Source organism: Haemaphysalis longicornis, unplaced genomic scaffold (genome assembly GCF_048455015.1).
Source record: "Haemaphysalis longicornis isolate Haplotype H1 unplaced genomic scaffold, Haemaphysalis longicornis Haplotype H1 scaffold_8, whole genome shotgun sequence".
In the NCBI taxonomy this organism is placed as follows: Eukaryota; Metazoa; Arthropoda; class Arachnida; order Ixodida; family Ixodidae; genus Haemaphysalis; species Haemaphysalis longicornis.
Genome location: NW_027526445.1, coordinates 161,207,433 through 161,279,521, shown reverse-complemented (window position 1 = coordinate 161,279,521; position 72,089 = coordinate 161,207,433). Strand labels below are relative to the sequence as shown.

Here is a 72,089-nt window from a genome sequence, read left to right as displayed (position 1 = left end):
TGCAAACTGATAACATAACAATGGAAATCACAGTAAGCAAGAGGTATAGGAGAACCAGCATTATGGAAGCTATAAAACCAACTCAGAAGACGAAGGAACTAATTGCGAAGCGCAAGCATATAAAAGTGTCCAGTAGGTGGGACTCTGATAACGCGTTTGAGTCCGTACTCACCACAGCCGTACTAGAAACCCTAACAGACTAGGGAATAGAGGAGAGATATATAAGCGTTGCGAGGGCAGGATAAAGTGATAAATTCCCGATCTGGAAGGGAGTAAGACCGGGAGATTCCATCTCGCCAAAACAATTCACAGCATGTCTTCAGGATATATTTAGAGAGCTGGAGTGGGAAAACATACGATTAAAAATAGACGGGGGATAGTTCAGCCTTTCGAGGATTGCGGACGATGTATTCTTGCTGAGTGAGACTGCATAACACCTGCAAGCAATGCTTGCGGAACTAGAATCCGAAAACCGCGGCGGCCGCTTTTCTGATGGAGGCGAAAAGCAAAAACGCCCGTGTGTACGAGATTTCGGCGCACGATAAAGATCCCCAGGTGGTCGAAATTAATCCGGAGCCCTCCACTACGGCGCGCCTCATCACCTGCGTTGCGTCGGCGCGTTAAACCCTCCAATCAATCAATCAATTAGAATCAGAAAACAAGGTGTGGGGCTAAAAATAAATATGAATGAATTAGAAGTAACGAGGGATAATCATGCCAAAAACGTCCTCTTCGGATTCGGAAACGAAATGCTAGAAGTGAAAGAATATGACTACCTCGCACGAATGGGTAGTGTTGACCTTAACCACAGAGAGAAACCGGCGTATAACAGGTATAGGCTGGGGAGCCCTCGGCAAGTAGTCTGAAATAATGAAAACTAAGCTACCTCTGTCACCCAAAAGAAAAATCTACAACCAATGCATACAACCAATAATAGAGTGGATACCAAGAGATGCGCCTTGAAGAAGGGGAAAGCCATTAACACGTGGAGGGATGAAACAGTTAAATTGGGGGGTAAACTGCCGACTCGAGAACCCCAGGGCAGGAGCGGTTCGGGGTGAGTGGGAGAGGCCCTCATCCTGTAGTGGACCTGAGTAGGATGATAATGATGATGACGATGATGGCTCGAAGCATCACTTCTAAAGGTGCTTGATGCCCTCCAACGAGTTCTGGTGCCACCAGCTTGTGGGTAACAGAACCTTGATATACCTTCGCAAAATTGGTTGGCGATAAGGCGGACCATCGCTACAAGGGAACCACAACTTGCGAGTGTGTGGCAGTTTTGCTAAGCCACCGTCCGTGCTGGAAACAAAAGTTTCGAGTAATTCGTCAATGCATTTCGATTTCCGATATATATTATACGGTAAATAAAAATTGGTAATACGGGATGAAATGAGAGTTATTTTGTCGTAGCTCCTTCATTAATAAATTGGCCCCACTAAGAATTGTACAATCAAACTTTTTATGCTACACTTGTGCTTACGACCAGTGACATCTTGAAATATATACGTGTTGTGACACGTTAAATAAATCGACCGCATTGACCTGAAATTTCAACCGGCTGGAATGTACAGCTAGAAAGAATATGGGAAAACGTGCGTGGGAGGCACTGTAACTCAAATTAGGAAAGTAAGTGCAATTAGGCTGCATGAATATTTAAAAATCCTTATACCACGTTGATTGCCCCTGGAAGATTGCCCCCAAGCATACGACTTGAAACAGGGAAAGCGGACAACACGATTGGGGGATGACATAAGACAACTGAGGGACAAAGAACCGATTTAAATAGCGTGAGTCAAATTTCCTCGCTAGTCTACAGCACGCATCTTAGTCCTACAAGGAGCAAAATATGCTGCTGCTGATGATGATGATGATCAGGATGGCTGTGAGATGGTTTTTATGTACATCATTTGATAGTACCACCTGCGCCTACAACGCGGCACTGTGAACTTGTATTCCAGCTCCGTGCAGAGAAACAATGAAGTCGCCGGTGTAAACTTCTCGTTCGTAAATGACCGGAGTGCGCCGCAGATCAAGGCTCTTTAGCAGCATCTGGGTATCAGGGGCCCTTGCAGCTGTCGTTGTCCTTCACTTCATACGCCTGAATTTTTTCCCGCTTAAAGTTGTTCACCATGAAGTACCAACCAGCTCGAACCACAGGTTGCCGAGTGAAATACGTAGCCCCGTAGTGCAGGTTTCTATTACTGATATTGGGATCTCTATCGGTGAAAGAATGACAAGGCTCGTTGTTGTTTATAGCCGCCACTAGAAAAACCCCTGCCGTGGCCGAGATCAAACTCAACTCGCGCACTCTGTCTCAGGAGCACTCGCCATAACCGCTCAGCTACGCCGCCGGGAAAGACGTCTGTAGGGCCTATGCTCTTGAGCTGATCCGGGTTACTACCGAACCTTAGAGCATATCCGCAACCACACTTTCCGAAATTTCACCGGCAGAACCGGCCTACGTGGCAAATCCTCCATCTTATGCTGCAGCAAAAAATCCGGCTGGTTGTTTGGTGAAGGGACTGATGGCGTTGGAATCTGAGCAGGTACTGGAAACTGACGCTACAAGTTGCAACCGGTGATAGACGCAGTCACTGACGAATTCGTAATTGCGACCTTGTGTATTGTGCCTTTTGTCATCTGAAAGTGACGAAATAAAGTTCTAACAAAAATGGTGTGACAAAAACATTTTCAGCCGCTAAAAGGGTTGAAAGTCGGGCGGGTTTGATACGGTTACTCTTAAAAAAAACAACAGCGCCCAATTCGACGGGAACGGAGCGCAAGGAGACATGAAAAGAGCTGTCTCGCAACTTTTTTATTACACATGTCAAGAGTATAAATACCTAAGAACCATGAGAATTTTTTTCGGTTCACACTTATCCAACGCTAGATCATATAGGGACACTTTCAAACTGAGGTTGTGTTTTTTATACTGACTTGCACAAAGTTGGCAATGATTAGAAAAAGTGAGCCACTCAAAACGCAGCGTTTAGGGCCTCCCCCGCCGGGACCGCTACGTTAAATGCACATTGCTGCAATCGTAGGGCTTGATTCAATCAAAAACCCGGGTTGGTACCGTGATGCCGGCCCTCGCGCGATGGGGTCGGCTGACCTACGCTGCGAGATAGCTTAGCAGTAGCGTCTATAGAAAATCACGTGCACTGTAAGAAGGTGGGGCTGGTAGCTACAGTAATCAAATTGTCGATGCTTGTTCAACAAACCTGCGGACCGGTATAAGAATACCAACCGAGAGCGTCGAGGGTCTGTTTTGACCTTGGAAGTTCTGGCTAACCTCGCACCTCGTATGAAGCCACCTACCAAACGTGGCAATAGCTGCCCCGGTGTGGGTGGTGGTATATATCGCGTATTGTGTTAGGTGCTAGAGGCTCCTTCCAGAATCAAATTCTGAATTACATTTACAAGGCTGTAGCCTAATTCGACGATGTGCTCTGGCGCTTCAGGGGTACGGTCCGTTCTCCACACGGCCGTCTGCCCATCTAATGGGGTCTTCGCGGCGGTAGTTCAACTGCGTCGGATAATTGAACTGCCCAGTATCTGTCCACTTCTGGGGGTGGCAATTGGGCGTCCTCCAGGCGACGGGAAAAGGTCTACTTGCCCTTGGATGGCTGCACCTGATGCGGAAGCGGAAACATGTCGAAAGAAGGTGATCACGAAGGTGATGATCAGCTCAGCTAACTTCGGGCCACTGATAAATTGACTTCTGTCTCAATTACTGACTACCTCTGCATAAAATCCTGCAAATGACATCTGATTAAACACAAAGGTAACAGTGCGCTTTCCGAACGCCAGTACCGGAAGATGCATATGGCCATGTCCCTGACTGAAAGATAAAATAACAGAGTTTGTAGAAAGATTGTGTTCGGGCAGCGCAAGGAAGGAGCGGGTGGAGGTCAATGGGAAAGGCCTCCGTCCTTCAGTGGACCTAAGTAGGCTCCTGATGATATTGATGATGATGATTACAAGATTGATTCATGAAAGAATATTTTTTGACGATAGCTAGCCAATGACTCCAACTTTTCCGCCTTTGTGGCTGCGCATGCCAGGCTTTTTTTCGCAGGAGCAGCCCAAGAGCGTCTCCCGCGTCTTCTTCTTAGAGACTGGGGGTCGCGGAGAGCTCTCGGCACGCCAGGCCTGTGCCGTGGAGTCAGCGGCACGACTTCACCCTTCGTGGACGGTGCATCTCCTCTCTGTGTCTTACAAGGACGAAAGCCGAGCAAACGCGGAGAATCCATTCGCTCGTGTACTTCAGGCTATGCCGAACGTCATGATGAATGAGACCAAGGTAGGGGCTTCGTTGAAAAATATGGGCGTGTTGTTTATTTCGAAAGCGTTGTTGGCTCACGCGGATAGGGGGCCGATGCAAGGTTAAGAAAATCTAAATCATTGCAGGTGAGATAAAAGGGAGACGAAATGTATGAGAGATGCAAGATGCTTATTTGTTCTTCGCCCCTGGTGCTCCTCCAGTGGCATACACTTGCTACGACGGCCAGTATGGCCGGTATTCACGGGCTCCCTCCACAAATATAATAACTATAATGATTTCAACAAAGAAACTGGTTTCATGAGTGTGTAAGCACAAGCCAAAATAAAAGAAAAGGGCTTCTGGGGTAGTGCCCGAGAGTTGGCTACGCACCATGGACGTAGCGATACAGAAATATTGGGCAACGGCGATAATGACGTAAATGAACACAGAAAAGAAAAGCAAATACATGGGCTCTTCTACTAGCAGTAAGGAACTCAATTCGGACTGTCACAAACGATACCCGGTATTTGTTTTCACATATCCTAATATATTTTAGCAGATTCCTCAGACTACACGCAAACTATCGGCGGTGAGACCGAGACTCAAAGTGTACTAGCCCTACTTGATACCGCGTTCGGCTGCAGACGCTCCGCGGACGCTCTGCAGGTGCTCTGCAGTTGCACATGCTTAAAATACCAAACATCCCATGCCTAACATGTCATGATTTACCTCGCGGGGCGAAAATCTTTGGCGACGAATAGACAGCAGATAACGTAGCGGTTCTCCGGAGCCGCCGGCAACGCAGCACGCTTCTCGGACACAGTGAGACACGTGACGCCAACGCCACCGTGCAACCCACTCTCACAAATCACCGACCGTCCCCTCTTTCATAGGAGGCTAACACACTACCGGCTATGCTAAGATTTAACACGACAAGACCTTCGGCAAATTAAGCCAGTCTGCAAGACATTATGCAAATAGAGTAATTAATATTTGCGAAGAGCGAATTAGGTCCCTCAAGCGGGGAAATCCATCTCCTGTAACTAGTAATTTAAAATAGAGATGTGATCCGATGGACTTTTAGCCCGTGTCTCCACAGCGGTAGCCGAATACACTACCACTCCGCTAGCTATCCTCTCACTTCGCGAGGATTACAGCGAAAGTTGCTTATATTGTCGTTACATTCTCAGTGACACATACCCACTTGTAAAAGTGGGTAGGAATCCGGTCCTTTGAGGGGCCAATGTTCCTGCTCCAAACAGAACACGAACCTATGAATTCTAACGGCAAATATTGCAGAAACTGTGCGCGCCACGTAGCACATGCATGGGATGATGCATGAGCCGAACAGGTGCACACGAGCCGCGCAGTACCTTGTGTCTAGGGATACTGTGGCACGTGGCAGTTGGCGTGCTCACGTGACTAGTGCCATAACTAAAAGCGAAGAGGGATCTTGAAAGACTATTTAGCAGAAAAGCAGCCGGTTAAAGTTGTTCGGAATAAGACAAAGCAACGAAAGCAAAGAAAAAGACGTCAACATTATGTAGCAGTAAAGAAGTTTGGGCATCGCGAAGCTTTCCCGTTCAAAGCACATATGCAGACTTTTTTTCGTTTGAAACCGCGTGTCTGTAAATGGCTATTATAAAGGTGGCGCGAAAGATTCACGTTCACCAAAACTAAAACCTTAATTCCGCTTGGTGAGAGCTCACATGCACAGCAACTAATAATTCCCGCGGCCCCGTCTTTTGCGCCGCCATCGACAGCCGGAAGAGGCGTTCCGGGGAACACTGCTCGAGTCCTGGTACAAGTCCGGCGCGCTCAACAAGAGCAACTATCCCGTGGAGCATCTGGCGGACGCACTCCGACTGGCCGAACTCTTCGTTCGCGGCGGAATCTACCTGGACATCGACGTCGTCGTCCTGCGATCGCTCACTTCCCTCACGTTACCTTTCGTCTCACAGTCACCTACGGTGAGCACGTTGCTGTTTATCCCGCAAACTCTCGTTCACGTGCAAAACAGCCGAGGTGCTCATGCGCGTATAATCATTCCTCAAAAATTGCATTAACATGGTTGTGTCCCCAAATTTCAGCCCTGGAACACATAGTCCACGGAACCATAAAAAGGGAAAGTAAAATGGTTTTGAGGCTACCTGTTCCTCATAAAGCGGTGGTTCTTAAAATAAAGCTCTGCAGGGTCGAGAATGTTTTTGAACCCGTTAAATTTTGAGCGGTGCTCTTCAGCAAAGACAGCGTAAGGGTTTCGGGATACCAGCCTTTTTAGGTGAATGTTTAGGCGAACATAAAAAATTATCGCCTTTAAAAATTCTTTAAAAACCATCCTTTTAAATAAATTTTTAAACCAATTCTGAAAGAGAGAGGCAGAGAGACAACTTAATTGGAAGAGGCTGGGGATCCTAGGCTTCGGCCAAGAACCCTTGGGCTCTAGCAGCGTCTTCGGCCAGCTGGATGGCCCAAAATTGATCCACTTGGTCGGAGCTGAACAACACGGTCCCCCGTTGCTCCGACCGAGTGATTCTGCACGCGGGTGTGGCCGCCTGCCGGCAAGCCCATTCCATATGTGCTAGGTCGGCCCTTTCTTTACATTTGTGCTATTCGGCTGAATGTTGCCCTTTGTAGCAGTAGCTGTACGTAACCGACTTAGCCTGTAGTAGTAGCCATACAACGGATTGCCAATTATTGAATGAGAGGTTAGCGGAACGTGGGGGGAGGGTGAACGTGCCCGTTACAGTCGGTCACTGAACAAACGCTTGGCAGTGACCACATAATAATTGAGATTGTGAGGACACCCAATCAGACACTCAATCAAAACCTCAGACAGCAAACTCTGAGTGACTGGGATGAGTTCAGGGCACTCCGGCAAATAACCAGTAAACATGGCGACGAACGCGAAAGCCTGGAGTGCATTCAGGACATAAACGCATAGACGCAACGATTAATTGAAGACATAAAAGCAGCCACTAGAAATCTAGACCCTGAAATCCCTTCCGATATGGTAGACTCCCGTCTCAACCACCTTTGGGAGGCATAGCAAGGGATCCAAAAACGATGGCGTAGGAACAAGAGCAACCGGAAACTGCGGCTAAAAGTGGCCAGACTAGAAGCGGAGATTGGAACGCACGCGATCACACTCGCACGTAACCAGTGGAGCCAGATTTGCGACGAGATGAAAGGAAACCTTGGAATGGAGAAGACATGCCAGCTGCTTAGACACCTCATTGATTCAGATCAGAACAAGACAGAACAGAAACACCGCATATCTAAATTGCTCCACGCATACTCAGGCTCCGACGACGAACTCACGGCACATATCCGAGACATGTACCTCCCAATAGCACCCAAGATCGCGCTGCCCCCGTACAGTGGTCATCCTAATCCTGAATTGGATAGAGACATAGCCGAGGCAGAGGTCCGACTTGCGATTCGCAAACTTTGGTCTAACTCGGCGCCTGGTCCTGACCAGATCTCGAACCAGGCACTAAAAAATGTCGATGACTTATCAATCACCACAATAACAACTTTCTCAACACATGTTGGAGTACAGGGCAAATACCGGAATCATGGAAACATGTCCAAGGTTATCCTCATTCCTAAGCCAAACAAACCACTCACGATCGAACACCTCCGCCCCATTTCCCTCACGTCATGCTTAGGAAAACTCATGGAGCACGTAATCCAAGCCCGTTTCGCAACATACATGAACGACACTAAACAATTCCCCCACAGTATCATTGGCTTCAGAACTGGTCTGTCAACTCAAGATGTACTTATACAATTATCAGAGCAAATCCTCAAACCCCCCAGCGGCCTAGAGACGGTTGCGATACTGGCACTGGACCTGACCAAAGCATTTGACAACGTTGCTCAGGAGGCCATAATGTCGGGTCTAGGATCGGTCAGTCCGGGCGAAAGAAAGTACAATTGCGTTAAGGACTTCTTGTCGAACCGAACAGCCGCCGTACATCTAGACAGCCTCGCCTCAGGCACTATCCCGCTAGGCAGTCGAGGCACTCCACAAGAAGCCGTCCTGTCGCCATTACTTTTCAATCTAGCAATGATAAATATTCCCCTAAAATTAGCACAGATTCCCAACCTCTACCATATCCTCTACGCAGACGACATCACCCTCTGGATGAACCGGGGGAGTGATGGCCACATCGAAGAAGCGCTTCAAAGAGGCGTAGAAGCGGTGGTGGAGGAGGCGAGGACAGCGGGCTTGACCTGCTCCCCGGTCAAGTCTGAGCTACTATGTATTCCCCCGAGCCAAAAAAACAACAACTCAGATCCAACATCAAAGTTCATATCGAAGGGAGAAAGATTCCAGAAGTCACTTCCCTCAATGTCCTTGGGCTGCATAATCACAACTTTCTCAAGACGATAGAACGGCATATAAACCAAACTACTAGTCTTCTCAAGAGAGTCACAAATAAGTACTCAGGCCTGGCCGAGCAGGACAGCGTCCGCCTCCTCCAAGCCTTCCTCGTGAGCCGAATAGTTTATCCATTCTATACGTTAAGCTGGCAACGGCAGAAACGGACAAAATAGATGCCCTCATTAGACGCGCCTACAAGGCGGCGCTACGCCTACCCCCCGGCACGTCAAGACCCAGACTGGAAGGGTTAGGCCTTCACAGTAAGGCCAGCGAACTTGTCGAAGCCCACCTGATGGGACAATACGAACGCCTCGCTCGCGGTCCCACAGGAAGGCACATCCTCGAAAACCTAAGAATAGGATACCACACCCTGAATCAGGATGCAACAACTATTCCCCATAATATGTACGCTAACATCATAGCCGAACCACTCCCCTGCACCATAAATCCCACCCTGATCGGAGGGAACAACGAGCCCGCGCCCTGCACAAGAAGTACAAAAACTACCCACCAGTAGTGTAGTACGTAGATGCAGCGGAATACAGGCACCACGAGGCCTTCACCGCAATCGCTGTTTGCAATTACCCCAAAACCAACACCATTGATTCCATTACAGTCCGGACGCCCATCCCAGAACCGGCGCAAGAGGCGGCGATAGCGCTGGGTATTTCACTCAACCCTACCCCCGCAACAATCAATACAGATTCTAAAACCGTTCTCCAAAATTTTGCCGCTGGACGCATATCCCCAACATCGCTCAAAATTTTGCTCAGGAACCCCGCTCCATCCCCTGTACAACTGATCTGGACCCCCGCGCACTCCGGGCTCGAAGGGAAACGAGGCGGCCCATGACCTAGCCCAAGGACTTACGATCCAGGCTGAGCCGAACCAGCATCCCTACCACGGAGCCAGGTTTGCACGGGACCGTCTGATCGGTTACCACGACATTACTACCTATTACCTTCTCTCTCGCCGGATCTACCCTCAGGCAGCAAATTCTCTCACATTAGAACAAAGTCACGTCTGGCGCCAACTCCAGACGGGAGTCTTCCCCAATCCGGCTGTTATGACGCATATCCACCCGAGCCTTTACCCAACCTCGGCGTGCCCCTTATGTGGCGCCCATGCCAACCTGGCCCACATCATCTGGGCATGCCCCCAGGACCCTTTCCCCGAAATCCCTTCTGAGGAGAGGTGGGAGGCCTCGCATCGCAGCCCCGACCCGGACCTACAGGTACGCCTGGTCAAGAGGGCGGAAGAGGTCGCCGAAAGGCAGCGGCCTGCGTTCACCATGAGCTGGCCCACCTAACTCAAGAAGAAGACGTCCTGGTGGGGTGGACGTTCAGCCCTTACCAGCTGCCATCATAAGGACTTCAATTATCCTTGGTCGCTTCCTCAGCCAATAAAGTGTTTTCTCCTTCTCTCTCTCTTTCTCTCTCTCTCTCTCTCTCGAGCAGCATCGTGCGCGCAGTCATTCCCGACCAGGCAGGAGCGGGCAGGTGCCAAAGTGAGGTAACTTTTGCCGCTCCGCGCATTGATACATAATCTAGAATAATGATTTCTGATGGTTCTCGTGAGATTCGCCCTCCTGAAAAATTAATAATGGCAGATTCGTTATTACTGATTACGTATTTGATTTTTGCAGAGGCCGTCATTGCCAGGGCTATGGCCGCCTCTTCTCCCACTTCCGGTTCGTTTGTGCGAATAGAGCCCCAAGCTATGCAATTTCCCTGCCGATCGACTACCACGAATCTGGACGCAGCTGATACGAAGACGCATTCTGAAAAATAAGTTGTTGTGAAGGTCAAAGGATGCGATATCTTATGCCTAGAATTTCTAGAGTAACTGATACTTACATGAAAAAGTATCCAGTTATTTTCCAGCGCTGTTTTAGACACAGTTCACCTGTATTGTGGACAGCGCTTTGTTCAGAAAACGTTCTGAATTTTTGTTTTCTTTTGTAATGTCTTGACGATTTAGTAAATTCTCCTATAGGTAATTTCCACCATCTGTGCTGCGCTAACGCCGCCTTATCAATAAACAGGCTGACAAACGGAAAGATTCGGCATTGCAGGAAAAGTAAGTCTTAGACATATTATAAAACAAAAAGAGGTATAGACGTGGCATCGGTGGTCAGTCTCTGAGACACCGTTCCACGTAACTTCACGTCCAACTCTAGGCACACCTATTGGCTGAGGCAGATCTCCACCTCCACAAGAGGCCCATTTTTGAGAAACTGAGCGAAAGCGTTTGTGCAGAAGGAAAGTAACACGGAAAACCTAGTATAGCGTAATTTTTGGGGAGTTTTCTAAGATGTAAACCTCGACATCTTAATCTCCCTTCGCTCGAAATTTTAAGAACTTCGCCCTTAAAAAATAGTGAAATTAGTTTACAGTAATTCACAAACATTACAATGATACCTGATACATCACAAAGCCTTGTAACGAATCTCTGGTAAATTTGTTAATGCAATTGTTGTAACATATTACGAACCAATTTTAATGTAAAGAACCAATGACCTCTCACGTCGAGAGTGGCTAACACGTTCGAGCATATTTACATGCTTCGAATTTTCGTGCAAACCTGACGGGAGTATCTTAAGTTTTGTTTTCTTCGAACTTACAGAAAAATGGCGACATGGTCGGCAACGCCGTCTTGGGCTTCCAAGCTGGTCACCCATTCTTGCTGGCGCTGATGCAACGTGCATCCCGTGTCTACCAGCCGAACGAATGGGCCACCATCGGTCCCGAACTACTACGACTGGAAGTCCTGGACCGATGTGGGGTCCGAAATATTAATGCCGTCGTAGGACAGTGGTGTGGAGGGACTGATGCATTTATGGTATGGGCTTACTTCTTCGCTTTTAAACGGGAGCTTGTTGTCCTTAACTAGGTCATTACGCGGATAGGCACGAACCTAACATTTAACCCTCGCTGCTGCGGTCTCAATATTGGCACAGAAACTAGCCGTTAACCGTTGTGATTGTTACCATCGTATTTGTGCACGCGTGCACAGCACAAAATTCTGTTTCCATCTCAGTGCATCACAAGACAAAATTTTCGCTGCCTTGCAGAGGTTTAAATCAAAGTAATGATATGTACCTCTTCGCACCACAACTTGCCTAACGGGTGCTAAATTCCTCTCATATACAAACATAAAGTGTAGGAGGGATGTAAGAAAACATTTTGTAAACAAAAAAATCCGGAAAGCCTTAACTTCTCTACGACGCTACCAATTGGCCACAGAGGCGGAACAGCAGGTTACTTTAACCATGTGATCAGGAAGATTGCAGCAGTGTTCGCAGCTAATCAGTAGATGGGGCTACGTCTAACAGGAAGAGGTGAAAACGAGGAATCGACTCACGGGAGAGGCGTCATATCTGCTCCCTTTGGCACCCAGATTACGATAACCGAGGTCTAGCTTTGCTTACAACATGTAATCCGAAGGCGCGGGTTTGGTTCCCACTCTGGACATGTGATTTTTGCTAGTTTGTGCCCTAACAAAAATTTCTAAAATTTCTTTATAAAAAGAGCAAGAGAATAGTCTAACAGTCACCAAACTCTATGCTTTGTAAATTACACTGAAGGCTTTCTTTTCTGTGACTTGGGAGAACTGCGGACCCATAATCCTCAAAATGAAGCATACATTTTTCTAATTAGTGAAAATGTTGGTGCTTTATCTTGCATATTTTAGTTCCAAGTGATGGCTTGTCACCTTTGTTTCACGACCTTTTGTCCTCCTCCCCTGTTTGCGATGGCCTAATACCTAACTCCGTAGTCTTACATCTGTGCAAATGCCATGTGCCCACGCAGGTCCTTCCGCACCTACTTTTCCTGCCCATGCCATACACTGAGTGGCCACTTTTCTTCAACTCAAGCTCCAGCCATGAGGCCTGGTGTAGGTGCGGGCGAAGCTACGTCATGCACGTCTTCAACAAAAAGAGTTCGCAAGAGCCTGCTGTGTCTGGCTGCGCATACAGGCAGGCGGCCGAGATATATTGCCCAGAGAGTTTGCGGCAGTCTCTGACCTTAGTCGGCAGCTTTTAGTAGTCATCGACAGATCCTTTCCAGGGCATCCGACTAGTCAATGTACAAGCCCCAGAGACGTCTGGAAGCGTCCCTCTGACCTTCAAGGTTAGCCAAGATCAAGCAAGCGCATCGTGGGGCTTGGCGGCGCCGACGAAGTATCATCAACCGCGCTTCGGCCACCCACCGAACGAAGTCGCGGCGTTGACCGAAGCGCGAGAGAGCGCGCTTTGGGCGCCGGTCGAAGCAAAATTGAAACAGCGTTTCGGGGACCGACGGGAGCAGCCGCGTCGTATGTCGGTGCAAATAAGTACTTCGAAAACTTCGAAAAGCACTTTGTGAGGGACAAATTCGTAATGCCATGCGAGTGAAGATTTTCCTAACATGGGCTCCTACTAATGCGCGCGACTCGTAAATTCTTTTGTGCGCAACACTGAACTTAGTTTAAAAAGGAACTGTGAAAGTCATGTGGGTTGCGCGATTTTCTTGTTTCATCTGTTTTTATGCGATGCGCTTTTATCATGCTTACTTCAGTTGTATTGGAGATGGTGTGAGTGTCTACTTTGCATTGTAATCTTTACGATAAAGTAACAACTTTGTCATGTTTTGTTACGATAGCTAAGTTTCACATTGAATATTTTAGAGCGTTTTATGGCAGTGTAAAAATGCATAGAAGATGTTATCTGTTTTCATATTCGCTTTTTATGCGTTTCTATAAAAAATTATGGCCTAAATACGTTTTGCACATACACCTATAGTGTTGTAAAGATACCAGCCGACAAAATTCGCGAGCAGAATATGCAATGTTGCATCTGAAAGAATGTTTGTAAGACCTTTCCTTCAGCATTTTACATGTTCGACCGAAACTCTCGATGGCTGATGTACGCGATTAGCTTTCGTGGACCAGTATATCTTGATTAGATTAGGTTAGATTAGATTAGATTAGATACAAAAGCGGTGTATACAAAAATGTACGAAGAATATCGAGGCATTCTAGTCCATACGCCACAGTTCCGTGATATGCTTGGGATTAGAAAGTTAAATAGAGATACGCGGGGATTCGTTATGGCAGTACCACCTTCGCAATGAACAGAACAAAATTTGTGGAGACAAATTTCGCGCGTCACAAAAACAAAATGCACGAAGGAAATAAAAACAGCTACAAAGACTACAAATTCTGTTAAATAGACTCGCTGTGGAAAGATTTGCTAATTACATAGCGAAGAGGAAACTGAAGAAAAAATGGGGCCCATCTCCCCACGAGGGGGGACTCGAGTAAATGCGTCGCGTAAGGGGTGGGTGTATTGCGTTAACGTTAGTGTTTGGGGGGTGGTGGTGGGGTGGTAGTGAATGTGTTAACTGTTATTGCTTATTACTATTAATAATTATTTCTTTCATATATTAATTATTACTTTCGTGATTTTGAGACTCGAGTCCCCCCTCGTGGAGAGATGGATTTTTCTTTTTTTGTGACGCAAGAAGTGAAGGCAAGAGAGTAGGTTGTTGTAAGTCGTTATTTATTTATTTGTTGCTGTCGTTGTATTGGACGCTGAGAACGACGGCTTCGTGGTCGCTAAAGTGTACTGTTAAGGGGTCTTTAAGCAGTGGTCGTGCGTTACAGCAACTGGTGAAGACGACATCGATGCAACTGCTGCCGTGTATGAGCAGCTTCTTGACGTAGTTTGAATGAGTCAAGGAAATAAGGCGTCTTCGTACCCTTTGATTCTGTGTCGCTTTTGTGGCGCAGTGGGAAGAGCACCATGTACCTCGCGTTCCGCCCGCAGGGTCGTGGGATCGAAACCAGGCGCCGATAACTATTATTTTTTTTATATAGTGTAGGGGGAGGGGTGCGGACCTGTTGTTGAGAGCGAGGAGGGTAGCGTGATGCGGGAGAGGAGGAGTGGGGGAGAGGGCGCAACTGCGCCCTGAGCTGTTGCGGACGGACGGTGGACGCTACATGTGAGTTAAAGAAATGCTCTGCATTTAAAACGTACTGCAAGTTTTGTTGCACGAAAATGCCGGGAAAAACACTTTCGATGAAACGGCTTCCATAAAACGTCCATCGATAAAGCGGCATTCGATAAAACGCGGTTCGATAAAACGGCGTTCGATATAACGGCGTTCGATAAACGGTCCGGACCCCGTGTGTTGACTGGGGCTCCAGTGTCGTGATCAGCCACGGTTCTTGCGACGCGATCGTTGACATCTTGGTATTTGCGTGCGAGCTGTGGGGGGTGCTGTCCGACTATGACTACTACATTATAGCCCACTTATAGCGAACCCGGTTTTAACAATATAGCGGCTATAACGAACAAATCTTCGTTTCCCGTTACCATTGGTATACATAGATTTTCTGTCCAGATATAGCGAAAAGCGAATATAACGAAGTGATTTCGGTTTCCCGTTGTGTTCGTTATAAGCGGGCTCGCCTGTACTACCACCGTGAAAAGCGACAACAGAACATGTTAACAAACAATTAGCTGCCGCGGTGGCGCAGTGGATATGACGTTGTGCTGTTGAGCCCAAGGAAGCGGGTTCGATTCCCGGCCGCGGGGGCCGCTTTTCTCATGGAAGCGAATTCTCCATTTTTAAACTGATCCAACGTATCAACTGATGGCATAAGGCTAGCGTTCGAATGTACTGGTTTCTTGGATTTTAAATGCGGAGCATTTCTTAGGCTCGCCTTGTCCTGCGTCGTTGATGGCGGCGCCGTCCACACGCTCACTGCGCATGCGCAACTCTCCTCCTTACACCCACAGCTCCGCGATACTACACTATAAAAAAAAGAAATAGTTAGCGGCGCCCGGTTTCGATCCCACGACTCTCTGGCCGCAACGGGAGGTACGCGGGGTGCTCTTCCCACTACGCTACAAATCCGGGACAGGAGCAAGTGCTACGAACGCGCCTTATGTCCTTGACTCATTCAAACTACGTCAAGAAGCTACTGATACAACGAAGGCAAGCGAAGCTGAACGTCAACGGAAACGACGAACTGAAAACTTTAGAGGGGGATGCTGAATTTCCCGTGGGAAAGCTGTGGCGGTAAGCGCCACGCGCCTTGCAGCTCAACCAGCCCCGTCCGCAGCGCCTCTGATGCTGATTGTGGCAGGATGCCCCTAGGGATTGACCAACCAAAGAATCCATCACGAGATAGGTTCGCGTTCAACCACCGTCGTCATCTTCCCGTAGGGGAACCGCCGAAGAAGAAGAAGAACGAGAAGACAAAGCTGCGAAGAGGAGGGCGTGTACATTGCTCTCAGCCGTCGCACCAATGTCAACAACCTTTACCTCACCAAAGCTGACGGAGACTACCGATTCTACCACAGAGACAACATCGACAAGAACATGATGGACGAGTTTCGGCGCCTCGAGAACCACCGCCTACTCACCGTAACACAACAGCACTTGCGTGCCTTTGCCACCGGTGTGGACGGGGACGCGGAATTCCCTCTGGCGCTAGTAAAAACCACATCACTCAACATAACGGCAACACAATGGAACCACACGGAACCGCCACGGTGCTTCGCATCCTCATCAGGGTTCCCCACGGGAAGATGGTGTAATTTTTTATCGCTTTTCAAGTTAACCCAGCTGGTGACTTTTCCTTCACGTGCAGATCCCATTCTTGATCTTATTCTAACTACACACCCTGATCAACCTGATGTGCATGTACTAGAATGCATCAGTGACCATGGCATTGTTCATTGTTTAGGTCAGTTACGAAAAAGAAGGCACCCCAAAAGAAATTCGTGTACGACTTTGCTAAAAGCAATTTCGCGGGCATAAACGGAGACTTAGAACAGTTCCTAACATAATTCTCGCAAATATATAAGGCGTGTTCAGTACATGAAAACTGGTTGCTGTTCCGAGATAAGCTGAGATCAGTACAGGAAAAATATGTTCCCAAAAAAATGTCTTTTTGAAACCACTGATGGGCCTTGGATTTCTAGACATATAAAGCGATGTTTGAATAAAAAGAAGCGCTTGTACGTCAAGGCCAGGCCCAGAAAAAAAGACAAGGACTGGAGCGATTATCTTGGTTATGCAAAAGTGTGCAAGAAACTTATCGAAGAGGCCAAAGACAGATTTTTCAATGTCGACTTACCAAATTTCATGAAAACCAACCCTAAAAAAATTTGGAAGTTCTTTCTCCCTGACCTTCAAAAGAAATACCTCAGCTTGTCTCCGAATCTCACTCGAATTGTCTAGAGGTTTCAAATACCTTCAACTCTTATTTTTGCAGTGTTTTTGTGGACGAGGGTCTGATACCTTCTGAAAGCCTATTCACTAGTCTTCCGCACAGCATGCCTTGTATCCTAGTTACCTCCGAAGGACTTATAAAAGCGATCGAGCGATTGCCATCGTATTTAAGTCCCGGTCCTGATGGCATAAGCACTAAACTACTCAAAGTTACAAAAGAGTACTCCGCACTAATCCTTGCACTTATCTTCCAACAGTATCTTGGTACTGGTGTAATACCTGAGGATTGGAAACTAGCGTATGTGGTACCAATCGTCAAAGCGGGGGATAAAAATGAATTCGGTAACTACAGGCCAATATCTTTAACTTCCCTAGTATGCAAGCTTTTTGAGCATATCCTATCGTCCCAAATAATGAAATACGCGACAAATTACAACATTCTATACCCGAATCAGTACGGTTTTCAGAGCGGGCGCTCTTGTGAAACCCAGCTGTTGGAACTTACAACTGATATTCACGACTCCCTTCATCAACTTGAGCAGACGGATGCCATATTCATTGATTTGGAAAAAAGCATTCGATCGTGTCCCCCATAATCTCTTCATTCATAAAATGTAAAATAATAAAATAGAACGCACTGTTATTAGGTGGGTTAAGGAATATCTTCGTAATAGGCTACAGGCAGTTATTATAGATGATAATAACAAAGATAAAAATATAGATGACACTTATCATTTCAGCTAGTCAAATCAGGGGTTCCTCAGGGATATGTGCTTGGTCCCACTCTCTTCTTCATTTACATAAATGTCATATGTGCCGGCATTAATTCTTCTCTTAGGTTATTCGCAGATGATTGTGTAATTTATCGGCGTGTATCGAACCATTCTAGTTCTGCTAAACTTCAAACCAACTTGTGTTGATTGGAAAAGTAGTGTTCCGACTGGCAAATAAACATTACTGAAGTAGCGTACAAAACGGGGCTAGTTGGTACAGATTCATCTTTGCCGCGCACAAATGACAGGACAAAGGGGAGGAAAACACTGGACAAGCGCTGAGGTCCAGTGTTTTCCAGCGCTTGTCCAGTGTTTTCCTCCCCTTTGTCCTGTCATTTGTGCGCTGCGAAGATGAAAATGAACAGTAATGTAAAAAAAACTAAACTTATGCGCTTCACCACACGCAAAGAAGTTGTTTCATTTGCTTATACACTGAATAGCGCTACTGCAGAACCAGTCAATTCGTCTAAATACTTAGAAATCCACCTCACAAGCAACCTGTCTTGGAAAGTTCATATAGATTCAATTTTAGGTGACACAAGAAACTTGTTTTTATTAGTCGTTCGTTACGTCAAGCCAATAAAGATACCAAACTGCTCGAATTTACCTCCTTTATAAGATCAAAAGTTGAATACGCTGGAATAATCTGGAATCCTTATGAATCTTACTTGGCCACAAAAATAGAAACGTTGCAAAACAAGAGCGCCCGCTTCATATCAGGACAATACACGCCCCATTGAAGCATTACATTGATAAAAAGGAATCTCGGTCTTCAATCGCTGGAAACAAGACGCAAAATTTCCAGGCTTACATTTTTTCACCAGCTCTACCATCACCCTAAACACTTCACTGCCTCAAGAATGAAACCAGCCCAACATATTTCCGCACGTGTAGACCACCCTAACAAAGTGCAGTCTGAATTTCCGCGTATTGACCTGCGCCGCCTTTCTTTCCTTCCCTTAGCCATTAGTGAATGGAACACCCTCCCAGAGGGTATTTCCACAATTACTAACCACGAGAAATTTACCGAGGAAATTGTTCAACTGTTTCAGAGTGTGCAATAAAAAAATAGACTATTCGCCTTTGTGGCCTAAGTCCTACTTTTCATCGGAACTACCCCGTGTATTTAGTTTGATATTTGTTCTGTTAATGAGGGTTGTAATACTTCCGCTTGTTTTTGTATGCGGTTTTACCTGTTTATTGTAATCTTCTGTGTACTTTTTTTAACACTTTTAGTGAACGCACATTCAGATGCTTAGAATGCATTGTGCAAATCTGTTGTTCCCCACCAATGCAATGCCCGCAAGGGCCTTTAGGGTAATAAAAATGAAAAAAAAAGCGAAAACGTCTGTGTGTTCGAGATTTCGGCGCACGCACATAAAAGATCCCCAGGCGGTCAAAATGAATTCGGAGCCCTCCACTACAGCGCGCCTCATCCCCTGTGCAGTATCGGTGCGTTAAACTCCCACAATCAATCAAATCAACAAATAAGCAATTTCAAACCTAATGTAATGCTTTCAGTGCGCCATGTGTCCTAATGCAGTCTGTCGTTCAGTACTTACATAGATAGAAATCCTCCAGCTAAGCTATGGTTCAAGCCTTACGCGAGTTAGTGCACGCTTCGCCAATTTTTTTTTATTCGCAGACTGAAAGTGGGGGTGCGGGTTGTATGCAAGGGCAGGTTATACGCGAGAAAATACGGACGTACACCACCTCAACACCCCTGACGATTAGCACTTGATGAAGTTCAGGTCGCGCACACCTGTCCCCCCCCCCCTTACACCCAAAAAAAAAAAACAGCTCTTTATGCACACCTGCTGGTCACACCGACCTCCACACGCCCTCCTAAAGAGCCGTAACGAATTCACCATTGTAGAAACCAGCCTCAGACCGGCTTTCAACGCCGATTTCCGTTCAGGGCTTCCATACTTTTGTTCACCCGGCCGTGGTGTAACGAAACTCATGCGACAAAAAGGCGCCTTGCACGAGAGTTCCTCTCTTCAGATGGCACTGTACCAAACGGCCGCCGTGACGAGTTGGCCTATGGCGAGCTTTCCGGTTACGAGTGGGCTTGTGAAGAGTGTGCTCGTTCCCACAGCAATTGAACACACCAGCAGAGTATAACAAAATGAATTCTGATCTTGAATCTTGGATTCTGTACTTCTAGTCAAAATGATACATGCAGAATAAAAAAATCGTTCAAGAAAGCTCCTCTGCTGCTCACCTTCTCTCCTTTCCCCAAGCGACCTGCACCAGCCTCTCAAACCACACTTCCCCCATCCCAGCCAGCAATAGAACAACTTCTAGCCGAAATAAAAGAGCAAAACGCCGTCATGCTCCAGCGTATTGAAGCTCTCGAAAACGCTAACCACCTCTCCCAACAAACTCCGAAAACGATACCTCCCCCAGAGACTGCCTCCCTATACCCATCCTCCCCTTCTGACGTACCAGCCGACACCCTCATTGACAAAAGTTTCGTACGCAAATCATGCCGCTTGTCGAAAAACAGATCACCGATGCCTTGGCTGCTCTCAACAAAACCATTACCGACACTGCCCCGACTCTCCTTGGGCTCACTGACTCCCTCACCCAGCGCATGACCGCCCTAAAACAGGCGAGTCCACACAACCTTACCCAGGCTATTCTGCAGCGCCTTGACGCCCTCGAAGGCGACAGGACTCCTCAACCGAAGAAGCCGAAGATAACTCAGCATCCCGATGCCCAGACAGCCACCGCCACCCTCCTCCCGTCCGAAGATTACTAACCCCTCCGCCATTACAGTATATCAATGGAACTGCCGGTCATATAACAGCAAAAAAGCCCAGCTCTTTCATTACATATGCCAATCTCCCACGGACGTTATTGCTCTCCAGGAAACTGATTTGCCAACCCCAACGCTTCGTGGCTTCGAATGTTTCACCCAGTATCCCTCTCATGGCACAGCAGTGTTCGTCACCAAAACGGTCACGGCGGAGCAGCACGATATCCCTTCATCCATTAACCACACTTTCGTCGAGAGTCTCCCAACTCACCCGGGTCAACACAGCCGCTTTATCCTCAACGTGTACAGTCCCCCGCAACACCCGCTTAAGGATATCGGCCCCCTCCTTCTGATGGCTACATAAAAAGCCGGCCCGAACCCTATTCTTCTGCTTGGGGATTTCAACGCCCCCACCACTCATGGGTTCATAACAAAGCCACAATTAAAAGCACTGCCCTCCTTCACGCAACGCAGCACCCCGCAATCACGCTGTGCAACGACAGCCCTCCCGACCCATATAGGGGGCAGTGTTTCACGCGACACCAACCCGGACCTTACTTTCGCTCGAAATGCCCCTTACCTCGAATGGCAGAGAGTACCGGATACTTTCGGGAGTGGCCATCACTATTCGCCGCCTTTCTCTCAAGCGTAAAATCGGTCACGCTACTCTCACCGACTGGCCCTCGTTCCGCAAGGATCCCACCTTCCTGTCAGATGACATCACGGACCTCGAAGAATGGACGTCGCAGCTTCTGTCCCTTGTTCAGAAGTACACAACAGTTATCCCCCTCACTACAGCCAATCCCTCTGTGGACGCCCATCTCGCACATTTGTGCGCAGCCCGACGAGGCTTAGTAAACCACTGGAAGACGCGCAAGCAAAATCGCTCGCTAAAGAGCCGCATCGCTCAAGTCACCCAGCGTGCCACGGAATACGCTCGAACCCTACAAACCCAAAATTGGCGCTCATTCTGCGACGAGCTGCATGGTAGGCTTAGCACCAAGCATGCGTGGCGTATTCTGAGACATCTGCTGGGCTCAAAACACTCCAAGACTGCCGCGTATCACCTCATTCCACGTGTGGTTCATAACTACCCCCATGCCACTGCCCACCTTCTAGACACCCTACGCACGAAGTTTTTTGGTCCCCCGCAAACCCCGCCACCTTCTCCATCTAACGACTACATTGGTACACCGAACACTCCGCTTTATGTCCCCTTCTCGATTCAAGAATTGAAGCAGGCCCTCGCCCGCATCACGCGCAATACCACTCTTGGAAAAGATCGAATGACCAACAAGACCTTACGAAATCTCGATGAAGACACCCTCAACTACCTCCTTGCCCTCTTCAACAAGCACTGTGCAGCCGGCTCCCTTCCTCCCCAGTGGCGCCACGCCGACATCACCTTCATCCCGAAAGCGCACAAACCAATCTCCATTGACAACCTTCGCCGTATTTCACTCACATCATGCCTGGGTAAACTCTTCGAGCACCTCATTCACTCCTGACTTACGGCATTCCTGGAGGACAATGACCTCTATCCTCATACCATGTTTGGATTTCGGACACACCTGTCTACCTAAGATGTGCTTTTACAACTTAAAGAGCAAAGTATCGAAAATTTAAGCAAAACGCACCCCAGTTCCATACTTGCATTAGATGTTCAAGGGGCATTTGATCCTTTCACGCATGCAGCAATATTCCAAGGACTCCAAGCAAGGAATTGCGGGGAGGCCACATACAACTTCGTCCGGGCCTTTCTCAAGAACCACACCGCAACGCTCCGTATTGGCCCCATCTAGTCCGACCCTTTGCCGACTCCGCCGAAAGGAACAACACAGGGTTCTGTAATCTCCCCACTCCTTCTAACATAGCCCTACTTCAACTCCCAGGCCAGCTTTCTGCCATCCCCAACCTTCAGCACGATTTCTACGCGGATGACCTCATGTTCTGGACTAACACAGGATCCCCCGGAAATCAACAAGACATTCTACAGCGAGCCGTTGATTGCACACTCAGGTACCTGCAACAGCGTGGTCTGACATGTGCACCACATAAACCCGCATTCCTCGTTCTTTGAGCCGGCACCCGGGGCCGACCTCCAAACTCCACTCCGGACCCGTCAGTCACGATCGATTCCATGCCCGTTCCACAAGTGCCCTCACTCCGTATACTTGGTGTGACGTTCCACACAGATGGCTCTGGGGCGGCGATTCTCCCACAACTTCATATCACAGTCACCCAGCCCACACATCTCATCAGAAGAATTTGCCCCCACGCCACGGCCTAAAAGAACCAGACACCTGCCGTCTTGTTCAAGCCCTACTTATCAGCCGCATTACATATGGTACTCCCTACGTCAACCTCAAACCAAAGGAGCATGCCAAATTAGACGCCCTTATTAGGAAATCATACAAAATCGCCCTCGGCCTCCCTGCCTTCACACCTATTGCCCGCCTTCTGCAAGTAGGTATCCACAATTCCCTTTCTGAGCTCCTCGAAGCACAGCGGGTCCAGCAACTCACTGCCTTGCCCTCACCCCTACGGGTGGCACGGTACTGCATAAACTAGACTACCCCACTCCTATGCCTTTAGACACCCCCCAGCGTATCCCTCCGTCACTCCGCGATCATATATTCGTGTCTCCCATCCCCAAACACATGCACCCTTCCTTCAATCAAGGCAGAAGACAGGACCGCGTCACCCTCCTCCGAGCCGAATACCACAACAAACCGGACACCCGATACACGGACGTCGCTACGTATACATTTCGCCCTGCTCACGCACTGGCTGTCGTTGACTTCAAATCGGTCAATATTGCCTCCCTCAGCGTTCTTCACGCAAGCACCACGACGGCTGAAGAGAGCAGCCATCGCTCTAGCAGCGACCACGGCTTCCTCTACGTGCAATCCTCGCAGATTCGCAACACGCTTGCCGCAACTACTGTACAGGCCGCATCTCTCCCTCAGCGCTGAAGATGCTATCCTCAATCAAGGATCCCTCCACATCCAGACTGTGTAGACAGCAGGCCATTCTTCCCTCGAGGAAAACGAGGCGGCACACGCCGCTGCCCGCGCTCTTACATTCCGGGCGTTTTCGTTGACGGAAGAGGACCTTTCCGAACCCTCCATCTGTCCCCCGGTCCCTCCTCGATATAAATGAAATCTTATATCATTATCGCCAACTGCGCTTTCAATACCCTCCTTCTCACCCATCCCTCAGAACACAGGCGGCTCGCATTTGGCGTCGACTGCAGACCAACACCTTCTACAACACCTCGATACTCCACTTCGTCTCTCCCTCCACTTACCCCTACAACTACCCGTCTTGCTCCGTCCCGAACACTGCCTAACACCTGGTCTGGGAAGGCCGCTACGCGCCAAACCCCTTCCCTTCCCCATCCCCTGAGCAGTGGGAGCACGAGCTGCCAGCTCACGGTGCGAGGACCAAGAACGCCTCATCGCTCGCGCCCAAGCTGCTGCGCTAGCTCACGGCTATCTGGACTAAGAAAGCCACCCACTTTTATGCGCAATAAACGTTTTCCAATCCAATCAAGAAAATATACCGTTCCAGAAATTCGATAAAAAATGAACAAATAAAATGTGACCCAGCTCGGGACCCCACAGAACCACCTCGGAAACCCACAGATTTGAATAATTAAAGAAGAAATTGTTCCCGAGAAATACATAAATTATAATTTTGGGTAAAAAAAATAAAAATATAATGCGAGTTGAAATGGGGTGAAACAGTTCATGAGAAGCTTGGAAGTTAATCATTCCTCTGCTTGAATCTCTGTGTACAGATACGGCCGTGTACCAAAACATTTTCGTACCGAAAGATTTGTCCACAGAAGAGACTCTACCGGAACGCCCTGTACTGAAACGTCTCGTACATATATACCGTAGACGTCACTCAGGCGTTTAGAGCACAGGCGTTATTATTTTTGTGTGTGTGAAAAAAATTAATAGGCGTAAACAGGCAAACGTCTAATTGTTCTTGATCACTTAATTTACAACATAAACGTTAATTGAAATTGAAATTGATGTGAGTTTCTCCCGCTTCTGTTAAGGCTGCTGATCCCGTCTTACTGAGAGGTGCAACGAAGAGCAAAAGTCCTTGATACTCGGTTAATGAGATATACCTTCTTTAAACCAGATTGGCATGCTTAGTTTTTCTCATATTACTCATTCCGATGGTGGGACTCCTGACGATGGACTTTCGGCAACCATCAGTTAGTGTTCAGCTCTGTTATTAGCCCATATATTATCCTTAGGTTTACCTGTATATTATCTTAGAGTACAGGGTACGGCGAAACAAACGAAGGGATCGACAGAACATGTGTTTTCGCGACAAGTTAAGTGCCCGTGCTTACAACGCAATGTATAGGCTAGGAGTGAGCCGTGATAGTGAAAGGCTGTTGAGTAGAATACAGGAAGCCGTCACTCTTGAAAGCAGCGGTTCTCCAGATGTCTCCCATTACGTTGGTGAGTTGACCGCCTTCAAAATTTACGCGCTTCACTGTAAACCCCAGACGAGTGTGTGCGCGCGTGAGCTGAGGCACAAAGTCAAGGTCGGTGACATCAGACTCATCATCAAACCAAACTCAAGCATTACAGCAGATACGAGAACAATCTGATTTTTTGTAATTTTTGGGTGCCGTATCTGCGTCCTCAGGGAAGTAAAGTATATGACGAACGTTATAATAAACAATGGCACAATATATTCTTCCGCGCTATTTTAGACTCAGTTAACAGTTACAAATATTATTTACCGCATTCTGTTTACACAGACCTACAATACTGGTGCTCGGCGTCAGTGTATTGTTGCCTGGCGGGCCTCATTTCTTCAAGAGAACATACTTTCCAGATGGCGGTTTGCGAGTGTGTAACAATGTTTGTGACTGTTTTAAAAGTAGGTGTTTACATTTTTTACCATACAGCTACAACTTTGTTGCAGAGCACTCACCGAACAAAACGCTCATAAAAAAGTGCCGGAAGTATTGTGAACGTGCGCTACCGAAATTTGAACTACAATTGCAGCCCCATCTAACAGGCTTCGGAGATGTTCACAGCGCAAGAAGCCAAGTCGGTACGCCTAGAGTTCCTCTAGGATATAGGGCGTACCGACCTAGAGTTCCTCTAGGCGTACCGACTGCGTCGAGCTGCGAGCGAGCTGCGTCGGCGCACATCCCCGGGGGGAAAGAGGCGAACCTCTTTCGTGCCTCTGGGAAGGTGATGTTCTCTGTTGCTTTCATATTGATTATTTTCTTTTCTTGTTGGAATTTCTCGCATGTGCGGGAGTACGCCGCGTGTGGTCCCCCGCAGTTAACACAAGTGAAGGTGGTGGAGTTGCAATTATCTGTCGGGTGGCCCTGTGCGGCGCATTTGGCGCAGGTCGTTTTGCCGCGGCAAGAGTGTGTACCGCGCCCGAACCGCTGGCATTTGAAGCAGCGGCGCGGGTTTAATATGTAAGGTCGGACTGGACATCGTAAGAAGCCTGCATTGACCGACTCGGGGAGAGTTGACCAGTCAAACGTCAAGATCAAGTGTTTTAGATGCGACGCATCTCATTCACTCGCCTTGTCCCTCCATACGGCGTCGTTGTCCGTCCGCACCCGTCCCCTTACAGTGTATAAAAAAAATAACAGTTAGCGGCACCCGGTTTCGATCCCACGACCCTGTGGGCGGAACGCTAGGTACGTGGTGCTCTTCCCACTGCGCCACAAAACCGCGACAGAATCAAATGCTACGAACGCGCCCTATATCCTTGACTCATTCAAACTGCGTCAAGAAGCTACTGATACAACACATGATGGGGCAATGATTAACACTTGCAATAAAAGAAAAGAAGCTCCCACTAACAGCAACAATGATGGAGTAAAGGTAGTTGCGACAGCGAAGCCCCAAGCATACCACTTAGAGAGATTGACCAAGATTGGCCAATAAAACATAATAATAATCATAAAACATAATAATCATACGCGTTCCGGACACGTTTCACGTGATTTCAAAATCAATCCAACGGAAACACCAAGTGAACCCCACGATTCGTCGCATCTACACAGAGTTCCCCTCGCGGGGCAATTTTGTACGGATTTCGGAGTCATTTAGACGCATGGTTATCCTTCGCACTACCGTCACGCCCTGGTCTCGAAGGCCCTCGAGCAGATCTGTCTGTTTCGTTCATCAAGTCAGGATCGGAGATGACGCCCTGAGAGCTGTTCAGCGTGCGGTGGGGCGTGATCTTTGTCTGTATCTACCATGGGGGTTTGTTTGAAGAGGTTGATAGATTGCTGCCTGTTAAGTTCGATCAGGATTTCCCCTGTTTTCAGTTCTTGGCTTTCTAGGATTTTCCGACAATGCCGGCAAGGAACCTGGAGATGAGAAAAACAGACTTTGCAGTGACGGGCTTTGACTGGTCAAGAGATTCCACTATTAGAAAGCGGGAGAAATTGTCAGGTTTTGGAAATGTCAACTCAGGAAAGGAAGAAAAGGAGACTTCGGTGCGGCCCCTTTTCAGGGACCGATCCGGTTTGGGGGGGGGGGGGGGGAATCTTTACAACACTAGGTGTATGTGCGAATCATATTGAGGAAATTATTTATTAAATAAATATCATAAAAAGCAAATATGTACACATGTAACATCTTCTATGCATTTTTACACTGCCATAAAACACTAAAATATTCAATGTAGCACTCAGCTATCGTAAAATAACATGACCAAGTTTTGACGCTATTGTAAAAATCACAATGCGACGTAGACACACACACATCATCTTTAATGCACATGGTGTAAGTAGCTAGTTAAAAGGGCATCGCATAAACACAAATGAAACAAGCAAATTTCGCGACCCACACGGCTTTCACGGTTCCTTTTTGAACTAAATTCCGTCCTGCGCACAAAACAATTCATGAATCCCGCGCATTAGTAGGCGCCCATGGTAGGAGAATCTTCATTCGCATGACATTAAAAATTGGTCCCTCACACAGAGCTCTTCGAAGTTCTTCAGAGTATTTCTTTGCCCCGAATTACGACGCGGCTGGTCTCGCAGGTCCACGACAAGTTGTTTCAATTTTGATTCGACCGGCGACCAAAGCGCGCCCTCTTGCACTACCGAGGACGCCGTGACTTCGTTCGGTCGGTGGCCGAAGCGCGGTTGATGAAACTTCGTCGGCGCCGCCGAGCCCCAAGAGGCTCTTGCTTGATCTTGGCTAAATTTGAAGGTCAGAGGGACGCTTCTAGGCATTTCCGGTGTTTGTACATGGACTAGTCGGGTGCCCTGGAAAGAATCTGTCGATGACTACTAAAAGCTTCCGGCTAAGGTCAGAGACTGCTGCAGACTCTCCGGGCAATACTTCTTGGCCGCCTGCCTGTATGCGCAGCCAGACACAGCAGGCGCACGCGAGCTCATTTTGTTGAAAACGTGCATGACGTAGCTTTGCCCGCACCTACTCCAGGCCTCATTGCTGGAGCTTGACTTGAAGAAAAGTCGCCACTGGGTGTATGGCACGCACAGGAAAAGGTGGTGCGGAAGGACCTGCATGGGCACAGGGCGTTTGCACTGAATTAGGAATGCAGAGTAAGGTATTAGGACATCGCAAACAGGGGAAGAGGAGAAAATGCCGTGAAAACAAGTGTGACAAGACATCACTTGGAGCAAAAAACACGCAAGATGAAGCCCCAAAATGTCTCATCATGAGGGAATTGTTGCTTCATTCTTAAGATTATGGCTATATAGCTTTCGCAAGTCATGTCTCGTACTTTTTTTGCTCACGGAAAGAAAAGCCATCCGAGTGTAGGAACAACTGGTCCAGGAACAAATGGTTCCGGAACTTATGGTCCCGGAACAAATGGTCCCAACTCGAAAGTAGGAACAAATGGTCCAGGAACTTATGGTCCTGGAACTTGTGGCTGCTGAAAAAATGGTCCCGGAGCAAATGGTCCCAGTGACCTCTTCGGGCAAAATGATTCTATAAACCTCCAGGAGGGTGGGTTCTTTCTTTAAATTCATTGTATCTTGTTGGAGTGATGTTTATAATTTCTCTATTTTCTCTTTTTTTGTTTTCTCTGTTTTTCTTTCAGATTCCGTTACATCGGTTGTCTCAATATACACTATTATAACGAATAAACACAGTATTTCTGCCAATTATGCATTTTGTGCAAGTTCAGGGCATTACAGGATTGGCCCGCTTTAACAATTTTTTATTCCTCTTTCCGCCGTTCTCCTCCGGCGTTTTTTTATTTTAGACTTCGCATTTTTTATGCGTTGGAGACGACAGTTTCGTATTTATTATTTCTCTCTCTCCTTCGTTATTTAATTTTTGCAATATTTTCTTTCTTAGGGTTTCCACCTCTTGGTTGATCAATATATCGCTATTCCCATTATCTGCCTTGTCACCATATAACGAATGAATGTGCTACTTGCAAACACAAAGGAACAAAGAAACCACGTGATAAACATGCGGCTCCATGATGTACAGAATACGTAGAGGCAGGCCTAAGAAAGAAGCGCCATCAGTTTCTTGTGAGCAAGCACTTCACGGGTGCATGCGTAGTGAGTTCTCTTCAACCTCTCTCCCCCTCGGAGGTTTTCTCAGTCACTGGAACTATTTCCAGGCACGGCCATACTTAACACTCCATTTCCGTATAAGAAGATAGTTTGCGAGTCCGATCGTGTTCCAGGAAGCTGCAGCTGTCGCTAGACGCCGCTAGTTAGAGAGGTTGGTGACAGGCACAGTCTCAAGACATGCGGACGTCAGATCGCGAGCCAGGCTGTCGCCACAGTCAGCACCAAGATTACTTTCTTCTAAAGAGGGCAATGAGGGCCATCTCAAGCAAAGAAATATGCTCCCGAAGCGAGTGCGCTACCCCTACTCGTGCCCCACCTCCTTGTTTCGACCTTTGCTTTTAACGGGGCGTCGCGATGGGGCTACTCTGCCGGCGGTGGTGCATGAACCCTCAACAACCGTCCCCTTTTAGATGCACAGCATCTGATTCACTCGCCTTGTCCCTCCGGCGTCGTCGTCGTTGTTGTCGTCGTCGTCGTCGCGGCGGCGTTGTCCACCCCTCCCCCATTCTCCTCGCCACGCCAGCTGCGCTCCCCACCGCTCACCCCCTCTCCTCTCCGATAGCGAACACTCTCTCGCGAAGGGCGTTGGATTGAATTGGATTGGATTGGGTTAAAGTGGATTGTGTTGTATAGTGTTGCGTCATAGCCGCGGCAGACGCGCTGGGGCCGGCGCATGTGCAGTACACTCTCTTCCGCGGTTTCCTCTCCTTCCGGGGCGCTGCGCATATAACGAGTGTGCCGTTCTCCAGCGAAGCAACATCCACGCTTGGCTCAAACACCTAGAGTCCACGCCGCTTTACAAGTACGCCAACGTCGTCATCGACTGGGACCGGCTTACGCAGTCCCCTCAACGTTATGCGCGCTATAAAACGCGGTCCCTTCGCCGCTCCGCCTATGCGTCGCATCTGCACAGGGGTTCCCGCGAGGGGAGGTAGGAGTTTTTTCAATGAACCATGACGTGTGACTGTATTTGGTTCTCGCAGTTTTCGGCAGCGTAAAGTTTCCAGCAAGACGAGCCAGAACGTGTTTATGTGTTTGCGCCAATAAAATGCATATAGTTGTGCTGAAATGCAGTTGCAAACAATAAAGTTAGTTGTCAACGGTGGGTGACAAACTTCGAGTATGAGCTGACCTGCTGCCATAAGCACGACTTCACGCTCCCGCAGCACGGCGGTAAAATGAGCAAAGCCTGCTAGCCAGCAGTCTCGTAAACCTTGCAGCAAAAGAAAAGGCATGATAAAAGCTATTGCGCATTTTCAGAGTAAATCAAAAGGTTTAAGTTGCAAGCTGCAAAATTATTGAGGTTCTACATCTTGATTGGTGTCGCCGCGCTTGAGTCTAACTGCAGATATCGAAGCATTTCAGGTGGTGAGCACAGTAACGCAGCTTAGCAAACGCAATAAACCATTCACCCAGTAAAGTTCCTTTTTGAAATAGCGACAAATCGGCGAGCGAAACGCAGCAGTACAGCTCTATGTTGACTAACGGTCAGCAGTACCGGCCCACTCACATTTTTGATACTTTACATAAGTTAAATAATATCGTAACCGTAAATAGGCTCGAAGCCCTGGCTTAAGCGGTACTCGCTTCTCAAGCGTTAACAAAATTTTGTATCCATGCGAGTATTCCACGTCAGCCAGCTTAATTTAAATAACAATTTCATTGCTCCGCTTCATAAGAACACTGTATTCATGAAGAAAATTATGGCAGCCCGTTATTGCATTTGCTTTAAGGGCACAGGGTAAGCCCTATACTTCCCATGCATTTTTGGCCATATTGAGGTACCTTTTTCTCGGCATCTAAGAAAGGTATCTACATAACTTATAAATCATTTTCTGAGACATTTTATGCTCCTTAAACTGTACTAGAATTATAAAGATTCTTAAAAAATTCGGTTTATAATTTTTTGTTCGTTAGTACCTAAATTTTGGCATTATATTAGTATTAAAAGTTGTGTACCAAAAAACTTACGTGCATATTTTCAATTCTACTACAGCAGGTGTGACAACATATGTAGATGACAGGGGAAAAAATCAGCTCGTTGTCTTGGAAGATATAGGAAATAATGGTACCTATGTAAGAAAAAAACATTGTTTCGAGATAATTGAGTTTAAAGTAAAAAAAGAGGTGAAAAACAAACTTTTTTTGCCATAAACACCACTGGAGCCATTTATTTAAAAAGCACCAGCTTCATAATCACTGTCAAAGTCATTTTTTCGCTTTTCACCCGGTCGTCTGTCCTTCCTTGATTATTTTGTGCACTATCCTACAGATCTGTTCACAAAGTATTTTGCTTGTGGTCAACCTCTTTAAGCCACTTGATGGTGGTGTTGCGCCCAGGTTTTGGTCTGAATGATTTCAAAATGCTGGCTCATGCATTGCTTCATCATTTAATGAGAGAACAGCACCCAATGTTGCAATGATTAGAGTGTGAAGCCCCAAAAAGATGTTTTTTGTGCGCAGCTTCGAAGGGCAAATGTGGAAAAAACGTGCAACAGGGTCTTTAGATTGCCCTCACTGAAAAATTAGCTATGCAATGGTTGGTAAGCAACTTCATAATACAGCTGGTTCCAGAATGGCATCTTGATCTGAAACTGGAAGTTTTTTGATGGAAAAAATGACAATAAACCATGAGAACATTCTTAAAAGGACGTGGTCACTTGCTACTTGCTTACGGGAAAACGGCTTTTTAGCGAGAAATAAGACTTTTTAAGGCAAGTGTGAACATGGAAAATGTGCACAAGGAATTGAACGTCCCTAATTGCGAAGAAAAACAAAAAGTCATTTCTTCAAAATTTCGCCTTACCCTGTGCCCTTAAAACACCGGCCGAGGTTGCCCAGTTCACGCTGATTTTGATTGAAATGGGCGCCACTGGTTTGCCTGGTATTCGGAATCACCAAAAATGCTAGCAAAGGAAGCGCGCGAGGACGCACACGCGCGACAAAACATTTGTATACCGAATTTAACCAAGTAAATTCAGCTTAAGCAAATATATTATATATGAACAGCTGCAAAATACATTGTGCACAAATACAAACATATAAACATAAATACATTGACCCCTTTCCTTCCCTCATACAGGCACTCATGCATAGGTGCAGTTGTGGTGGGAACATTTTTTCCTAGTTTGAAGTTGGGACCATTTGTTCCGGAACCATTAGTTCCGGACCATTTGTTCCGGGACCATTTGTTCCGGGACCATTTGTTCCGGCACCGAAGCCATCCTTGTGATAGACAAAGCAATGCGTTGGGTGACTGTTCTACTCTCTTCCTCTTTTGATAAAGAAATTTTTGAATTTTGTTAGGGCACAAACTGGAAAAAAAACGCGTCCAGAGTGGGAACCAAACCCGCGCCTTCGGATTACATGTTGTAAGCAAATCTTGACCGTCGTTATGGTAATCTGGGTGCCAAAGGGAGCATATGACGCGTTTCGCGTGAGTCGATTCCTCCACTACAGCTGTTCCTGGTAGACGTAGCCCCATCTACTGATTAGGTGCGAACACTGCAGCAATCTTCCTGATCACAGGATAAAAGTAACTTGCTGTTCCGCCTGTGTGGCCAATTGGTAGCATCGTGGAGTATTTAAGACTTCCCGGATTTTTTTGTTTGCACAATGTTTTCTTACATTCCTCCTACACGTTGTGTTTGCATATGAGGGGAATTTAGCACTCCTTAAGGAAGTTGTGGTGCGAAGAGCAACATATCATTACTTTAATTTAAACTTCTTCAAGGCAGCGAAAATTCTTGTCTAGGGTTGCACTGAGTTGGAAACAGAATGTTGTGCTGTGCACGCGTGGACAAATCGATGGTAACAATCACAACGGTTAACGGCTAGTTTCTCTGCCAATCTTGAGACCGCAGCAGCGAGGGCTAAATATTAAGTTCGTACCTATCCGCGTGATGACCTAGTTAAAGACAACAAGCTACCGTTTAAAAGCGAAGAAGTAAGCCCATACCATAAATGCATCAGTCCCATTACACCGCTGTCCTACGACGGCGTTAATATTTCGGACCCCACATCGGGCCAGGACTTCCAGTCGTAGTAGTTCGGGACCGATGGTGGCCCATTGCTTCGGCTGGTAGACACGGGATGCACGTTGCATCAGCGCCAGCAAGAACGGGTGACCAGCTGGGAAGCCCAAGAAGTAGTTGCTAACCATGTCGCCATTTTTCTGGAAGTTCGAAGAAACAAAAACCCAAGACGCTTCCGTAACGTTTGTACGGAAATTCGAAGCATATAAATATGCTCATACGTGTTAGTCACCTTTGCCGTAAGAGGTCATTCGTTGTTTCAGTTAAAATTTGTTCGCAATCATTTCGAACGATTGCATTAACGAATTTGCTTGAGATTGTTACACGGCTTTGTGTTGTATCAGGTTTCATTGTAATGTTTGTGAATTAATGTAAAGTAATTTCACTCTTTTTAAGGGCGAATTACTGTAGAGTAATTTCACTCTTTTTTTTAATTCTGAACGCAGGGAGTATATTATGGTGAAGTTTACATCTTAGAAAAGGCACAGTAATTGCGCAATACTAGGTTTCCCTTGTTACTTTTTTTCTGCACAAAGGCTTTCGCTCAGTTTCTCAAAAATGGGCCTCTTGTTGAGGTGGAGGTGTGGCCCTGCCGATAGATGTGCCTATTGGACGTGAGGTCACGTGGACTGGTGTACCAGAGACTGACGTCCGGCGCCACGTCTATACCTCTGTTTGATTGATGAGATGTCTAAGATTTAGGGAATGTTCCGACTACCGACGCAAAAGCGATATCGTGATCTGTAGACTTAAAAAAAAAAACGACCCGTCACGCAGTTCAGTTGGCTGAGACGGAAAATGACGTCATTCTTTAAAGTTGTTACGACAGTTGCGGTAACAGTCTGAACCCGGCCTTACTTTACTTGCAATGCCGCATCTTTCTGGTTGTCGGCCTATTTTCTGATTATTCGGTGTTAGCACAGCACAAAAGGTGAAAATTACCCATAGGAGAATTTACCAAATCGTCAATTCAATACAAAACCAAAGAACAATTCAGAACGTTTTCTGAACAAACTGCGGCTCACACTACAGGTGAATACTCTCTACAAACAGCACTGGAAAGTAACTCGATAATTGTTATGTAAGTACCAGTTACGTTAGCAATTCTAGGCGTAAAACATTTCATCCCTTCACGTTCAATTTCAATTATATAAAAAAATATTTTTTTTTCAGAACGGGCCTTCGTAATCGGCTGCGTCCACGTTCGTGGTAGTCGAACGGCAGGGAAATTCCATAGCTTGCGGCTCGATCCGCACGAACGAACCGGAAGTGCGTGAAGAGGCGGCTATAGCACTGGCAATGACAGCCGCCCAAAAATCAAATACGTAATCAGTGACACCGAATCTCCCTATATAAATCTTTCAAGAGGGCGAATCTCACCAGAGCCATATGAAATTCTTAAATCTGGCTTCTGTAGCATTGCGAGGAGCGGCGAAATTTACCTGACACATGCCCCTGCCTCCTCCGGCCTGGCATGAATGCGCGCATGATGCTGCTTGAGTATTCACCGACCGAGCTGACATCGACCCTTACACCACATTCTCCCATTCGCTCCGACGGTCGGCAGGGATCGGCTTATGTCGTAGAGGGACATAACAAATACCTACCGACTGGAACCGGCCCGTTCCCCCCCCGCCCTCACCCGTAACTCAATAATTGGAAATCGGTTGTATGGCGAATACTTCAGACGAATTCGTATCCAAACCCGGTTACGTATAGCTACTGGTACCCAGGGTAACATTCAGACAAATGCCACAAATGAATGAAATAGCCGACATAGCACATATGCTGTGGGCTTGCCTGCAGGCGGCCACACCAGCACCGGAGAATCGCTCAGTCGGAGCAATGAGAGACAGTGTTGTTCAGCTCCGACCAAGCGGATATGTGGGCCATCCAGCAGGCCGAAGACGCCGCTAGAGCTCAAGGGCTCTTGGCCGGAGCGTAGGACCACCAGCCTCTTCCAATTAAGTTGTTTCTCAGTCTGTCACTTTAAGAATAGGATTAAGAAATTGTTTAAAAAGATGGTTTTTAAAGAATTTTTAAAGGCGATATTTTTTTATGTTAGCTTAAACATTCGCTTAAAAATGCTGGTGTCCCGAAACCTTTACGCTGTCTTTGCTTAAGAGCACAGCAGAATGGGTTCGAAAACATTCTGCACGCTGCAGAGCTTTCTTCTTTGAAGAACCACAGCTTTGTGAAGAACAGCTAGCCTGAAAACCATTCTACTTTCCATTTTTATTAAGGTAAAATTTCAGCTATGTTTCGCGAAGTATGTGTTCCAGAACAGAAATTTGGTGACACAGGCGTGTCAATGCAATTTTTGAGGAATGATTATCCGCGCATGAGCACCTCGGCCGTTTTGCACGTGAACGAGAGTTTGCGGGATAAAAAGCAACGTGCTCACCGTAGGTGACTGTGAGGCGAAAGGTATCGTGAGGGAAGCGAGCGATCGCAGGACGACGACGTCGATGTCCAGGTAGATTCCGCCTCGATGGAAGATCTCGGCCAGTCGGAGTGCGTCCGCCAGATGCTCCACGGGATAGTTGCTCTTGTTGAGCGCGCCGGACTCGTACCAGGGCTCGAGCGGTGTTCCCCGGAAGGCCTCTTCCGGCTGTCGATGGCGCCGCAAGAGACGGGACCGCGGGAATTATTAGTTGCTGTGGACGTGGGCTCCCAACAAACGGAATGAAAGTTTTCGTTTTGGAGGGCGTGAATTGTTCGCTCCACCACTTTAACAGCCGTTAACAAACATGCGCTTTCAAAAGAAAAAAACCCTGCTTGTGTGCTTCGAACGCGAAAACCTCGCGATGCTCATAACTTCTGAACTGCTACAATACGTTGGCGCCTTTTTTCGTTTCTTTCGTTTTTTTGTTTTTTAATCCGAATAACTTTCCCCGGCTGCTTTTCTGCTAAATGGTCTTTCCCGCTCCTTCTTCACTTTTAGTTTCTTGTTTACGGCACTAGTCACGTGAGCCCGCAGACTGGCACGTGCCGCAGCATTTCTAGAAATAAGGTTCTGCGCGTCTCGTGTGCACCAATTAGGCTCACGTATCTTCACGTGGATGTGCTACGTGTCTCGCACACTTCCTACAATATTTACGGTTCCAATTCATAGTTTCGCGTTTTGTTTGGAGCTGGAACATTGGCCCCTCAAAGTCCCCGATTCCTATCCAATTCTACAAGTGGGTGTGGGTCATGAAGGATGTAACAACAACATAAGCAACTTTCGCTGCAATCCTCGCGAAGTGCGAAGATAGCTAAAGCAGTGGTAGTGTATTGGGCTGCGGCTGTGAAGTGGCGGGTTAAAACTCCATCGGGTCACACCTGTATTTTAGTTACTCGTTACACGGCCAGTCACTTTGACCGGGAAAAAGTAACGGCCACAACAACAACGACGACAATGACGGTTTTCTACAAAAGTTGGACACTTATGATGTCGTATTAGACGTAAAAGTAATTCTGAAAGAAATACAAAATGCTACAACCACCAGAGTCAACAGCTGGTTACAGCATTAATAAACTGCTACACACAGAGGTTTGTGCTGTACGAGTGAAGCGTACGCACCCCATCATACTGAGTGGCTCTAGCCTGCACGTGAACCTCGGAGTCGACGTGTTTTAATGCCCCTTTCGATGATTATGCGTGGGATTACTCTGTGATGTGTTCACCTTTGTACTGGCTGTTTTATGAAATCCTGATTCATCAAGAATTGTCTGAACGTTATGACTGCCAAGAGTGGCCGTGAAGCTACATGACGGCCCATGATTATCAGATGCTTCAGTGATTCGTTAAAATTCCCTTTCCTATAGTCTAAGTCAGGACAACAAGCCTCTACACACCGCTAACCATTTCGCCGTTCAAGATGCCAGCGGCAGAGGGCCTGTATGTTGGTCTGGATTGTAGTCGCAATATGATACGTTGAAGCGCTTTATATTTAAATCAAGGAATCACTGTCTCGTGTAAGTCATTTCTCCTTGAAAGAGGACGTGCAAACAAATGACTATGGGGACGTTGGAATAAGGACTCTGAAAGTGCATAACTCATTGTTGATGTAGCAGTCGACCGGGTGATGTAGACAGTGTAGGTAGGCGCTAGTGAGGTGCTCGATCGAAAGGCTCTGCTGTGACGACTGCAAGCCTTCTTGCCATCTTGCACCTCGGGAGCGGCACACATCATCAGCCGGTTGACGTCAGTTGAAAAACGGCAGTATCCTTCATGCAATTTTAAGTGTTGGTACGATTCTTTCGCGAGTTTTTTTTATTTGTTACCCAAATTCTTTATCTCACCCCTTCATTAATTTGATTAATTGTAGGGTTCACGGCGCCGAAGCAATGCAGGCGATGAGGCGCGCCGTAGTGGTGGGCTCCGGAATAATTTTGACCACCTGGGGATCTTTACCGTGCGCCGAAATCTCGTACAAAAGGGCGTTTTTGCTTTTTGCCTCTATCGAAAAGCGGGAATCGAACCCGCGTTCTCATGCTCAGCAGCGCAACGCTTTAGCCACTGAGCCACCGCGGTGGGTCACCCCTCCATCCCCTCCACGATTTTTTTTGTTTTCTGACCCTCCTGCCCAATCTCTCGGGAGCCGTTCTTTTTAACTGGTTGTATACTGGTTGTCCGTCAGAGCCAAAGTGTACGAAGCTTTGCCGCTTCGTTCAACGTGCGGCTACCTTTCACCGTGTCTTATTGGGACCCAGGGCAATGTCTTTTTGGGAACAGGAGATGAATTTCGCTGCTTGAGGGACCTAATTCGCTTCTCGCAATTATTTATTACTCTACTTGCATAATGTCTTTTGCAGGGGGGGGGGGGGGGGCTCAATTTGGAGAAGTTCTAGCTGTGTTGAATCTTAGCATAGCCTGTAGTGTGTTTGTGTCCGATAAAAGAGGGGACGATCGGGAATTTGCGCGAGTGGGTTTCACGGCCACGTGTCTCAGTGTCTCGGAGAAGCGCGCTGCCTCGTCGGCGGCTCCAGAGAAACGCTGCTTCATCTGCTATCTATTCGTCTCCAATGATTTTCGCGCCGCGAAGTAAATCATGACCTGTAAGGCATGGGATGTTACGTATTTTAAGCATGTGAACTGCAGAGCACCTGCAGCTGTATACAAGCAGCCGACCGCGGGATCAAGAGGGTATATTCGATTGTCAGTCTCGGTCTCACCACGGATAGTTTGCTGGTAGTCCGAGGTGTATGCCTGAATAGAATTAAAATGTTTAAAAACAAATACCGGATATCGTTTGGGACAGTCCCCGTTGAGTCCACAACTGATGATAGAAGAGCCCACTTATATCCTTTTGTTTTTTGTGTTCTTTCCCTTTATTATCGACGTTGCCCAATATTTCTGTATCGTTACGTCCATGATGCGTAGCCAACGTCTGGACACGACCCCAGAAACCCTTTCCTGGCTTGTGCTTACACACGCATGAAACCAGTTCTTTGAGAAAAAAATGATTATAATTATTCTATTTGTGAAAGTGAGCACGCGAATACCGGATATATGGGCCGTCGTAGTAAGTGTATGCCACTGGAGGAGCAAAGCGTTGCCATGGCGTTCACCCGCAAGCGGATGAGAGAATACCCTCTAATCCTTGGCGGTCGTTGTCTGCAATACGCACGAACCCAAAAATACCTTGGGATCATCGTAGATAGAAATCTATCATGGGCGCCGGAAGTGAAGCGGTTACGTACTCGTCTCTCTGCGGTGGCACAAGTTATTGGATACCTTGCTGGATGTCGATGGGGCAGCGACTGCAGATCCATGGTGCTTCTCTGCAATGCATATGTAGACGGCTTGCTGCGCTACAGCCTGCCTGTTCTGCAACGGCTGTCGCCCACATGCAAAAAGCAACTCAATGCGGCTAGAAATAACTGCCTGCGTACCTGCCTCGGCCTTCCTAAGGGCTCATCGTGTGTTGGCACTGTCGCAGAGGCTGGTTGCTTGCCTTTAGATATTATTAGAATGCAGGAAACATTTCGAATATACTTGAGGCATAGGCTGCACGCAAAATCCAAGTTCTTGGCAGGTATTATACGATGCAACAAAATTTCGAGCTTCGCAGAAACTCTAAACACTATAAACATCTCTGTGCCTACCCAACGACGACAACTCATGCCATCTGATTTCCCGCCTTTGACTCTATCACCCCTATGGATAAAATTAAACATACCTGGACTCACATCAAAAAAAGTTATGCCTCAGATATGCCTCCTTCAACTAACACTTGACCATATAAGTGACCAATACTCTGGATGACCCACATTTTTACTGATGGATCATCTACGCCTGACTGCAGTTCTTGTGGGCTCTTCATTACATCCACCGGCCAAGCGCTCTCATACCGTCTTGAGCGCCCAACATCATCTACATCTGCTGAGCTTCATGCCATCAAACAAGCACTTCGCTACATTCTCCGCCAGCAGCCAGCACAGTGGGTAATCTTTACGGATTCGAAGGCAGCACTGCAAACTCTTCGACGTGCCAGCTGCTTCAGCATTCATGAACATATATCCCGCGATGTCTCTTACCTAAATCATCTAGTTTGTGTCGCCGGACACCGCGTGATACTGCCGTGGATCCCTGCCCACTGCGGCATCATAGGCAATGAAAAAGCAGATGAGGCTGCCAAGAGAGGATTGCAACTGCGGAACGTGAGGAACATTTTCTTCACGAAGCACGATGCCTCTAGGCTAGCAAAGGAGCTTGTTTTCAGGGAAAGAAGCACCTTCTGGTCTCTCCCGGAAAACCAGCACCCATTCCTGCATCATGTCGACCCAACTTTGGCACTGAGGTTACCGGAGCGACTTCCACGTCGGCTAGAGACTTTGCTCCATCGCTTACGTCTCAACGTGGCGCTAACACATACCTACCGCTATCGCCTTGGCCTAACCTCGAACCCCTATTGTGACAACTGCGGTTCACCAGAAACCGTCGAGCACATTTTACTGGAGTGTCCTACATACTATCAAGCAAGAAACAACCTCGCAAAGAAGATCGAGTGCCTCAACCACAGTTCCTTGACTTTAAAAGCACTTCTGGGACCATGGCCATCTCCCTCCTCTCAGCGTAAAGTGCTAACCGCATTATTTGAATATCTCAATGACATCGGCGTCGCTGAGCTGATATAGGACCAGACCATTCTTGCACTGTACAACCGCCCATAGACTTTTCACGTGTCGCACTGACGGACCCCAACGCACACGCTTCCTCCTTTTTTTTTCACTTCTTTTATTTTCTCCTATCTTCTCTCTCTTCCACCTTTCTTCCTATTGCAACTTTTTTTCCCTCCTCCCGTACCCCGCAGAGTAGCATGTCGGCGCCAACATGCCGGCAGACCTCTCTGCTTTCCTCTAATAAAGAGCTTTCTATTTCTGGAGGAGCAACAGGGGTGAAGAACAAATAAGCATCTTGCATCTCTCATACATTTAATCTCCCTTTTATCTCACCTGCAATGATTTAGTTTTTCTTAACCTTGCATCGGCACCCTAACCGCGTGAGCCAACAACGCTTTCGAAATAAACAACACGCCCATCTTTTTCAACAAATGCCCTACCTTGATCTCTTTCATCACGACGTTCGGAATAGCCTGCAGAACACGGGCAAAGGGATTCTCCATGTTCACTCGGCTTCTGTGCTTGTTAGGCACATAGAGGAGATGCACCGTCCAGGAAGGGTGAAGTCGTGCCGCTGACTCCACGGCACAGGCCTGGCGTGCAGAGAGCTCTCCTCGACCCCCAGTCTCTAAGAAAAAGACGCGGGAAATGCCCTTGGGCTGCTCCTGCGAAAAAAAGCCTGCCATGCGCAGCCACAAAGGCGGAAAAGTTAGAGTCATTGGCTATCTATCTTCAAACACAATACCTGCATGAATCAGTCTTGTAATCATCATCTTCAGGAGCATATTTACGTCCAGTGTTGGATAGAGGCCTTTTTCCTTGACCTCCACCCGCTCCTTTCCGGCGTTGCCCGAATGCAATAATTCCCTACGAATTCAATTTCAATTTAATCCAACTCTCTACAAATTTAATCTTTCAGTCAGGGGAACGGCCGTCTGCAGCTTCCGGTCCCGTTGTTCGGAAGGCGCACTGTTACCTTTGTGTTCAATCGGATGTCATTTATAGGATTTTATGCAGAGGCAGTCAGAACTTCACACCGAAGTCAATTTATCACTGGTCCGCTAGTTATCTGAGCTGATGATCACTTCATTTCAACATGTTTCCGCTTCTGCATCAGTTGCAGCTATCTCAGGGCACCTGCTGCAAAACGAAGTAGACCTTTTCCCGTCGCCTGGTGGAGGCCCGGTTGCCACCCCCAGCAGTGGACAGATACTGGACGGTTAAACTACCCGGCGCTGTTGAACTCCCGCCGCGAAGAGCACCATTAGATAGTCAGATCGCCGTGTAGAGAACGGAACGTACCCCTGAAGCGCTAGAGAACATCGTCGAATTAAGCTTAATTAAGCTTAAAATTTAATATCGAATTTGATTCTAGAAGGAGCATATAGCACCTAACACAACACGCCATATACCACCACCCACGCCAGAGCAGCTATTGCCGCGCTAGGTCGGTGGCCTAAACGTTTAAACGGAGAGCATCCAACTGTGCGAGGTTTGGCAGAATTTCTAAGGTCAAAACGGTTCACACTTTACATACTGGTCAGCAGGTTTGTTGAACAATCATCGGTGACTTGACTACTGTGGCTATCAACCCCACCCCACCTTACAGTGCACTATATTTTCCGTAGCCGCGACTGCTGAGCTAACTCGCAGCGTAGGTCAGGCGACCTCATGGTGCAAGAGCCTGCACCAGGGTACCAATCCGGGTTTTTAATTTAACGCGGTTCATTTAACAACGTGTCACAACGCGTATAAATTTCAAGATGTCACTGGAAGTAAGAAGAAGTGTAGCATAAAAAGTTTGGTTGTGTAGTGCTTAGAAGGGCCAATTGAATAATGAAGGGGCTCCGACAAAACAACTCTCATAACAGTTTAATCTTCTTTTCATCCCGTTTTACCGATTTTTATTTAGCGTGTAATATATCTCTGGAATCTAAATGCTTTGACGAATTACTTGCAACTTTTGTTTCCAGCACGGCCGGTGGCTTAAGAAAACTACCACACACTCGTACGTTGCGGTTCCCTTGTAGCGATGGTCCGCCTTTTTACCAAGAAATTTTGCGCGGGTATATGAACGTTCTTTTACGCGCGACCTGGTGGCAGCAGAACTAGCCGTCATAATAATCACCATCACCCTACTCAGGTCCACTGCAGGACAAACGCCTCTCGCATTGACCACGAACCGCTCCTGTCCTGTGGTTCTCGTGTCGGCAGTTAACCCCCGAATTTCTCAATTTCATCCCTCCACGGGTTGATGGCTTTCCCCTTCATCTAGACCCGTCTCCTGTTATCTACCCTCATAGGTCGACAGGCTCACTCACAAGTGCGCTCACACATCCTCCACTCACCACTCATAAGTGTATGGTGCGCGAGCCTCGCCTTCGTTTTGGACTTGCGAGTGTGAGTGCGAGTGAGTGCGAGCCCCACGCGCACTGAGCCCCGCTCATCACTCACGAGTTCGAGCGCCACTCGTGGCGAGCCCCAGTCACCACTCACGAGTGCGAAAACAACTCTAGGGGAGTCCCGTTCACCACTCACGAGTGCGAGTGCCACTCGCCGTGAGCCCCGCTCACTACTCGCTAGTACAATCGCGCTATTCGCGCAATTTGTAGGGCTTACCACGGTGAGTGCCCCTATTGCGTTGGCTATTCGTCGCAGGAGCCGGTAGTTGTGATTGTTGTTAATGGCGGGATCGCTTCTTGCTTCGGAAATATGTCGTCCTCTGAGTTCCTAAGGGGCACCCAAGAATTAATCCTCTGGTGGCATGTTGATTTAGGAATATTATTTGGATGGCCTTCTGACGCCGTAATGCACTATTACTTGTCGGTTTCATGACTAATGGATGGTCTGCTGAACACAGGCGCTAGCAAGGGGACGAGTGGTGAGCGCGAGTGCGAGGGAGTGCGAATGGTGACGGCGAATGGTGAGCGTGAGTGAGTGCAAATGGTGACGGCGAATGGTGGGCGTTTGTGAGTGCGAGTAATGATGGCGAGTGGTGAGCGTGAGCACGAATGAGTGCCAGTGGTGACGTCGAGCGGTGAGCGCGAGTGTGAGTGAGTGAGTGGCGAGGGTGACTAGTGAGCGGGAGTGTGAGTGAGTGCGTGAGGAAAAATATATTTTTCTTTGAGTGTGAGTGGCGCCCAGTTTTGCCAAGGTATGTCCACTCTGTTAACCTAAATGTAAACCAGTTGTCCGTTCGTCTCACTACATGGCCAGCCCAAATCCGTTTATTTTTCTGAATTTGAACTATAATATCCCCTACTCTAGTTTGTTCTTCATTTCAGGTAGCTCGTTTTTCGCCCGTGAGTACTACTTCTAACATTATTCGTTCCACGGCTTGTCGAGCTGACCTAAGTTAGCTTTCTACTTGTTTAGTGAGGCGCCAAGTTTCAATTCCACATAGTCATAACCGGCAGTATGCATTGGTTGTAGATTTTTCTTTTGAGTGACAGAGGTGGCTTAGTTTTCGTTATTTGCTACTGCTTGCCGAGGGGCTTCCCAGCCCATACCTATTATACGCAGGATTTCTCTCTGTGGTTAGGGTCAGCACTACCCCTGCGTCCGAGGTAGTCATATTCTTTCACTTCTTCTAGCGTTCATTTCCTTAGCTGGAGAGGACGTTTTCTGGCATGATTATTCCTCGTTAGTTAGAATTAATTCATATTTATTTTTAGCCCAGTGGCTTAGTTTCTTATTCTAGTTTCGCAAGCATTGTTTGGAGGTGTTCTGCAGTCTCACTCAACAAGACTACACCGTCCGCAATCCTCGAAAGGCTCAAGAATCCCCCGTAAATTCTTAATTCTGTTTTCCCACTTCAGATTCCTAAATACCCCTTGAATATATGCTGTGAATTCTTTTGGCGAGATGGTTTCTCCTGGTTTTATTCCCTTCCCGATGGGGAATTTATCGCTTTGCTTGTGGAGGTTATCCTGCCCGTTCATTGCTTATATATGTCTCCTCTATTCTTTAGTATGTTAGGGCTTCTAGCACGGCTGTGGTGAGTACGGATTCAAACGCGTTATCATAGTCTATAAACGCCACATAAAGGGCTTTAGTGTATTTTGAGGACTTTTCTATCTCTTTATTGACCACATGGATGTGATCAACTGTTGAGTACCCTTTCCTAAACCCAGCCTGCTCTTTGGGTTCTTGACCGCTTGACCTATGCCGTTAGGATAACTTTGGTAAGCAGCGTGTGAACAACAAAGAGTAGGCTGATGTGTCTGTAATTAGAGGTCCCTGCAACCTCCCTTCTTATGAAGCACAATAATGTTAGCGTTTTTTCAATATTCAAGCCATCCGAAAATAGCACAGAAAGCTTTTCTAGCTCAGCATCTCCCCCCTCTTTCAAAAGATAAACGGATATGGCATCGTCATATGCATCTATTTCTCTATTTATGCATTCGGGAGTTTTTCCAGCTTCCTGTTTAGTTACTGATGGGACATCGCAACTTGAGCTTGTACTATCAGGACTTTCCCCCGGCCTAACATCGCTGGCGTACAGCCTGATGCAGAGTCGTTAGGCTACCTTTTATAATTTCGTCTAAGTTGTGCGTAATGTTACCCTGCTGATGTGTGAGTGCGTACATCCCGTCTTTGTCGATGCCTAGCTCTCTCTTAGTTGCTTTCAAGCCTTCCCCTACTCTCAGCGTTCCCGCGATCAATATCATGTTGTATGCACGAATGTCGTTTGTTTCGTTCGGTTAATCAGTTTCGACAGCTCGGCTAATTGAATCTGATATACCGAACTTTTATGTTCTTACGTTTGGCAATTAGTCCCTTCGTTTTCTTTTCTTTTTCAGTTTGTATCCAACACGTTGCTTCTCCCAAAGCTGCTGTTGATTCACTGATTCTCGGTGTTAGGTTGTGATGTTACTTGTCTACACTGACCTCGTTCTGCTCATCTAGAAGAGTAAATTTGTTTGGAAGAGTTATTTTAAACTCCTGCGATCTGGCCCTGACAGACTCTAGCCAGTGTTTTTTAGTTTTGAAAAGCTTCCTGGTTTCTATATTGAGTTTCAGCCTTAGCTTGCATATAATCATCCTATCCCCGCTGCTCCGAATCTTAGTTAGCCCCTCTACGCCATACGCAATACCCGGGTTGTCAATGAAACAGAAGTCAATTTCATTTTTTGTTTTAGCATCGGGACTTTTCCAGGTCTATTTCATATTCTTTCGTTTGTAAAAGAAAGTGTCAATGCACCTCAGGTTATTTCTTCATTCTGTTTCGTTTGTAACAGAAGGTGTTCATGAACCTCAGGTTATTTCTCTCTGCAAATACCATCAGTACATCTCCTCGACTGTTGCGATTGTCTATACGGAAGTTTTCCGCTGACCTCCCTCCCATTTGCTTATTACCGACCTGTGAGTTAAAGTATCCCCTTACAATCGTGAGCGGTGTTGTTGCCGTTGTTGCCTCGTAGAAGCTGCTTACGGCTTCATCATCGCAGCTGGTTGTAAGCGCATAGGCCTGTACTATCCTGTATTGTTTGTTTAGCTTGATAAAAACAGCCGCGACTCTCTCGCTAGTGCTAAAAACTCCTTCGCGTTTTCTGTTACTTCTCTGTTTATTAAAAATCCCGCCACGTGTACTTTCTTTTCTGCGGTCCACTGTAGCACAAAATATGCCCGCTAGTGAGCTCCATAAAACCCTCTCCGGTCCTTCTAACTTCGCTTAACCCTACAATGCCCCCGTGATGTCCGAGGGCTCGTCATGCAGCACAGCTAGCTTCCTTCACTAGACAGGAGGCGTCATTTGAACGTCGCGAGGGTCGAACTCCTATGGCGGCCTATCCGGACCCACAGATTCTTAGCACCCTCTGCTGTGCCGCTGTTCTGAGGCCGCCGTAGACAGGTGCTCTAAAGTGCTGGGGACTGAGGGTGGAGAGTTGAGTTGGTTTTTCATGGGAGGTGAGAGCCAACTACTACATCCGGGTGGTCAGATCCTTCAATGGTGAGGGTATGTGGTTTGCGTCCCCAAGAGCCTATCTAGCATAGTTGAATCTCCCTACTGAATCTCCCTACTGTAGCCTCCTAGGTATCCGGGATGATTGTTACTTCCAAAGCAGTTAGCACTCCATTGCTTCATACAAAGCTTGGCCTGAGAGAGCCAGACCAAAACGAGAGAGAGGGAGAGCGAGAATCTTCCGCGGACGATGTTGCCCTGCACGCCTCAAGTAATACTAAGCCAGCGTTTGTGGCTTTTGCGCTTCATACGCGCGGTTGTGAAGTAATTGAATGAGACGCTGGCTTACAGATGAGAGGTTCACTGACGTCTGGCCGTTGAAAATGTAAGCCGCTGTTATGCTCAAGTGCATAACTGCGAAAAAATGTCCAGTTTGGAGGGCAGCCGGTGAACGAAGCCGCTGAAGTTTTATTAACATCTTTACTCGCTCTTTTAACACTAATCTATGCCGAAAAAGTGTTTGTCGTGCGTACCGCCAACAACGGTGACCTTTTGGCAGGGCTGCGAATAAATTAGGCGAATAAATTAGGCAACATCAGGACCAGGACAGGTGTGCAAAAACTATTTTCGTATCTTCTACATGAAAACCGATTACACAGCCAGGTACCCCTTGCTTGGGCGGTCACAGCAAGTGGTTGTTCTTTGTTGTGCACCCAAGAGTTCTCAAGTTATTTACACTTTAGCAATGCTACTTGTATCGCACAGGGTGGACATCGTATTCCTAGCCTGGTATGGACACAGTGTTTCTGACGTAGCGCCGAACTTAGAGTTTTTCCCCTTTGTAATTTAGTGTCTGATGCTATGGAAGGTCCTCTTTAGATCATTCAAAAATCGGTAACCCGTGCCTTGCGAATATTGTCCTTTTTATTACTTAGCCGCGCCAGCTGCGTTAGTTAGCCATGTGGTTCCAGCTCTTTGTTAATGTGGAGCTTTGGTGAGAGGTGCTAGTATTCGGCCTTTACTTAACTTCAAGAAGGTTCTCCGTCATGGCGGACGCGTTTAGACGGAGCTGCGCAAAATTTCGAAATTTCATCAGGAAATCTGCCATGTACGTTGAAACCCTTTTACACACTTCTTTGATAACGTTCTGGAGCACCTTGATGCCATATTTGAACTTCCTAGCGCCGATAAGTTTACAGCTCTAAACGTTCTTCTCTCTTTTCGCCGTGGGGGTGGCCGTGTCGAGTTTGGTGTCAAGACAAGTAAAACACTCCTAGCTTACTTCCGTGACAGAATTGCCCTTAAAAGCCATACTCACGTAATCGCGGGGTTGTTCTGGTAGTATAGCAAGTTAAATAAGCTCGCTATGCGCATTTTTGGGAAAGTTGCAACCATAATACCAAATGTAAACTACCACAGTCGCCAGAGCCCTTATCGGTGATGCCGCCTGTGAAAATAACAGAATTAGCGCGTAGGCCAACCGCTAAGGCTTCTAAACAGTTGAAAGAGGTTGAAAAAAAAAACTTTCGCTGGATCGGACAGCCACTTCGAAACATGAAAAGGCGGGCGCCTCGAGTGAGGTCATCAAATAGCCCGACGTTGTTGGGGACTTCAACTCCATGTTGTAGTGCCGCCATCGATGAAGTCTCTGCTGCCAAAAACGTTGTTTCAGGCTGTACGTGAGTGTTTATAAAGCAAGTAGAAGGCAAGAAAAGGGAAATTTCGGAAATATATTCTGATTAAAATCACAATAGCGAAATCTTTGTTCGTCGATCCTCGGGCGTAACCGCAGTTTAGCATTGGATATATTGTCCGATCCCATACTAAGGTTGAGTGCGGCCCGGGCTTGGGTACATTCATTATGCGCTAGAAAGTAACGAACGTTATGCTCCTTTATTTATTTAAAAGTTATGGTATTAAAAATTACGAACTCCCTCCCTCCAGATACAGGGATGCGCACGCGGAACTTATGATCTCAGTGAAAACGAAAACCACCAAAACTAAAACGCCACGGACGCAAAACGAAAACATTTTTGCCAACATCAAAATCTGACATTCCAAATGGAAACAGAAAACCATCTATCTACCAGAAGAAAACGTTTTCAGTTCCATAAGATTTTCTTGAAAGCAAATGTTTGATATACAGATTATCCTTGCGCTATTATCTGAAACGCTTACGTTCTACAGTGGCAGCCCACTCTTACTCATGCCATGCTAGAAGGCGAGATGCCCGACGACAGCTAGCGCCCGGACGTGCAATGTGGCGTGATATAGCGCGACACGTCTGCGGGCACGCCCGCGCCAGCTGAGAACAGTGATCGCCAAAAAACGTTCTACCATTCAATAGTGGCACAGTCCAAACTTCATACCTGGCCAATCTCACCGAATGGGTAGGTTACAAACACTTACCATCATCATCATCACGATCGTTATTAGAACGCCTAGATAGCGGTTGCTTTGTCCCAAAACGTTTCCGCGTATGCCATCACCGATGGTGCATGTCAGCCAATACAAGCGTCGCCTAAAATCCTACGCGTAAGGCACTGAACGGCTTATAGAGAAATAACTGGGGAACTCGAAAATACCTCAAAGGAAAACTTATGTCTGCCCAACTACCCTCGGTTACCATGATAGAAGTTCCACTTAGGATCCGGAAACGAAAATCTTAGATTAGGTAGCGAACTTAGGTGGAAGGCGTCACAGCCGAAATTTAGTAAACAAAAGGACCTTGACACTTGCACGAAGTACAAAGGAAACGCAGTGTCTACAGTGCCGTCCGACGTCACTCTAGCTGATCCATGCAGGCATGGCTAGAGTGCCGTCCGACGACATTCGAATATTTAAGACTAGGCTGTTAAGTTCAGGCTCCTCATTTAAATAATGAAAGCCGCCGGTGGCCAGAGTATCGGCGTTGCCTCCGCTTGTAGCCTCCATGCTGGGTTCCTTTCATGCATGTGCAGGGACGCGAAGTTGGGGGTCGCCAAGTGCATGCTTTGTGTTTGTTTCTTTTGTACGGCAAAAGACGGGGGTGCTTAGCCCGAGTATCTCTGTTGCGTTGGTATGCGGTTAGCTCGACCGGGCGGGCTCAGTGAACAGCGGATGGGTGCACATCAGGGAGAACAGTTCCGGCGCGGGGTTCCCTCTCGGAAAGTGCGCACGCCGCTATTAAGGCTTGCCGACATTGGGAGAGGGAGAGAGAGATAAACTTTATTTTGGGGAAGTGTCTCAAGGAGAATCAAAGTCCAAATGGTGGTGGCAGGTAACGGGCTGAAGGCCCGCCCCGTCGTGGACGTCTTCTCCTTGGCCTAGGCTGATGGTCCTGTGGTGGCCATAGGCTGGCACCTTCTGGCGACCTCTTCCGCCCTCGCTCGCTCCTTCGTCAAGGTTGACGAGCTGACGGGAAGCGAAAGGAGGCCGTCACTTAGTGTCGAAAAGGCACGCGGCGTAGCATTGGAGGATTTGGGAAGCCGGCGTAGGTGCTGTTCGTTGATGGGTCATTCGCCTCGAGAATGCTCGCCTGGGTTTAGAGCAGCTCTTCTCGCGAGTCAGGCGGCGGGCTGCGGCGTCCCTCAGTCTGGGGAGGGGATTAGCCACGACTCCCTCATTGTGCCGGCGAGCACGCGCGGACAAATACGCGGCGGCAAGGCGAGGACACTGTAAGATGTTAGCCGCGCGAAGACCGCTCTAAGCGTTCGACTTTGAGTTTGTGCATGTGCTGCTCGCTTGACGTAATGGTTAGACCACTCCGCGCGGTTAGTGACTCTAGGTGGCAGATGTCTTGTATTTACTTGTCTCTTGCAATAACGTACGCGGGAAACGTACTAGGAGTTGCATGAGAGAGTGTTGGGTCATGTGACCGCAGGTGGGAACTTGTTTAGGATTGGTTGGTTCTTGTGGGCAATCTGTGCTCCATATGAATCATATTAAAGGTTTTTGCTTTTCCTTGAATGCCCCCTTTGGAGGCGTGTTTTTTTGGGGGGATAAAAACCAGAGTGCTGGGTTTTGTCCGGGGTCAGTCGATCGGCCAGTGGATAGGGATCTAGTTCAGTATAGATCTTGGCCGAACAGGATGCTGCGGGCAGAGTGACGGTGTAACCGTCATTCTGCCCTGCTGTAAATACTGTAAAATTGTAAAATTGTAAAATTGTAAAATACTGTAGTATTGTAAAATGTGTAAATAAGCATATATCCAGCAAGAAAGGCAGTCCTCATCCCTCACCTGCTTTAAGCATCGGACGTCGGTCATCGGAGTGAGTCGAGATCCTCCTCTCGGCTCGAGCTTCAAAAGAACTTCATTATTTCGTTTTCATCATTCACGAAGAAAAAGGAGGCGAAATTTAACCATAGGCTAGCACTTGCCAAAACGTCTGGCTTTTTAGTGTAGAGGATTCGTTTTAGCTTCTTTGTCCTAAGTTTGGTGGCTCAAGACCCGTTGTTGCCCAGGTTTTTTTCATGTTAACATAAATTATTTTATGGCTTCTGTTAGTATTGGTGTTTTAAATGAGTGCTTTGTGTGCATTAGGTAATGTTGTTATGCTTAGGTTAGGTCACCTAGCTTTACATTATATACAGCGATGCAGTTCCACACACGAAAGTTTGTTTACAAAACGCCGGTGCACACCGTCATAGTGGAGTGCTTATAAAAGCGTCAGACGGCACTCTAGACACGGCACAAAGGACAACGGGTGGACCACCAGGACGACAGAGTGGCTACCTGGAGAGATGAATAAAAGCAGGGGGTATGATTAACCCGATACTGTGGTGACGTAAGAACATTCAGGGAAAAGAGCTGTCGCGTACATCGCTCCTTGGGAGGGTTAAATTTCCACCGGGCCGGTATTCGTTGTATACCATAAATATGGTGATGGCAATGATAACGAAGTAATTCTCCTAGCTCACTCATGAAGAAGGAGGGCGAGAGGACGCCGCTGCCTACAAGAATAAAAATTGGTTATTTCCTACCCGCAGGACCAGCAAAAGCTGATCCATTGGGCCACCCGCGCAGCGAAAGCACGTGGCTACCTGGACTAAGGCGGCCACCCATCTCCTCTAAATCTGTAAAATAAACGTTGATTCCTCCTCTTAAAGGCTCCCCGAAGAAAGGTGTACCTATTGGCCAGGCGTGGTCCTTCACTCTGAAGTAGCAGGAGAAGACAAACAGCGATAGCGTCAGGGTCAGGATGAACCTGCGGTTTGAAAAAGGAAATAATCCCGGTGCCAGTTTTAATGAAAATGGCCGCAAAGGACAAAAATTCTGCCATCGCGTGCAGTGGCGGACTGCTTCGTAAATACACAAGGGGAGATTGAAAGTTTTATCATTTACTTTCTCGCTATTTTTGGCCACTTTTTCTTAGAGATCTCTCTACTGCAGTAACAAGCGGCCATTACTAGCAACGCCAGCCTCTTTCAAACTCTTTATAAGTATACCCGAAAAAAAAAGAAAGACATCACTTTTGGTTGAACCGCATTCATGCAGTAATTATCCGCGGCTGGCAGTGCTATGAATAGCTGCTAATTACTGCATAAAGGAGCGCTCTAACAATAGTACCTTTTCTTTTACGGGAATGTTCTTAAAGTGTTTGAAAGGAGGCTGACATTGCTAGTAATTGCCGCTTATTAGTGCAACAGGGAGCTCAACAAAAAGCAATAAATTTTTCTACGGGAATGCTTTGAAAGTGTTCATCAGGTTGCTGTCATTGCTAGTAATTGATGCCCATTACTGCAGCCGAGACAGCTCCAACAAAAAATTCCTAATAATTGTCGCCTATTACTGCAAGTGAGATCCAACAAAAATTGACAGGATTTTTTTTGGAATGCTGTAAAATTGTTTGAATGGGAGCTGGCATTGCTAATAATTGCTACCAGCCGGGAGCTCCAGCAAAAAGTGAGTGGTTTTTTCGGGACTGTTCTAAAAATCTATTGCCAATTAATAAATACTGCTGCAGAGAGAGATCCAACAAAAATCAGTTTTTTTCGCGTATGCTTTGAAATTGCTTAAAAAAAAAATGTCTGGCATTGCTAAAAATTGCCGCCTATTAGTGCGGCAGAGAGAGAGAGCTGGAACAAAAAGTGAGATGTATTTTTCAGGGAATGCTTTCAAATAGTTTCAAAAGAGGCTGACAATGCTAATTTGACACCTCTTGGTGAACCAGGGAGCTCCAGCAAAAAGTGGGTGATTTTTTCGGAAATGCTTTCGAATTGTTTGCAATGAGTGTGGCATTGGTAGTAAGTGCCGCCCATAACTGCAACAGAGAGCACCAGCAAAACGTAAGGGGTGTTTTTTTTTGGAATGCTTTTAAAGTGTTTCAAAGACTGCTGGCATTGCTAGTAATTGGCGGTTATTAGTGGCTCAGATATGTACACCAAAATGTGAGAGATGTCTTTTAAGGAGTGGTTAGATAGTCGTTTAAGGTCTGATGGTATTGCTAGTAATTTCTGCTTATTACTTCCGCAGAAAGCTACAACACTGAAAGTCGATGGTTTTTTTCAGTAATGCTTTCAAATTGTTTGACATCAGGCGGGGCTTGCTATTAATTGCCACTTATTGCTGCAGCCGAGCGCTCGATGGGAAAATGAGAAATGTTTTATTCGGCAATGTTTGCCAATTGTTAGAAAGAATACTAGCATTGCTAATTACTGCTGCTTATTAGCGCGGCAGAGAGCTCCAACAAAAAGTGAGGAGTGTTCTTTGGGGAATGCTTTCCCACGATTTCAATGGCGGCTGGGCTTAATTCCGGCGCATTACTGCAGCAGAGAGCTCAACAAAAAAGTGAGAATTTTTTTACCGGAATGCTTTGGAAGTGTTCGACAGGTAGCTGGCAATGCCATCAATTGCAGCCTATTACTGCAGTAGAGCGAGCTCCAACAGACAGTGATGGTTTTTTTTTTTCAGGAATGCATTCAGGTTGTTTGGAAGGTGTTCTCTTCAGAAGGCTTTCAATGTGTCTCTAAGGCGGCTGATATGGATAGTAATTGCCGCTTAGTACTGCAGCACGGAGCTCCAAGAAAAAGAAACAGTTGCTTATTCGAAAATGCTTTGAAACTGTTCGAAAAGCTTCTGGTATTGGTAGTAATTGCCAGTTGATATTGATACCTGACCAGAAGAACTTTCGGCGAACTCTTGACTAAAAGTTGATATCCCGCGCACCTTCCCTGCTGTGGTTGAAATTATCACAAAACCCTTGCTAATGTGGGAAACGTGCTCTCAACTACTTATAGGTTCATCCGCTATAAAGAAAACAGGATGCGGGTATTTGGTATCTGTAAATATGAAGCAACTGTTTCATTTGTTATTGACGCAGGCTCAATATCAAAACGTTAGGCTACAACATAGAGGACCCCAGAGCCGTTGTCTGTACTTACTGTATTATGGGTTTACGGTTCCATTTAAATACAGCGTCTGTACGGGAAATCAATGACCTACCGGCAACGCACATGTGGAGACTTGTGAGATTGTTTTCGATTGTTTGTTAGGTGCATACCTATCTGGGCTTTTAAAATGTGCAGTTTCTCTATTCGTGTGTCTTATATTGGCTGCCAGGGGTGTCCGAGTCACTTTTCATGAATGGTTTATGTATTCATAATAGAGGTTGCAAAAAGTAGGCACCAGCATTGTGTACCAACAGTGTCCCGATCCCTAGATTTTTTGCCCAGAGCACTGCATTGCTTAGACAAGCAACGCACAAAAAATCTGAATTGAACAGCGTAGGCAGATTACTTCTCTTTATGAATCTGGTAAATACCACGTTTCTACTTGATTTTCCCTAATGCAATACTCCAACAACGTTGATTGATTGATTGTGGGGTTTAACGCACCGACGCAACGCAGGCGATGAGGCGCGCCATAGTGGAGGGCTCGGGATTAATTTTGACCACCTGGGGATCTTTATCGTGCGACGAAATCTCGTATAAACGGGCGTTTTTGCTTTTCGCCTCCATCAGAAAAGCGGCCGCCGCGGTCGGGAATCGAACCCGCGACCTCGTGCTCAGCAGCGCAACGCCTTAGCCACTGAGCCACCGCGGCGGGTACTCCAACAACGTTCGCTTATGTCCAGTACAAAGATAATGAACTGTTGCGCATTTGTTTCTGCTACGAAATTTTCTGAAATGCCATGCAAATCAGCCATGAGCGAGTGCTGTTGGTGTAGTGTCCTGCTATATGTGGAATGATGATTATGTGTAGGGCATGAAATAGCAGTGACAGTCTTCGAGGTTGCCGTGTAAAAAGCGGTGTAGCTTTAGGGATACCTTTGTTAAAAGTGTAAGAATGATTGCAAGAGTAATCCTCTTGGTGCACGCCCCCTTTTGGTGATTTCCCTGAAGGACACGTGGCAAATGACAGGAGACATACCCAAAAGTTGTATGGGGTCAGCAAGTTATGTTGGAATGTAGGAACACAACTGCAAGTTGTGTTCCTTCTTACAAAACACCTCTCCGCCCCACCAAAGAAGGTAATAAGAAGACAGAAGAAACAGGGGTAGCATGGAGTAATAAAATTTCTCTTTGTCTGGTGAGTAATTTGTTTCGCTGTCTTTATTGTATTTTGTGTCGATCATGCTGGCGCACCAGTTCCGACGTGATCGGCTGTATACCGAAAAAGAAAGTCATGTTTTTGCTACGCTAGCTTCTCTGCACATGTGAACTTCCTCTCCGTCTTTCCGCACATTGCAAGAAAGATATGTTCCGCTGAAGACGTTCCAATAACGTTATACGGAAAAAACAAGGCCGCTTGGCCAGCAAATGACGCTGCTCCACGCAATGTCGCCATTAGCTGCTGTTTTTAGAAGTGCTCCTCTGAACCCTGTCCCAACCCCCCTTCCGCACACGCACACATGAAGGCGCACCCGCACAAGTACCCAAACACAAACGCACACATGCACGCGCACAAAAAGAACACACTGTGTTAGTTCAAAAGGCATGGATGTTCATTTTGATTTCGGTCATAAAATGTCGAGTTGTCGACCCGGCATTTATTGCGGTCGGTGCCCTGGGGCCGTATTTTTGACTGCATAAATTTACAGGGAATTTGCCATTTTTGCGTAAGCAATCAGTGACGTGATACACGTATAGGTATGATGACATGGAGCGTGATTTCACGCTTAGCGCATAAAGATCTCAACCCAGCTATCAAATATAGCGTATAATTGATATAAAACCCTCGGCGCCTATTACAAAAAATAGGAGGGCGGCTGAGGCTCGCAAGGGGGAGACATATATTCTGGCTAAAATTGGCGTCAGCACTTAAAGGCAATAAAGTAAAGCTGATCCGAAATCGAGTGAAAGTCGGATGTTGAGCGGACGAAAATGCCACAATCTTTTTTACAGTATCTATTTATTTATTTAGATCTCTTTTAGTAATATAGTTGAACTCCCTGCTTCAACGCAAGCTTTCTTGCGTTATCACCTTCCCGGCCGTCACCGCCGCCATGGTAACGTCTGCTGCTCGTTAAAATGTTATAGCGTAATGACAACAAAAGACAGCCGCGACCATCGGTTGTATTTACGTGGTATAAGGACAGCGAAATGCTACGCCCGATAACGGCGGAGCGTACCGATGCCGCCGATTCACCCATTCGTCGAGCTCGACTTCAATCAGCGCAGTAATGAATAAAACATTGTTTTGTTTGTTCTTTCTTCTCTTTAATTCGGTCATGTGACCCAGCAGCTTACGTGAAGGATTGTGGAGAAATGCCATGTGGAGGCGAAAAGCAAAAACGCCCGTGTGTACGAGATTTCGGCGCACGATAAAGATCCCCAGGTGGTCAAAATTAATCCGGAGCCCTCCACTACGGCGCGCCTCATCGCCTGCGTTGCGTCGGCGCGTTAAACCCCCACAATCAATCATCAATCACTGGCAGTAGGTTGAGGGTTCGTGCGCGCCGAAAACTCCCCGGGGGGAACGTTATCGCGTAGGCGTCGCGCAGCTCCACTCTGAAACGGAAAGGCACGAGATAGTCGCCACCTTAACACATGAGAGGAGCTTGCGCGCATGCGCTCAGTATCGTAGGAGAGCCCTTCCAGTGCAGCGTCTTAGTAGTTCTCGGCATGGCCAGGCCACGGATAGTTCGCATGGTCGACGAAGAGCACGCGATCCTAAAGGCATGCGTGCTATTCAAACTACGTGTCTGTCAATGCTCACCCACAACAGCTTTGAGATTCAAGTCATGTGCAGCTTTCCCGCTCATGGCAGTCCGTTCAACAGCGATTAATCTGTATTTATTTAGCGTAATGTAAAGTCCTTTCGCGCTGCTAATATTGGGGGTGAAAACTTGATTTGCGCACAGTTTCAAGTCTCGCACGTTTTGCGGCTAGGTTCCTGAGCCATGGAAACTATCCCATAGAAATGCGTGGGGAGTAAAATTTGATCGCGAATTACACACAAACTATTCCGAATCCTGAAGAGTTCTTCTAGTGTTTCTATCTTCCCGTTGAAGTCTTGCTTTGTGCCAAATATCACTTTCCTGAAGTAAAGTTCCTAGGTTCCTGCGAGGTTAGAATTTGGAGCGGGAAAGCTGGCTATGCGCAAGCTTCCGTAGATTTTTATGCGCCGTTATCGCTGACTTGGAAACAGTCAATGCTATTACTTGTTTAGCTAGAAAACAGTCTTAAACCTCAAGTAGTGCGCAACGTCACTGTTCCAAATTCACGGGAAATTCACGGCGCCGAAGATCTGTGAAATTTTTTGCCCTATTTCATGCAATGGCAGCCTCCATTTTCAAGCTGTTACTTATCACGTCACTTTTATGCCGCATGAGGTTGTGAATGTGTGACGTTAACGTTCCCGCCTACTGTGTACATTACGTCATGGCTTCTCAGACAATCACAAAGAGGGCGTGACATGCAAGCCGTACTTTTGTTGAATAGCAAGGTAAGGCCTACGTTGTCATGTCCGCTGCAATTCGCCTTGTTTTGTATGGCAGGCAAAGAATTATGCGCTATAAGTTGGAATAAAAAGGGCAAATTTAGAACTGATGACTTAACTTCAACAAACGTCAAAATGTCGAAAGCACACGCAACCGCTTCGTCAACCGGAAGCATGTGACCAAAACTGAAATCCACTCACAAAAGACCTCCGGTGAATTCACAGTTCACGGTGAATTTAGGGCGTCGAGAATAGGGATCCTGTTTGCAAATTCAATTATGTGCACTCGCCAAATTTTTTACCAATATCACGGGAGCGTCGACCGTTCCGTCGATCAGCGCCCCGAGATGGAGTGATACGGCAAGCTGGGCGAAAGTAGCCGCATACGCACTGTGCTAAGGCTGCAGCTGCCGTCATCTGCTAGGCTGTTCCAAGGGCAGACAGCAGCCAACGATATTTGTTGTTTTCTTATCACACTACCTGCGATACTGGAAATTTTTCAAGACCAGGCACGTGGCGCCAATTGAAAACAGAGAAATTAGCATTGCCGAGCACAAGGTACGTTCGGAAACGCTGATTACTCTGTTTTCTGTTGGCGCCACGTGCCTGGTCTTGAAAAAAAAATTCGAGTATGGCAGGCAGTGTGATAAGAAAATAACGAAAATCGAGGGTGGCCGTCTGCTCTTGGAACAGCCTAGCAGACGACGGCAGCAGCGGCCTTTGCTATCTGCGCATGCGGCTACTCTCGCCGAGTTTGCCAAATCACTCGATCACATGGCACTGATCGACCGAACGGTCGACGCTCCCGTGATATAGGTAAAAAAATTGGGCGGGTGTACAGTCGCGACCCGTTGTCGCGACCAATTTGAAGGTGATTGTGAAGCGAGGACAGAAACAAGCTGCAGCGTCACGTTGCGTCATCATGTTCCGTAGAGAGGAACACGCGCAACAGTTTCCCTCTCCCTTTCTTTACTCGCCCTTCTTGGAGCCACGTTCACTCATTTCAAGCAAGTCGCAGGTTTTATTAGGGCCGAAGCCCATTAGGGGCTGTTGGCGTCTCCTGTCATCGTCGTCGTAATTGTCGTTCGTCTAATGCCGTCACGGTACTAAACACCGGAAAACTTGATTACGCCTCGCGCTAGAATGTAATGCGTACTAAAAAAACACCGGGACACTCCTTTACGCCTCGTGATAGAGACCTTCGTGCTTCAAACACTAGACACTTTTACAGCTAAGCAGTATACCTGTACCCCCAACGATTTCATGTCCGTTGGCAAAACCGCCAGGGCGTCAAGTATACATTTATGCACTCCGTGCTTCGTCCCTCCCCAGGTTTCACGTTAGTGGAGATGGCGCGGTATTTTTTGTTGTTACGCTCCGTTTTCATTTTGCATCTGTAATATAAATAGCAACTCCGGTGCATGTCATTGTAAAAGACAGTGTACAGTGTTAGAAACACCTGCGAGGGCATCAAAATAGGGCCCGGTAATTCCAGTGTCTATGAAGGGTCAACTTTTGCACAGGAAGTCGTTACCAACACCGAAAACGAATGATTGCCAGGAAACTGGCCATCACAGAAAAAAATGTGCCAATTTGGTCATCGGAGTCATGGTTCTAGCCGGAAAGAGCCTTTTAGGAGAAGGTACCAGTGAAATATTTTGATCTGTGCAGTCCTAAAGTCTGCCAATATGCAGCTTGAAAGGCCTATCGGCCGAGACTTCCGCAATCACCTCAAAATTTATGGCGACCGCAGTCTCTGCTGAATTTCGAAAAAGGCGTGCCTCTGCAGCGCCAGCACAGTGAGGGTACATGCCCTATCAAGCTTTTCCAAACGTCCGCAAATGTGGAGCCAAAAACGTCTTAGTCACAAGACTAGAACACATGAAACCCTTGGGCGGGTAATCACGCGATGATATACAACGCGGCAAGACGCCGCTCTTTTTGATGTTTTCCTACTCCTCGCACTCCTCTGAAAAAGCAAAAAAAAAAGAAGAACCTAGAATGCCTCTTGCAAGGAAATTACTACAACACCGGGGATAAATAGTGATATTAGTGGGCGACGTGATAAGGAAGAGAGGTCTGAAGAGGGCATTCAACTAAAACATAAAAAGCTTTGTAACGGTAACTTTTCGAAACACGGCAGTAAAGGAAAAAAAAATTAATTAGTGTCGCAAATTGTCATCCACAGCCCACAATATACGCAAACAGAGCTTTCACGCAACAAAGCCCACAAATCCCTTCACCGAAAAATTTGCGGGGCCAAATGTGTGTATACATACCGAAATGGCCGCACAGAAACTTCCGCTTCTGAAATGTCTTAAACCGGAAATGCCAAACCCACTCAGGGTTGGGGCAACTCAAAACCACTCCTTGCGGGTCGCCCCGCTCTGTTGAGGACCTCTGGTGCGCACTGGTGCGGCTTATCGAAACATAAAAGGTGCACCGATGAGCTTCAGTGCGCACCAATGTTTTTTATCGAGAGTGCTACTATATCTGTTCCTTCCTAAGCGCCCACTCTGATTCCACAAGACTCACCCGGATGGGCTTCCGGCTAACAAATTGCGCTCGTGAGTATAGGCACCTGCTTGAGACAGGAACCGCTTTGAGCGCCGCAGTTTTCCTAGTAAAGGTGCTTGTTGCGCACACTAGCCATCACAAAGAAGGGGAGTTTTCTCGACACGTTATGCTCCTCTGCCTACAGCGTGCTCTGCCAACGCTCCACGGGGCTGACATTGAGACAAGGCGTAAAGAAAGACAGCCGTAATGAACGCATCGGTTCCTTCTTGCCTTTTTCATTACTTCAGCCTTATTTGTCCGCTACAAACACAGCGAATGGGGTCTTGTTGCGCCGCTTTAACTGCTGCTTCGTCTTGGCTTTTATGTGAGATTACGAAGAGCCTTCTACGAGTGGGCTCACTCGTGGTAATTATGGATCTTGGCATCTCGGTCTGGGCGGCGACGCTTGAATAAATTGAATGTTACGAACAGAGGCGGTGATGAGTATGGCCTCTTTCCCAATAGAAAAGACGGCCTGAATTACCAGGATATGAAAAATGGCGTTGCTGCTTGTGCAGCGAAAAGGGCCTAACAATACTTGTGTTAACCCTCCCTCGTAGCGTCGTTGTATGCAAGGTTTCGGCCTAACTGATAAAAACTGAACCGAACTGATAAAAATAATTACACTTGCGCAGTAAAAGGATGCTAGTGCGAGTTTCCGCAATAATAGAATTTGCCACAATAGGTACAGCGTAACTAGTTCCGTGCAACCATTGGTCACTACGGTGAACTGGTGAAGGCAGAACGCAGATTCAACTGCGTTCACGTTACTAAAATGTCAGGGATTTTCAAATGGCAACCATGATAGCATCATTCCTATCAGCATAAAGCAAAACTATTTCTTGCAGGGAACACGGTGCTGCTGACTACTCCCGCAGATAAGCATGGGTGACAACTGGTGTAGTTAGTAGCGCTTCCTTGCCAGCGCCTCTTTACCAACGCGCAAAATCAGCCCGCTTTCAGTTATATTATATTGCAGAACTATAAAACTCAACTTTTTAGAATGTTGCGAGGATACTCTAACAATTCATGAAGCTACTCTTCGCACTACGTTATTCGCACGCATGAACAGTCGGAAAATGAAAACTTCGAGTGTATTTTATACACATGCGCAATAAAAGCCGCTGATTAAAACAGCTTTCCAGACGACAGTCACCGGCAATTATCATGGCGCCGGATTCAGTGATAAGCTTGTGTCGAGGGCCTCGTGTTAATTACCCCATCATTCCAAAGTCCTCGACGGACTGTTTATCTCTGCTACGTAGCTCTGGCAAGATAAACCACGCGCAGTCCCTTTAGCTCCGGTATTGCGCGAGGTAACCAAAATGCGGTCTTACCACGTTCTGGCGCAAAATAAAATTTGGTACACGACACACCAACGCCACAGTTGGCCTACATATGAGCCACGCTGAAGTGGACGATTCCGCTTTAGTTTAGACCCCACCCATTTTGTACGTCGTTGGGAAGAAGTTCGTAGACATGGGCCGTTCAACTTTACTTTTGAATCTAAGTACTGCTAAACAACCAGCAGTTGAACCGGTTTCCCGTGGAGTATAATTGGGCTGGCTTATTCGGATCGGAAAGCTTTGCAAGTTCAAAACCTCTAGCAAAACCAGTGATCCCGTACGACCGCTTACATAATATAAACACGAAATGGCGCACACCATGCCAAGGTTTTGTACACCAGAGGGAATAAAAAGGAGAAGTGATGTCCACTGCTTCCCTGCTCAAAAAGTGACCCTTCTGAAACCTTAAATCTCCATTATAGGAAAGCGATATCTAGCATGACGCAAACGACATGCGCATAAAAATGTAAAGTACTTTGCAGAACTGTAAATTGATGTAGTGCAATTTGCTGTCGAAGTTAATGTCCATATCTTTAAGCGCCCTATTTCTTTTGCTCTGCAACCTGGTAGAGCAAAGTGTTGAGTTTGGAACTGCTCACAATGCATGCCTTTGCCTTCAATCTTAGCTGCGCGCGGATACTTTGCACTCAACAAATCCTTAATGATTTCTGGAGAAAGTACTGTGACGCCCCGGAAAGATGCTCGCGGAAGCGCTTACTTTTTGCTTTGCCTAACATTACCCCTTGCTCTACAGCTAACCAACATCCGGCACAAAAAAACCTCCGGGTGTGGCTCCCCAGCAGCCCTCACCTTTTTACTCCACCTTGCATGGCCGCTGTCGCCAGAAGACTGCTTTCGTGCGCTTTCGTTGAACAATCGGAAATGAGGGACTTGTTCTTTCTTCCGATATGCACGCTTCGTATCCTTCCGATTGTCTTACGGGGGTGATATACGACACACGACCGCTGCCTTCGAGCGAAACATGTGGCAACGTTACGGCTGTGCCGCACTCGCTTCGTTTACACCACTTGGCCCCTTCAGGCGCACTCTACGTTCCTTGTTGCCTTCAGGCCATTGGGCAGCGAGCCGAACCCCAATGCGCCCCAGTATCTTACTTGGCTTTGAGCGTTATCGCAATCTCTGCCTGTGGAGTATGCGCAAAAGATAAGCTGTTGACTTGTACTGGATAAGATTTTCTTTTCCTCACCACACTCTTTAGTGGAGACATGTGGCGATATTAGCTGACAGCAGAAAGAAAGAAAAAGCTGTTTATTTAGTTAAAGTAAACGCTGTTGGAGCGAACGGTGCGAAAGCGCATGACATTTGCACTGCAAACGCGCCTTAGACGATAACCCAATGGGGACCGTGCTATGTTTATCTCCGTTATTTTGGCAAGGATGAGCGCAGGATTTCAGCTGACGACTTTATCTTGATCGGGCCCGTCAAAGATCGGAGCGATCAAAATGCCGAGATCGTCGCTATGTGCATGTAAACGTCGGGTGTGACCGAGGAACCGCATCGCATATCGCTCAAGATGAGCTGCCTCTCTAGCCGGGCAAAAATGGGAAAAGGGCAGTGCTCGTGCGCACCAGGGCTGTCAGAGAACTCCAAGCGCCTTGCTGCGGCTTCCATCCACTGCTACAGCTGAGTCGTACAGTTTCAACTACCATTGTTCTGTCTGTGATCGAGCTTCGCCGTAGCCTCATGAATATTGATCTGGTGAGAGTGCAAACTGCAGAAAAAATACCAGTCGGAAGAAACAGGGCAATAAGTACACTTTCGGCGTTTTGTTTGTTGCCTTTAGGCTCGTGTTGATGGTGCAATATGGGCGTAGAAGCAGATCACTTGCCTATGACTAGAATCTAGAGGAAAGCGCGTTCGAAAAAAAATGCGTGACGCGTGCTCGCTTACGTGTTAACAGATTTTAGGTTGTGCACTGTATCGTGTGCTCTCGAGCTGTGTCAGTTGTGTAGTGGGCGACGTCGCCCTGATGGATGTTCTATTTCGGATTGTGACCAAAAACGGAAACGCCGTATATTCGAGGTCTGGACGCTCGGCTCGCCAATATCTGTAGTATCGACAGGAAGAAGTGTCGGTGGTTCATCACCTCCAGCGAAATGGATGAAAATCGGCTTAGAATTTAAACAGTCTCCTATGTCACTATGCATTAGCAATGAATTCAGGTAGTTTGGTACATCCTCTGTCATTGTGTCTGGTTCCGAAATAACGCCAGTTTTTTTTAGATGCGACGCGACTCTTGCTCTCGGGTATGTCCCTCGAGCGTCGTTGTCGCGGCATCCGCACACCATCTGCGCATGCGCAAACTCTCCTCCGTTCTTCTCGCCAACAGCTGTGTGCAACGCGCGCTCTCTCTCTCATTATCATAACAGCTGCGCGCGCTTCGGTGACGCTTCTCTCTCGCATTTGCTCTCGCTGCGCATGCGCAACTCTCCTCCGTTCGTCTGCTCTCGTTCAAGTGCTGAATATAAAGCGGTGAGCGGGCTGCACTGGTTCAGTCAAGTGCGTTCGCTTAACTGCGCTTGACTTTGCTTGTGCTTCGCTTCTCATGTGGCGTATGCATGTGCATGAAAAGTAAAATTACGCCCATCTTCCCGCGTAGGAGAACACCCGCATGTGATGGAATGCATCATACGCGTTCACAACACGTTTCACGCGATTTAGAGAATCAACCCAATGGAAACGCCAATTGAACCCCCCCGATGCGTCGCATCACAGCAGGGTTCCCTCGCAGGAAGATGGGCGTAATTTTTTTGCTCCCTGCTATACCTGTTTTGGGTTTGTTCGATATCACAATGGTGATTGATGTCACATTATAATCACTTTGAATTATTTGAAACAAATATTGTGTCAATTTACAATTCAGTTGCAATAATATGTAAAAGGAGTCAGTTTTATTCTCGTGTTTTATCTTAGTTGGCTTTCATTACTTCTACGTGTTGCATAATTCAGCCACACATAAAGGTAGGGGCACACATTCATATATTGCCATAGAATAAAAAATATTTCTGTACTTAACCTCACGTTATCGGTAATCTTACCGCCACCTGGCAGTTAAGCCACTTTCTGACCTATGCATGTTGTACAACGGAGCTAAAAGTAAACATCCTGTGAGACTTAACTAAGCAACCGCCTTGATTGGAAAATTTCGCACTAAGCCGCTAAATTGACTTGTTGTCCTTGGTATCGGATTCTAGTCGGATGCTTTAACCGAATCTAAAGACTGGTGCCTTCGCTAAAGAACTTATGCATGATTCAGTGCCGACCATTGAGTTAACTTGGTTTATTCGAGCAGAGCTTGCAGTCCTCCAAGTGTGGAAGAGATGAGTTAACGGGAGTCGAATGGAATCATGTAGAATATGTATTTTCTGCAAAAGTCACGCACACTTAAGTACAACTTGGTATGTATTAACGTTTTTATTGTTTTACAGGCATAGACTGCACCGGCATGGAATGTTTATGGGCCACTGGCTGTATTCTCTCATATCGGCTGTAATCAGACACTCTATAAACTAGTGAGGGTAATCCGGTGAGGTAATTAACATTCTAACCATCTAGGGTGTAAAATATTTTTTGTTTACTACTGCTGCTGATTTAAATTGAACAACCTTGTCAGTTTTCACACAAGCTTGAGATGCCAGTTCTTAGGGCAGTAGCAGTGCGTTGCTCTTGAGGAATGAAAGTGGGCTGCCGTGCGCATTCTGCAAAAAAAAGAGAGAAAAAAAGGAAAACAAGAAGTTGTGGTTGCTTCTGAAGAATACTGTGTTTTCTGTTCTTTTCAGGCAACTAGGCCAAAGAAGCTTTGCATTTTACTGTGACCATGAAGATGACATACAACTTTTTCAATCGAAAAGTTCAGGATTCCACATCTTGCTGCAATTTTGGTCGATGGGGGCTTTTCATTCATCACAAAAGAGTAATGCTTCATGGAGTCGATTTCAAATTATCTGCGTTCTGTTCGTTAATGTGATGTGGCAGGGGCTCTGTGACTTGTCTTAGGGAGCAACCCATTATTAGCAGTCAGAACAGTGACTACACATACCGTAATGAGAATATTGGAAGACTGAAGTCACTGATCAGGCCTAAAAAAATTGTGCAAGACTTTTTGTGTGTTGCTGCGCAATGATGTAGCAATGAGCGTTGTTGGGTGGATGAATAGTCTGGATTATTTGAGCTTGTCGGAATCCTCAGTATCCTTTCAAGAAAACAGAAGGGGCAGTTTGCTTATTTCGTTACTTCCAAAGTTGTTTTGGTGCAACGGGATGGACATTAGCTTCGTAACGCGAGGCACAGAGGTGCGATCTTGACCAGGGGAAGTGGTGTTCTTTTCAGAGCTTCTGTTTGGGGGCTTGACCCCGTACGAGCTACGAAGACAAGCTGGGCCCTTCAAGTGCTGAGCATTTAGAACGACAGGACAGAAGCTCACTGGCAACCTATTTTCTGCAAAGAATCATCACATTATGCATACAAAACATAATGATGAAATGGGTGGTATAGCCAAACTGTGGATAAGCACCTGTCTGGTCATTTTTGTGACAACCGTCTGTAGCATATTACGAGAGGGCCTCTTTTTCTCGGTTTGTCTGTGCGTGGGTATCATGGTATGCCTATATCCTATTTTATATTATGTGTCACACTTAGCCTCGCAGATTTAAAAAAAAGTGCTCGTGGCAGTTTGTAAACGTGCGGTTTTGAATTCAGGTCCCTCTGTTTCTCAGTAGCAAACGTTACGGCCCACCCACAAGCTTTTAGTAACAAACTGTTAAAGCTGCGAATTTTTTGGGGTATGTTCAGCTTGTTTTAGGGCATATGTGGCTGAATAAACATTCGTTGTGTCTGGTATATTTCACTAGAAATGGAAACAGCAATACAAAAATAACCACTCCTTCTGCTTCAATCCCATGCTGACACATTTGTGACATATTACCACACACAACAAAAGAAGGGCAATGTCTTACTAGGATGTCTGAACGGTCATGTTCCCTAGAACAATACCCACATATTCGTCCTGCAGTAGACCTGATTAGGGTGATAATAATGATGACGATGGTGACTCGAAGCACCACTTCTAAAGGTTCTTAATACTCTCCAACGAGTTCTGCTGCCACCAGCTTGCGGGTAAGAGAACCTTGATATACTTGCGTAAAACTGGTTGGTGATAAGGCGGACCATCGCTTCGCTACTAGGAAACCACAACTTGCGAGTGTTTGGTAGTTTTCCTAAGCCACCGGCCGTGCTGGAAACAAAAGTTTCGAGTAATTCGTCAAAGCATTTCGATTGCAGAGATATATTATACGCTAAATAAAAATCGGTAATACGGGATCAAAAGGAAATTCGACGGTCATGAGGGTTATTTTTTCGTAGCTCCTTCATTATTAAATTGGCCCTACTAAGAATTGTACAATCAAACTTCTTATGTTACACTTGTCCTTACTACCAGTGACATCTTGAAATATATAGGCGTTGTGACACGTTAAATAAATTGATCCCATTGACCTGAAATTTCAACCGGCTAAAATGTGAAGCTAGAAAGATTATGGGAAAACTTGTGTGGGAGGCATTGTAACTCAAATTAGGAAAGTAAGTGTAATTAGGCTGGATTAATAGTTAAAAATACTTATACCACATTGAGTGCCCATGGAAGTACATTCCAGGGATACGACTCGAAACAGGGAAGGCGGACAACACGATTGGGGGATGACATAAGACAACTGAGGGACAAAGAACCGATTTAAATAGCGTGTGTCAAATTTCCTCGCTAGTGTACAGCACGCGTCTTAGTCCTACAAGGAGCAAAATATGCTGCTGCTGCTGCTGATGATGCTGATCAGGATGGCTGTGAGATAGTTTTTATGTACATCATTTTATAGCACCACCTGTGCCTACAACGCGGCACTGTGAACTTGTATTCCAGCTCCGTGCAGAGAAACAATGAAGTCGCCGGTGTAAACTTCTCGTTCGTAAATGACCGGAGTGCGCCGCAGATCAAGGCACTTTAGCAGCATCTGGGTATCAGGGGCCCTTGCAGCTGTCCTTGTCCTTCACTTCATACGCCTGAATTTTTTCCCGCTTAAAGTTGTTCACCATGAAGTACCAACCAGCTCGAACCACAGGTTGCCGAGTGAAATACGTAGCCCCGTAGTGCAGGTTTCTATTAGTGATATTGGGATCTCTATCGGTGAAAGAATGACAAGGCTCGTTGTTGTTTATAGCCGCCACTAGAAAAACCCCTGCCGTGGCCGAGATCAAACTCAACTCGCGCACTCTGTCTCAGGAGCACTCGCCATAAGCGCTCAGCTACGCCGCCGGGAAAGACGTCTGTAGGGCCTATGCTCTTGAGCTGATCCGGGTTACCACCAAACCTTAGAGCATTTCCGCAACCACTCTTTCCGAAATTTCACCGGCAGAACCGGCCTACGTGGCAAATCCTCCATCTTATGCTGCAGCAAAAAATCCGGCTGGTTGTTTGGTGAAGGGACTGATGGCGTTGGAATCTGAGCAGGTACTGGAAACTGATGCTACAAGTTGCAACCGGTGATAGACGCAGTCACTGACGAATTCGTAATTGCGACCTTGTGTATTGTGCCTTTTGTCATCTGAAAGTGACGAAATAAAGTTCTAACAAAAATGGTGTGACAAAAACCTTTTTAGCCGCTAAAAGGGTTGAAAGTCGGGCCGGTTTGATACGGTTACTCTTAAAAAAAAACAACAGCGCCCAATTCGACGGGAACGGAGCGCAAGGAGACATGAAAAGAGCTGTCTCGCAACTTTTTTATTACACATGTCAAGAGTATAAATACCTAAGCACCATGAGAATTTTTTTCGGCTCACACTTATCCAGCGCTAGATCATAAAGGAACACTTTCAAACTGAGGTTGTGTTTTTTATACTGTCTTGCACAAAGTTGGCAATGATTAGAAAAAGTGAGCCACTCAAACCGCAGCGTTTAGGGCCTCCCCCGCCGGCACCGCTACGTAAAATGCACATTGCTGCAATCGTAGCGCTTGATCCAATCAAAAACCCGGGTTGGTACCGTGATGCCGGCCCTCGCGCGATGGGGTAGGCTGACCTACGCTGCGAGATAGCTTAGCAGTAGCGTCTATAGAAAATCACGTGCACTGTAAGAAGGTGGGGCTGGTAGCTACAGTAATCAGATTGTCGATGATTGTTCAACAAACCTGCGGACCGGTATAAGAATACCAACCGAGAGCGTCCAGGGTCTGTTTTGACCTTGGAAGTTCTGGCTAACCTCGCACCTCGTATGAAGCCACCTACCAAACGTGGCAATAGCTGCCCCGGTGTGGGTGGTGGTATATATCGCGTATTGTGTTAGGTGCTAGAGGCTCCTTCCAGAATCAACTTATGAATTAAATTTACAAGGCTGTATCCTAATGCGACGATGTGCTCTGGCGCTTCAGGGGTACGGTCCGTTCTCCACACGGCCGTCTGCCCATCTAATGGGGTCTTCGCGGCGGGAGTTCAACTGCGTCGGATAATTGAACTGCCCAGTATCTGTCCACTTCTGGGGGTGGCAATTGGGCGTCCTCCAGACGACGGGAAAAGGTCTACTTGCCCTTGGATGGCTGCACCTGATACGAAAACGGAAACATGTCGAAAGAAGGTGATCACGAAGGTGATGATCAGCTCAGCTATCTTCGGGCCACTGATAAATTGACTTCTGTCTCAATTACTGACTACCTCTGCATAAAATCCTACAAATGACATCTGATTAAACACAAAGGTAACAGTGCGCTTTCCGAACGCCGGGACCGGAAGATGCATATGGCCATGTCCCTGATTGAAAGATAAAATAACAGAGTTTGTAGAGAAAGATTGTGTTCGGGCAGCGCAAGGAAGAAGCGGGTGGAGGTCAATGGGAAAGGCCTCCGTCATTCAGTGGACCTAAATAGGCTCCTGATGATAGTGATGATGATGATTACAAGATTGATTCATGAAAGAATATTTTTTGACAATAGCTAGCCAATGACTCCAACTTTTCCGCCTTTGTGGCTGCGCATGCCAGGCTTTTTTTCGCAGGAGCAGCCCAAGGGCGTCTCCCGCGTCTTCTTCTTAGAGACTGGGGGTCGCGGAGAGCTCTCGGCACGCCAGGCCTGTGCCGTGGAGTCAGCGGCACGACTTCACCCTTCGTGGACGGTGCATCTCCTCTCTGTGTCTAACAAGGACGGAAGCCGAGCAAACGCGGAGAATCCATTCGCCCGTGTACTTCAGGCTATGCCGAACGTCATGATGAATGAGACCACGGTAGGGGCTTCGTTGAAAAATATGGGCGTGTTGTTTATTTCGAAAGCGTTGTTGGCTCACGCGGATAGGGGGCCGATGCAAGGTTAAGGAAATCTAAATCATTGCAGGTGAGATAAAAGGGAGACGAAATGTATGACAGATGCAAGATGCTTATTTGTTCTTCACCCCTGGTGCTCCTCCAGTGGCATACACTTGCTACGACGGCCAGTATGCCCGTTAGTCACGGGCTCCCTCCACAAATATAATAACTATAATGATTTCAACAAAAAAACTGGTTTCATGAGTGTGTAAGCACAAGCCAAAATAAAAGAAAAGGGCTTCTGGGATAGTGCCCGAGAGTTGGCTACGCACCATGGACGTAGCGATACAGAAATATTGGGCAACGGCGATAATGACGTAAACGAACACGGAAAAGAAACGCAAATACATGGGCTCTTCTACTAGCAGTAAGGAACTCAATTCGTACTGTCACGAACGATACCCGGTATTTGTTTTCACATATCCTAATTATATTTTAGCAGATTCCTCGGACTACAAGCAAACTATCGGCGGTGAGACCGAGACTCAAAATGTACTAGCCCTACTTGATACCGCGTTCGGCTGCAGACGCTCTGCAGACGCTCTGCAGGTGCTCTGCAGTTGCACATGCTTAAAATACCAAACATCCCATGCCTAACATGTCATGATTTACCTCGCGGGGCGAAAATCTTTGGCGACAAATAGACAGCAGATGACGCAGCGGTTCTCCGGAGCCGCCGGCAACGCAGCACGCTTCTCGGACACAGTGAGACACGTGACGCCAACGCCACCGTGAAACCCACTCTCACAAATCACCGACCGTCCCCTCTTTCGTAGGAGGCTAACACACTACCAGCTATGCTAAGATTTAACACGACAAGACCTTCGGCAAATTAAACCATTCTGCGAGACATTATGCAAATAGAGTCATTAATATTTGCGAGGAGCGAATTAGGTCCCTCAAGCGGGGAAATCCATCTCCTGTAACTAGTAATTTAAAATAGAGATGTGATCCGATGGACTTTTAGCCCGTGTCTCCACAGCGGCAGCCGAATACACTACCACTCCGCTAGCTATCTTCGCACTTCGCGAGGATTACAGCGAAAGTTGCTTATATTGTCGTTACATTCTCAGTGACACATACCCACTTGTAAAAGTGGGTAGGAATCCGGTCCTTTGAGGGGCCAATGTTCCAGCTCCAAATAGAACACGAACCTATGAATTCTAACGGCAAATATTGCAGAAACTGTGCGCGCCACGTAGCACATGCACGGGATGATGCATGAGCCGAACAGGTGCACACGAGCCGCGCAGTACCTTGTGTCTAGGGATAATGTGGCACGTGGCAGTTGGCGTGCTCACGTGACTAGTGCCGTAACTAAAAGCGAAGAGGGATCTTGAAAGACTATTTAGCAGAAAAGCAGCCGGTTAAAGTTGTTCGGAATAAAAAACAAAGCAACGAAAGCAAAGAAGAAGACGTCAACATTATGTAGCAGTAAAGAAGTTATGGGCATCGCGAAGCTTTCCCGTTCAAAGCACATATGCGGAATTTTTTTCGTTTGAAACCGCGTGTCTGTAAATGGCTATTATAAAGGTGGCGCGAAAGATTCACGTTCACCAAAACTAAAACCTTAATTCTGCTTGGTGAGAGCTCACATGCACAGCAACTAATAATTCCCGCGGCCCCGTCTTTTGCGCCGCCATCGACAGCCGGAAGAGGCGTTCCGGGGAACACTGCTCGAGTCCTGGTACAAGTCCGGCGCGCTCAACAAGAGCAACTATCCCGTGGAACATCTGGCGGATGCACTCCGACTGGCCGAACTCTTCGTTCGCGGCAGAATCTACCTGGACATCGACGTCGTCGTCCTGCGATCGTTCACTTCCCTCACGTTACCTTTCCTCTCACAGTCACCTACGGTGAGCACGTTGCTGTTTATCCCGCAAACTCTCGTTCACGTGCAAAACGGCCGAGGTGGTCATGCGCGTATAATCATTCCTCAAAAATTGCATTAACATGGTTGTGTCCCCAAATTTCAGCCCTGGAACACATAGTCCGCGGAACCATAAAAAGGGAAAGTAAAATGGTTTTGAGGCTACCTGTTCCTCATAAAGCGGTGGTTCTTAAAATAAAGCTCTGCAGGGTCGAGGATGTTTTTGAACCTGTTAAATTTTGAGCGGTGCTCTTCAGCAAAGACAGCGTAAGGGTTTCGGGATACCAGCCTTTTTAAGTGAATGTTTAAGTGAACATAAAAAATTATCGCCTTTAAAAATTCTTTAAAAACCATCCTTCTAAACAATTTTTTAAACCCATTCTGAAAGAGAGAGGCAGAGAGACGACTTAATTGGAAGAGGCTGGGGATCCTAGGCTTCGGCCAAGAACCCTTGGGCTCTAGCAGCGTCTTCGGCCAGCTGGATGGCCCAAAATTGATCCGCTTGGTCGGAGCTGAACAACACGGTCCCCCGTTGCTCCGACCGAGTGATTCTGCACGCGGGTGTGGCCGCCTGCCGGCAAGCCCATTCCATATGTGCTAGGTCGGCCCTTTCTTTACATTTGTGCTATTCGGCTGAATGTTGCCCTGGGTCGCAGTAGCTGTACGTAACCGACTTAGCCTGTAGTAGTAGCCATACAACGGATTGCCAATTATTGAATGAGAGGTTAGCGGAACGTGGGGGGAGGGTGAACGTGCCCGTTACAGTCGGTCACTGAACAAACGCTTGGCAGTGACCACATAATAATTGAGATTGTGAGGACACCCAATCAGAAACTCAATCAAAACCTCAGACAGCAAACTCTGAGCGACTGGGATGAGTTCAGGGCACTCCGGCAAATAACCACTAAACATGGCGACGAACGCGAAAGCCTGGAGTGCATTCAGGACATAAACGCATAGACGCAACGATTAATTGAAGACATAAAAGCAGCCACTAGAGATCTAGACCCTGAAATCCCTTCCGATATGGTAGACTCCCGTCTCAACCACCTTTGGGAGGCAT

The 72,089-nt window shown here is 47.0% G+C and overlaps 1 protein-coding gene across 2 annotated transcripts; it reads right to left on the bottom strand.

Annotated features, from left to right (window-relative positions):
- Window positions 1–27,173: 27,173 nt before the first annotated feature.
- On the bottom strand, window positions 27,174–61,965 carry LOC144149737 (lactosylceramide 4-alpha-galactosyltransferase-like). Of its 2 annotated transcripts, XM_077681393.1 has the most exons (7): window positions 61,608–61,965; window positions 58,802–58,864; window positions 51,144–51,220; window positions 40,570–40,808; window positions 35,424–35,630; window positions 32,944–33,159; window positions 27,174–27,953 (listed from the first exon to the last, which is right to left on the bottom strand). In XM_077681393.1, exons 1-7 carry the CDS (start codon window positions 61,625–61,627, stop codon window positions 27,720–27,722), a joined length of 1,056 nt encoding a protein of 351 aa, XP_077537519.1. In that variant the 5' UTR covers window positions 61,628–61,965; the 3' UTR covers window positions 27,174–27,719. The 2 variants fall into 2 exon arrangements, with proteins under 2 accessions (XP_077537519.1, XP_077537520.1); XM_077681394.1 differs by lacking the exon at window positions 58,802–58,864 and having other exon boundaries at window positions 61,608–61,953.
- Window positions 61,966–72,089: the final 10,124 nt, after the last annotated feature.

Excerpts from the sequence above, each read along its gene's own strand:
- LOC144149737 (XM_077681393.1), bottom strand. The coding sequence starts at position 61,627 with ATGCAAGGTGGAGTAAAAAG. Across the intron at positions 51,221-58,801 it reads GCCGCGTTGTATATCATCGC|GTTCATCCTGACCCTGACGC; the intron begins GTGATTACCCGC and ends TTCAAACCGCAG. Across the intron at positions 33,160-35,423 it reads TCGCCTCACAGTCACCTACG|AAAAATGGCGACATGGTTAG; the intron begins GTGAGCACGTTG and ends TCGAACTTCCAG.